Raw genomic sequence first — 72,089 nt, 5'->3', positions numbered from 1 at the left:
TGCACACTGACACGGACTTGAAGGTTCCCATGCTGAGTCATCCCGGGAATGTCACGAAGCTCGTGGCTTTCAAGGTTCTCAGAAACCATTTAACCTCCAGTTCACCAGACACACACACACACACACACACACACACACACCCTCCCGTGTGGCAAATGCAGGACATGGGTTTTCTCCTGTTACGTTTAGTTCATAACTTTCCATTTAAATGTCCCCAGTATTTATCCTTTCCTTCAATGGTTTTCCTTTGGATCTAACCAATCTCTTTCCCCATGAGGCGTCACCTGAGTCATGTTTCTCAAAAGTGGCCCAAATCATAGGAAAGCACACGCACCCCGCCATGTCCACAGATTTTTCTTCTCCTTCATTTAAAATTAATTAAACCCCCAAGATGTTCAACTCAATGTCTTTAATACATTTCATTGATTATCAACTGTTTCAATTTCTAAATGTACATTACTTTATGATTTAAAATAACGATTCCATCTTAAAGAAAATACAACTAAAAGAAAGAAATATAATAGAAACTTTTGGTAAGTAAAAATATACACTTGTATCTTTTTTCTTATTTTCTATTACATTATCCCACTTCATTAGTTCTGTTTGAAAGCAAAATCTTGAACCACAGAATTTGCTGAGTCAGCTTTTCTACTCCTCTGCCACCTTCTTACCGGTGTTTTATTGTCAATAGTCGTATTTGCCTCTCTGCCACTTTCTCAGAAAAGACGTTCGCGTGCACGCATCCTCTCTCAGCTTCCGCACAGCTGGCTTCCAGGGTTCTCCAAACACTGCTGCTGGAAACAACCTTGCGCCTGCTGATCAAGGAAGGAAAATCTAACTCATTTCTCTCTTTCTCTCCCCCTTTACTTTTGGAAAACAATTGCATAGTTAATTAGAAAGACCCGATCATAAGGTATTTTCCAAATTTACCAAGAATTATAAAAGACACACTTTATTCCTTGAGATACATAGAACAAATGGATTTTCATGTGAGGAAAGGAAATGCATTGCAATGCTTTAAGAAAAAAATAATAAAATTGTAGCCTGGACCAGGCATTGTACAAGTCACAGAGGGGATCGCTTACTCTCCACTATCAGGAGCTGTAATCTATGGATCTCCAGCCCTTTCTAAAACACATGCTAATTCACTGTTCCAAAATTCAGTTTCTCAAACCACTCTTCTTGTTTCACATCTCATTCCTTATCCTGTAATTTTTTATGACTGCCTTTGCTACAAATGTCATGGCCTGAATTAGCATGTTGCTTCCCCTTATCATTTGTATCATCAGAGAGCCATTCAATCAGTGAATGATCAAATATTTATGAAGAGCCTACCATGTGCCAGGCACTGTTTTAGGAATTAGGTTCTACAGATTTGAACAATACAGTCCAAAAGGAGTCATACTAACAAACATATAACAATATCAGAAAGTGATAAAACTAAAAACAAATGTATTGGTATAAGAATAGAAAGCCAAGGGTTGAGCAACTACTTTAGAGAGTATCATAAGGATGCCTCTCTCAGCAGAAGACATGAGAAAGATCTTAGTGAAGTTGGGGATGAAGACAGTCAGAACTCTGGAGTAGTGCTTCTTAGCCTAGGGCTGTAGAGAGCAGTTCAGCAGGAGCACTGCCCCGAGGAAGGACTGAGTTTGGCGTGGTCAAGGATCAGCAAGGAGGTCAGTGTGGCTGGAGTCCGATGGGGAGAAGGGTAGGAAAGGCAGCTGGCGAGGTCATCAGGACAGATCATTTGTATCCATTTAGGCAGTGGCAAAGAGGGATTTATTTGGCATTTTTTTCCAAATTATATTTAAAAATATATTTGGACTTTATTCAGTTACTGGAAGACACTGGAAAGTCTTCAGCAGGAGAATAACTTGAACTGACTTAGATATTTACTTGGTCTGCTTGGCTGGCATGTGGGGAATTGACTGTAGGGGTAGCAGGAGCTCAGCAAGACTCCTTGGGACACCCCTGTCTTTCCTGGTCACACAGCGTTGGAGGTTTCTCAGGTGCGGCCCCAACACTCCATCTTAGCAGCTCACTCTTTGCCACCTAAAGTGGCAGCCTCCCGCCTTACCTCTCCTGCCTGACTCAAACCCAAGACTCTGCACTCTTCTTCTACTTTAGTGGGGCATCCTTAGCTGGTGCCTGACACTGGGGAGCAACCAAGTTGCTCTTTGTGTAAGAAAGAGCGCCAATTTACAAGTACAGGAATACACTCTACAGCGCCATCACCAAGGCACAGGAATATTCCAGAATTTTTATTTATTTCCTACATTTGATGATCCTTGTTTTACAGTGGACCTAGAATTTTGAGCTCTCTACAGTTTAAACCACTCAAGTTCAATGAGCATGCATATCAATCAATTTGGTACTGGTATCAATTTCAGAAAAGTTTTAAATGAAGTAAATGTTCTTCCTTAAACTTCCACATCAAACAATCTTAATGAGTTGCACAAACCCACTAGATAATGGAGTAGACATTAGCTCTTGAAGAGTCTCGGAACTTTACCTTAATCCAGAGCTTGAAAAGGCAAGTGCAAATATTACAGAAACATTCCAGCTGATTTTGCACAGGTCAAGGAAAAACCACATTTTTTCAAACATCTATAAACATCATGTGCCTTATTTATTTATGCCAGAGATGTGCAGGCTTCTGGTGTTGGTGGAATGCAGCTGACCTCAGAAGAATTTCTGGCTGCTCAGTTACACTTCGAAGTTGTTAAAATTTTCCAGAGCAATTATCCCAAATTTCTGATAACATGAGGTATATTATGTACAGAAAATGCACTGAGTTAAGAGTCAAACTCTTGGAAACAAGACGGTAGCTTTCCATCATAAAAATGACTCCTACTTTCCCTGCTGAATGAAATGAAACTGGTAGAGGTGGGGACTGGAGGCTTTGAAGGCAGGGTAAGTGTCCCTCATGACTTTCCTTGTGAACAGGGGCCTCAGACCAGCCTGCGGTTGACAGCAGAGAGATTCACGTTACCCCAGTGTGATAAATAATGAAACACAATGTGTAATTGTCAACAAGTTCTTAGAACCTACTCAGGCCTGAGCTACCGTGCAGAATGCATTACCTCAGGCTCCACGGGGTCACAAGGGAGGTAACCAAGTGTTGAGACAAGTAAATAGACATATTGTACTGAGCAGAAAAACTGGAATTCCATGTTGCTCAGCTGCTTTTCCAGCTCTGTTGGGAAAGATTAAATGGTCTTAGCAAAACAGCTAGCTTGAGCTTGCTAATTCAGCTTTTTTTTAATCTTACAGTTGAACCGTAATAGACCTGGCTATAGATTTAACTTTTGAAAGTAACATTCTGTCTTTTATTCTCACTTAAAACATTCCTGTAACATGAACAATGCTGTATCAAATGTTAATATTTACAAAAGAGAGGTAATGACACAGAAGGCCCAATTATGTTGCAGATATAAAATCAGAAGGGATTCTGGTACCGCATGGCAGAAATGGAACTCAGTGCTTCTAATGAAATAGGTGCTAAATTCTCCTACTTTAAGGACCAATGAGATGCTGCTTCACAACATCAAGGGCTATAGTAACTCTAAGGACACCCCAAATTGTGGAGGAGTGAGCGAAGACTCTCCTGTTGCTCCTACCTGTTTATTTAATTTCAAGGACAATCTGGGGCCTAAAATTAATTAATGCCATTTCCCCAAATGCCTAACTTCTTTTCAGAGCAGTTTACAGTTTTGCCCATGTACCTGTATAAACCAGTTGGCAGAGCACCAGCTTAGGATGCAGAAGATGTGAGTATGGCCTTGACCTACCAATGGCCAGCTGACTATGTGACCAAAGCCCTCAGCTCACTGCCCTATTTATTTATTTATTTTTTAAAATATTTTATTTATTTATTTTTAGAGAGGGAACGGAGGGAGATAGAGAGAAAGAGAGAAACATCAATGTGCGGTTGCTGGGGGCCGTGGCCTGCAACCCAGGCATGTGCCCTGGCTGGGAATCAAACTTGTGACACTTTGGTTCGCAGCCCGTGCTCAATCCACTGAGCTATGCCAGCCAGGGCTTGCCCTATTTATTTAATACAATTTTCTACTCCCCTTCACCCCCCCTCAGCATGCATTCTTTTTATTTCCTTGACAGCAATTAATAAAACTTACAATTATTTTTATTTTCTTATTTATTTACTATCTCTACTATTATCAAATAAATTACATAAGGGCAGAAAACATGCCGGTCTTGTTCAACTTACGGTTCCCCAGGACCCAGCATTTGACTGATACAAAATAAAAATATAGTAAGTATCTGTTGAATGAATGAGCAAATCAGTCTTTGAACACAGTTTTCTCAACTGTGCATTGGGGGTGGGGGTGGGGGTGGAGAATACTATCTACAAGATTCTTTCATATCAAATGAGGTCATATATTTAGAGAATGTTATGAAGTAAATGTATAACTAAAATGAGCTGTTGTCACTATTTACTCCACAGAGAGATCTACTAATTCCAGTGAGAATAGCATGACTTTAAATGACATATTTGTTTCAGTATAGTGTAATACCACCTAGAAAGCAATCTTTTATTGGAGTTCAGACAACTTTTCATGAATTGAGGAAATGAACTTGAACTCTTCACGACACAGCATCTTTTTGTCTCATATTTATAAGAAAATGTATCTGCATTCCTTTCTTATTGGAAACAAGTCGTGAAACTTTATTTGACTACCTCTTTGAAAAGGAAAGACATTTGAAATACTAACTGAGATTTTGTTGTTAGTGCCTGGACTATTTTGAGAATTCCCTAAGAGTCTTAAATAATAAGACATGTCATCCAAAAAAATATTTTCAGTCCCTTTGGGAAGTCAAACTGTTCAGGGTTACATAATGCTACTTCGATACATATGTAGCTTACTGCTAAGAAACTGCACAAATGTCACCAGTTCAGCTAGACATTCTCAGAAGCAAACATAAATATAGAGATAGAAAAATAATTCTTTTGCCCAAACAACCCCAGCCAGACCCCATGCTTATCTATGTTGAAAGACCAATTGCGTAAAAGAAGTTCCAACTTTTATTTTTAGGAGACTATGAGAAAAGCATCCGAAAGGACATCCATGGGACATTTCTCCCATGTGTTTATTTAAAATTGGCATTCCGTTGCTTAAGAGTTCAGTTATTTTATGTAGTGTGGATAACATCATTTTGAGAAATGCTTGTGAGAATTAGTTATACTTTGTCATTAAAATCTAGTTCGGATCAATTCCATTTCATTCAACAGACACATTGGTTGAGAGCTTCCTGGGTGCTGAGCACTGCTCCTGACGCAGGGGAAGCACAGAGAAGCTTGCACTAATGGGGAGAAAGAACACGCACTTGATGTCACGACAGCATAGTCTGTGCAACATTGGGAGCAGGACAAAATGCTATCGGAGGGCACAGGGAAGGGACACCACCTCAAGGCCACCCAACTGAGCAGGCTGAAAAATAAGTCCGGGGCCGAAGTGCCCCATCCTGCAGCCTTGAGGGCAGATTCCTATAGAGCCCTGGACAGTCATTATAATCAGCAATCCCGTTACCTTCTCTTCACTTTAGAAGCCGATTTCCATAGTTAGATCTTCACATTTCCCCTTCTCAGGTTTTTCTTCTCTGTGCAAACCGATTCCAGTCACAATGTTTCCAACACACGCCAACCAATAATCTGACTATTCCCTGAAAGCTCCCACTTTTCACAAAAGGACCTGAAAGAACAGAACATGTGTAGGAAGGAAAATTTTTAATTTACCTTTGCTCTTCTGGTTATTATTAGGTTGCTGTAAACTTCAGGGCAAATTTTTAAAATCCTAGAGTTCTGGACAATGATAGAATTACATTACAAAGCCTCCTCTCAGTTAATCAGTTCTCTAGTCATTCCGATCACCATCTTCCCCCAACACGTGACTATTTTCTTCACCTGTTCTAGGCTTTGATCATCCTGCCTATACCAAACCTATCACGTTCTTGGTCATTTCTTAAGCTGCTCAAGAACTATTTAATGTAAATGAAACATAAAAAGAGGCCTTTTAACTAAATGTTCACACTTATCCTTAATGCTTACCTTTCACAAAAACTATGATCAAGATATTCCTGACTCTTGCTGTTTTGCACCGCTACAGCTACCAGTAGCCAACAGCAAGAAGACAGAAGAGTAGCCAGTGATTTGGGGTTGTGAAGTACTGGGAGGACTGTCTGAAAAAAGGGTATACAAATCTCTTTGTGTCTGTGGACAAGTGCATTTTTCAGAGGAGAGATGCATCACTCTCATCCACACGTCAGGGACATCTAAGACAGAGGGAAAAAGATTAAGAATCATTTGATCAGAAATAACAGTGATACATAAATAAGGGCACTTAAGCAGGTGTATTGTGATAAAGCTAGTCTATCTCTCATCAAATTCTCCTTCCAATTTCAATTCGTATTTATTTTCCTCTCTCTGATTTTAGCCCTTGGTCTTCTACCTACCGTTCATGAGAGCCAGTCCAGAAACCACATGAAGTTAGGAAATCACCAGGCATGGGGGGTATCGCTAAACCTCTGTGGCTTACAAGTCATGCTGGAGGATGACAGGAGAGAGCTGAGTACAGGAGGAGCTGTATTATCCATGCTCGCCTTCTTCTCCCTTCGTCGCCCAATAATTCGGGAGTCCTGTGGAGGGTAACGCACTCCCGCCTCCTCACCTCCACATTCCCCTTCTCTCCCTAAACAATGCTTTGCCAGCCCAGGCACTGTGCCTCAGCTGCACGCAACGAACTGCCCCCTTATGAACCCACATCCCACACCACACCCTTTCAAAGTGCTCACATCAGATGGAACACGGGAGTGGAAAGTCATTGGTGTTTTGGAAAACATGCTAGGACATAAACTTTTACATTTCCATAAGGTTCTTCCTCCACAGCACTCACCTGAGGATGAATCACTGCTCAAAACTCCTGTAGAACATCTTCAGATCCAGTTTAGCATCCTCAGTATAAAGCAGAGGTTCACAATGTTGCCTGCAGTTTGCAATAACGTGGGGGAAATTTAAAAAGTACTGATACCAATGTTTCAACATGAAGAGTCTGATTTAATTTGGCTAAAGCAATGGCTCCTACTCAGGGCCATGCATCAGAATCACCTGCAGGTATTTTTAAAGCTACAAATCCCTGTTCGCTAACTCCAGACATCTAAATATGAATCTTTGGAGGTGAGAGCCATACAACTGTATTTCCAAAACTTCTCAAGTGAGTCAAATATATAACAAGGGATTGAGATTCACTACTTGGTTTCACATTTCATCATTGGTCCAAACTATTAACAGCCTGCTTTATTCAATAAGATGACCTCCACATGGATCTTGGCTTTTTCCCAAAACTGAATCTACTACCCCTCAGAATGTTTAAAAAATTTGTCACAAACCCTAGCAATATAGCAAAAACAAAAAGGTGGCCTCACCATGAATCCATTTACAATCCTCTGGGTGATTGCCTTCAAGGGCCAATACTCCCGGTGTTCTACGTAGATAATCCTGGCCAACAGGTATCCTGTTCATGGGTGCTGCCAAAATACATGGTTTCTTCCAAGTGAAAGAAAGAATACCACTAGCCGGTTCACCCAGAATTCTTGACTAGCAAATAAAAATAAGAGCTAATATTTATTGAATGATTATAATGTGCATAAGTTTCTCTGAGAACTGTATATGCATAACCTTATTTTCACAACTGTGTCCTGGAAGAGTGTTATCGTCTCCAAATTACAGGCTGAGAAAACAAGGCTTAGAGAACTGAAGCGATAGTTCTGCTTATCAGTTTCATAGAACTTTGATACCAAAGTAACATGACAAATTACTACATGACACTGATGCATTGACTATCGGGGCAAAACCAATTTGTGATCTTTATGATCATAAATTACCTTCATAATTACAATCTTTATGCCTATCAATACCAAGACTTTACTGGTTGCATTCCAGTGATTATGTTAAAACACCAGTCTGTGCACTATTTCTTGTATCATGTCAATCCTGTGCCTTTCAAACCTCAAAGTCTATGGTAAGAACTTTTCTTCTCAAAGTATGTTTTCTTGATTCTTTCAGTGGGGCTGCTTAAGCTGAAGTTCAAAGAAAACAGACAGTGACTCAAAGTTTCTACAGAATAGTAAATTCATGGTTAAAGAAAATACACACAATCACTCTGTAGTAACAAAATTCTTGTTGAATGATTTATCAATATTGTATTATTACAGTTGGATATGTGTTGATTGATAAAAAGTTTTCACTCAAATCACAAAGACACTGTTGTAGGCAGAATAATGCCCCCCGCAAAGATGCCCATGCCCTAATCCCTGGTACCAATGCACATGTAACCATACATGGCAAAAGAGAGGGAACTTCAGGTGGCAAATTATCCTGAATTATCTGAGTGGGCTAAACCTAATCACATGAGCCACTGAAGGAAAGGGAAGAAGAAGGGATCAGACAGATGTGACTTGAAAAAGATTCTACTTGCTTTACTGATTTTAAAGATCAAGGAAGAGGGACATGAGCTGGTAAAGGGAAGAAAATAATGTTCTCTTAGAAGAAAACTCAGAAGAAAACTCAGCCCTGCTGACACCAATTAGACCTGTTTTTGACTTGTGATTTGCTGTGCCATTTTAAGCCACTAAATTTGTGGTAATTTAGTATGACAGCAATAAAAATCTAATAGACACAGTTCATTAAATCACCTTTAATTGTGGAAGAAGTATCACCATGCCTTCAACTCTAAGTGGACAAAATGTAGCATTTTTTCAAGAATAAATATATCTCTTTGTCACTGCTTATGATTTTTAAAAATTGTATACTATTCTTTATGTTTACTTAATAGTGTCACCAGTAGTAATGTTGCTGGTTATACTGTCATCTGCTTAAATTCAGTCACTACTTGAATTTCAACAGTTAACTGAATAAATGTTTACCAAGGGTCTGTACTTGCATTTCACTAGATATAACTTAAATAAAGATTTTTACCTTTTTTTAAAGATTTTATTTATTTATTTTTAGAGAGGGGAGGGAGGGGGAGAGAGAGAGAGAAACATCAATGTGCGGTTGCTGGGGGTCATGGCCTGCAACCCAGGCATGTACCCTGACTGGGAATCGAACCTGTGATACTTTGGTTCGCAGCCCAAGCTCAATTCACTGAGCTACACCAGCCAAGGCAGATTTTTACCTTTAATTAAATATTCTAGCTATTCCAGTTGCATGTTTATTACCATATTTTTCAGACTATAAGATGCAATTTTCCCCCAAAATTTGGGAGGAAATTGGGAGTGCATCTTATAGTCCGAATGCAGTTCACCTGGCTCACTGTGTGAGGGGGCAGGGGGATGGTGGTGGAGTGGGGTCGCAGGTTATTAAATATTTTACCACATCTTTTGCTTCAATTTTTTTCCTATTTTTATCCTCTAAAACTTAGGTGTGTCTTATGGTCCAGTGTGTCTTATAGTCCTAAAAATACGGTAGTTTATTCATCTTAAATCTTTATTTAAAATGAGCATATGCATTATAAGTAAAATAAACTTATTTTATACCATTGATAAGTTCTGGAATATAATAAAAATGCAACAAGATTTTGAAGTAAAGAGTTAACAAAATTTATTATGACCACTGTTGAATATTAGTATGGTAAATGTTGTCTAAAAAAATGAGGTGAAGTAGGTGGGATTGTGGATAGGGGCAGGATCAGCTGTGCATTGATATTGGGTGACAGGTGCCTGGAGGCTTCTTATAACCTACCTGCTTTTGTGTAGGTATGAAACTCTCCGTGATAAGAAGACTGCACATTAGACTTCTGGCCAAGATGGAGGTGTAGGTAGGTACAGTGTGTCTCCTTGCACAACCAAAAGAAGGACAACAAATTTAAAAACAAAAACAACCAGAACTACCAGAAAATCAAACTGTATGGAAGTCCAACAACCAAGGAATTAAAGAAGAAACATTCATACAGACCTGTAGGAGGGGCAGAGAAGGGCAGCCGCTCAGAGAGGACTCGAGGCAAGGCAGCAGCTGGAGAGGTGGCGAGTCCCACATTTGTGTGTGCATAAACTGGAAGGAACAACTAGGGAGCAAGACAGACCACACAACCCAGGGTTCCAGTGTAGGGAAGCAAAGCCTCAAAACCCTCAACTGAAAAAGCCTGTGAGTGTTGTGGCAGCAGGAGAAACTCCCAGCCTCACAGGTGAGTTCATTGGAGAGACCCACAGGGCACTAGAGCACACACAAAACCACCCACCTGGGAATCAGCACCATAATGGCCCATTTTGCTTGTGGGTAGCGGAGGAAGTGACTGAGAGCCCGCTGAGAGCTGAGCAAGAATTGTTTCTTCTCGGACCCCTCCCTCACACCCAGCATCACAACTCAGAGACCTGGGTTGTCCCGCCCTGGTGAATACCTATGGCTCCTCCCCTTACTAACAGACATGCCAAGAAAAAAAAATATGGCCCAAATGAAAGCACAGATCAAAGCTCCAGAAAAAAAACAACTAAGCAATAAAGAGATAGCCAATCTATCAGATGCACAGTTCAAAACACTGGTAATCAGGATGCTCACAAAATTTGTTGAGCATGGTCACAAAAATAGAGGAAAAAGTGAAGGCTATGAAAAGTGAAATGAAGGAAAATGAACAGGGAACCAACAGTGATGGGAAGGAAACTAGGACTCAAATCAACGATTTGGACCATAAGTAAGAAATCAACATTCAACCAGAACACAAGAATTCAAAAAAAATGAGGAGAGGCTTAGGAACCTCCAGGACAACTTTGAATATTCCAACATCTGAATCATAGGGGTGCCAGAAGGAGAAGAGGAAGAACAAGAAATTGAAAACTTATTTGAAAAATAATAAAGGAGAACTAGCAAATTCTGTTTGCTAGTCTATTTGCTATTCCCCAGTCTGGCAAAGGAAGTAGACTTCCAGGAAGTCCAGGAAGCTCAGAGACTCCCAAAGAAGTTGGACCCAAGGAAGCACACACCAAGGCACATCAGAGTTATATTAGATAAGGAGAGAATCTTCAAAGCAGCAAGAGAAAAGGAGACAGTTACCTACAAAGGATTTCCCATGAGACTATCAGCTGATTTCTGAAATGACACCTTACAGGGAAGAAGGGGCTGGAAAGAAGTATTCCAAGTCATGAAAGGCAAGGACCTACATCCAACATTACTCTATCCAGCAAAGCTATCATTTAGAATGAAGGGCAGATAAAGTGCTTCCCAGATAAGGTCAAGTTAAAGGAGTTCGTCATCACAAAGACCTTATTATATGAAATGTTAAAGGGACTTATCTAAGAAAAAGAAGATGGTCAGAAATATGAATGGTAAAATGACAATAAACCCACAACTATCAACAACTGAACCTAAAAAAAAGAAAAACAACAAAGTAAGCAAACAGCTAGAACAGGAACAGGAATAGAATCACAGAAATGGAGATCACATGGAGGGTTATTAGCAAGGGACGGGGAGGGGGAGACTGGGGGAAAGGTGCAGGGAATAAGAAGCATAAATGGTAGATAGAAAATAGACAGGGTGACGTTAAGAATAATATAGGAAATGGAGAAGAAAGAAAAACTTACATGTACGACCCATGGACATGAACTAAGGAGGGGGCTGTGCAGATGCAAGGAGGATGCAGGGTGGAGGGGAATAAAGGGAGGGAAATTGGACAGCTGTAATAGCATAATAAATAAAATATATTTAAAAGAAAAAATAAAAAGACTGCACATTAAAAATGGTGTCCACATATATTTTTACTTAAAGCCAATTTAAAAGGAAGTTGGAAACAACTATTTTTCCCCTATGAATTGACTCTTAGTTCTGTTCTCTTCCTTTCCTTTTACCTGTTCTTGCTGCTCTAGTTAAGACATTTGTTGCTTGGTCCCTAGATCCTTGCAATCTGTTCCTCCCTTGTACCCTTTATCTCAGCCTCTCCCCAAATTCACCCCTTTTCCCACTGGCACACTCTTCTCTATACCAGTACAATGTATGTAAGGTTTTCGGGACATCTTGGACATAGATTCCTCTGCCCTATTTTTAAAGGCAGCTACTCTTTGGCCCGAGCTATTTAACTTCTCCTATCTCTAACCCAACAAATACTAGCAAGTCCAGTCTCCTCATTCTTCAGAAGATGCCACGTTCATACTTGTGTCCATGGATCTTCCTTCTCCTCTTGACAAATTCCAGTTCTACCAGTCTTTTAAGATTGATTTACTTCCTTGGATATCTGTTTCATTTTTGAATATTGAAATAAATTGATTATAAAAGATATATAAATATGCAGGGTGGGGCAAGAGGAGGTTTACAGTTGTGAATATGCAAAACAGTTTCTTGTACTGTTATTTATTAATTATTGTATTATTTTCCATATGAATGACTGTAAACCTATATTTGCCCCCATATTTGTATATCTTAATCTTAAAAAATACATATATAATATACATATTTTTCATGTTTTTTAAAGATTTTATTTGTGTACTTGTAGAGAGAGGGGAAGGGAGGGAGCAGCGAGGGAGAGAAGCACCACTGTGTGAGAGACATCAGTTGCCTCTCACCAGGCCCCCACCTGGGGGCACCTAGCCCGCAACCCAGGCATGTGCCCCGACTGCAGCCTTCCAGGTCACAGGCCCGTGCTCAATCCACCAAACCACACCAGCCAGGGCTATAATATACGTATTTTTCATCTTAATAGGCCTGTGGTGTTTTCTTAACTGGAACCACTTAAGGGTGTCAATTTCTTAGGAAATGATCATTTGAATACTCAACATGAAAGAAGCTACTAGAGTTCATTGCTTCCTCAAATCTAGTTTTTTGTCATTAATTTAAACCACATTGAATAAATTCTATCCTTTTGAGCTGTTGCTTTTTGGTTGCAGTTTACTTTTTGGTTGTTTCCAAAGTATCTCTAAGAAGGATAAACAACCAAATAATAAAGACGATGAAAAATACAAAATGGGTGTTCTTCCTCTCTCTTACAGTGGGAATCCAGTGTCGTTTTGAGATGTCTTTGTCTGCTGAGGACACAGGCTGCCCAGAGTGTGGCAACCCAGGGGCCATTGTCCCTTGTGCAGAGCTTTCCATAAAGCCTTGTCTGGGTTAACCTCAGAGGAATGTGGGTTGCCTGGGGGCCAGACTCAGCCGCACATCCATGAAAATCAGCAGTGCAGCCGGGTGTACAATCTGCACTTGAATCTACAGAGCCATACAAGGGCCCCTTGATAGGATAAACAACGTCTTAGGTCCAGCGCGTCATGAGATTGAGGGTAAAATTGGATTTCTGCTTGAAAACTTAATCACATTATCTAATAAATGGCCTCTATCCTCATAAAAGAATTTTGCTTCATCCAGAGTATTTCTAACCCCCAAACACTAAATACTATAGTGTTTTAATTGCTATGGTGTTAAATTAGCTTTCTGCATGTGGGTTTCACCACCTTGTTTGCTTTTCTGGGGGACTCGGTTACTCGCATATATGAAGATCAAGCAACATTTGTGAATAACCTCAGAATCTCCATGTGAGGAGGCCCCTTGGAAAACCTCCGTGGAGTCCTGGGGTGACTTCTGCACCTGACTGGACGAGCTCCCCCCTTACACCTTGACACCACCCTCCCTGTTCTCCCTTCTACCTCTGGCTTCTCACTCCACTCCTTCACACTGATTTTTTTTAATGTAGTTTTTGACGTGTGCCCAACAAACTCTCTCACTGTGTACTTTCAATTAATTACTTTTCCATTTGGTTCAGCTACCAGGCACCCTGTTTTCTCCCAAGCAGCTCCTTCCAGGTTCTATCCCAGCAGCGTTCTTCCTGGGCCCCTCTGGCGTACTCCGTCACCCTCAACTCTCCTCTCGGAACACCAGCCTCTGACGGTGAGGGTGTGGACCAGCATGCACTCTCATTCATCGCTAAAATGAATGCAAAAATGAAAAATGCCACAGCTGTTTTGAAAGACAATTTGAGTAAACATTCTCCTACCATATGATTTATCAATCACACTCTTTGGTATTTGCCCAAAATGAGTTGAAAACGTATATCCATACAAAAACCTATAGCAGATTTATTCCAAATTGCTAAAACATGGGAGCAACTAGAATGTCCTTCAGTAGGTGAACGGTTAAACAAACTGCTGCAATGGATACGTTATTCAGTGGTAAAAAGAACTATCAAGCCACAGAAAGACATGGAGGAACTTGAAATACATATTGCTAACTGAGAGAAGCTCGCATGAAAAAGCTGCACACTGTGTGATTCCAACTATTTGGCACTCTGGAAAAGGCAAAACCGTGGAGACATGAAAGAGATCCATCCACGGTTGCCAGTAGTTGGAGGGAGAGGAAGGAGTAGGTGTAGCACAGAGGGTTTTGAGGCAGGAAAACTACTCTGTATGATACATTTGTCGAAACCCATAGAATATGCAACACCAAAAGTGAACCCTAATGTAAACCATAAACCTTGGTTGATAGTGTGCCCGTGTATGTGCGTGGATTGTAACAAGTGTGCCAGCCTGGTGGAGGGTGCCGGTGCGGGAGGCAGTGTGGAGAGGAGGCAATATGTGAGCACTTTCAGCTCAATTTTGCTGTGAACCTAAAACTCCTCTAAAAAAGTGACCTACTAATTTTTTTTTAATTTTTAAAAATTTGTTCTGATCGATACGGCAGAGAGCTGCTTATGACGGCAGGGAGACCAGAGCCACCATGCCAACAGTGCATCTAGAATAGATCGTCTTCAACGGCAGGGCACCCAGTGCTGGCCTCCAGGTCTCCACTGGACCCCTTTTCACTTGCATCTTCCTACCCAGACTACACTTTGACTTCTCCTAAAATTTCCTACTACATCTCCTTTCACTCCAAATACATTGCCTGAGAAAATAACAATCAGTAGGTAAGATGTCAACAACCTTTCCCATGGGTAAGCTCTGAAGGCACCGACATCTGTTTCTCCTCCGTCCCCTCATTCCTTCTGTCTGCATGGAATGGGGGTCCTTCCTTCCATTCCAGGTCAACCCCTCATTGTGCTTTAGGTTCCCATACCCTTTGCCTCCGGCGGCCCCACCCTATCAATCCTGTATGTCATTTTACTGAATCCTTGATCCCTCTGTCAAAATGGTTTTCCCTCCCAGTGCAGACCTGCTCAAATCTTCCTGTCTTAAAGAAAACTCTTCCTTTATTTCATTGCTCTTTCACTTATTGGTAAGCTACAAGCACCCTTTGGCTGTAGTGGTCAGGACATTCTAGTGGAAAGTGAAAGGAAACCTAACTTGTGCTGACTTATTAAAAGGGAAGTTTATTTACTCCTACAACCCAGGGAAGTGGTGAACCACTAAAGTGTGAGAAGAGGAGAGACTGGGCCAAGCCTCGGGAACCCTCAGAGACTCATGTGTTGCTTGGATTCTCTCCTCATCCTATGGATGAATCTCCATCATACGATGTTGAGATTGTCTCTCAACATCAACCTGCATTTGGCTTTATTTTCTCTTAATACAACTGAGCTTTCTTCACATGTTAAGAAACCAGGTCCTGAATTTCACTACATCCAGCTCCTATCATCAGGGAGGGACTAAGATTTATTCTCTGAAACGCACATTAAAATTCCTGGGAAAGGAGAGAGTGACAGAAGGAAGTCAGGGGAGGCAGAGTCTCAGACAGACGGCAGTGCAGCTCTGAGAAAGGCTCGGCCAGCCCACCAGGGAACGCCACGGCAGACAGCCACGGAAGAGCTGCATCGCCGAGTGCTGCAGACGAGCTGCGTGCTGGGCAGTGGCCAGCCACACTCTCCAGGCAGTGTTCACTCCCTAATGGCAGCTGTCCAGAAAGAGTGCAGCACCAGTTCAAACACGATTGACAGATCCTAACGCTGCTGCAGCTGGACGCTGTCACCTAAATTTGTTTCAGGTTTTCTCTTGAAGAGAAATAGAAGTGACACTCCTGTATGGCTGCGCATTCTGTAATATCATAGACAGCATAATATTGTCACTTAGTTTACTGGTCTTTCTCCTCCATTAAGTGCCTTAAAATAAACAAAAATTTTTAAAAAAACGAGTGATAAACTCAGAAGTCATGAATTTAATTAATTTTGTTAATTTTTGACATAGGTGGACATTCCCTTATTTATCTTTGCATCTCCAGATGCACGCTCGGTGTGTGCCAGGTAAATGAGTGAATGACGGACCCAGTGAAGAACAGTGTGCCAGTCTCCATGCCTTACCTCCAAAAGTATATTTTTAGCTTCGTGAGAACACTATAAATGATTTTTTAAAAGATTTTATTTATTAATTTTAAAGAGGGAAGGGAGGGAGATAGAGAGAGAGAGAGAGAGAAATATCAATATGCAGTTGCTGGGGGTCATGGGCTGCAACCCAGGCACGTGCCCTGACTAGGAATCGAACCTGCAACACTTTGGTTCGAAGCCCGAGCTCAATCCACTGAGCTACGCCAGCCAGGGCATAAATGATTTTTTAAAAGCATATTTTCTTCCTTGATGTCCACTTGCATTAACTTCCTCTCACACACTGTCTGGCTGTGGGTTTTTCAGCAGCAGAGACGTGACGGTCACATGTCCTGAGCTTGAACAAAAGAAACCAGAACATCAATGTGCTTATAATAAAGATATCAAGCTCACGTAGACAGAAGCAAAAAGCTATTCTAAGCCTTCATTTCAATTTTCCATACTCTCCATAGTCCTGATAAGTTCCCACTTCACTGAGAAGGTAGTATATTAGGTATAAGCTCCTTCAGGTTCGTTAACTAAGATTTATTTTCAAAGCTCCTTAAAAACCACTAACATGTAAAGGCATGGAGAACTGGACAAGCATCGGGTTTGGAGCACCCCACCATGTATGAAGCCCTGCACGCTGCGTTTATCCCCGAGCTCCGGGACGGATATGGGCCTCAGGGAGGACATGTGGGTATCCAAGGCCAAGTTCAATCCTATTTTTAGAGCAGAGACTTGAAGCCAAATTTTTTTGACTACCAAACCCAAACATGTTATTCCCACAACACCATTGATTCTATCTTTAAAAATCCTACTTGAGCCTCAAAGAAATCTAGTTCAATCAAAAGACAAACTCTCTTGCACCTCTCTAGAAAAATTTTGTCTAGCATATCAGAGACTTTAGGAAGAATAGACTGGTTGGTCCCTGAAGGCAAAATTGTTCAAATGTGACTTGCAAGACACCATTAAGTAATCTAGGTAAGGCTTAAATGTTTTTAGGAAAAAAGCAGTTAAGTCTTTTCTCACAATTAGTACCGACTCCACTTTAATAAAATTAAGAAAGTTAAATATTAAGAAAGTTAAAAGTTCACCAGATATGTTTGACTGTGTTGAAAAAGTCTTATAAAGCTAAAAATGAATTTGATATATCTTTAAAATTTTAGGGAGTTGTTCAATCAGAAATACAGTAAAAGCCAACCCCTTTATTTTTGCATGAATGCAGAGACAATATAAAATCAATAAAATTTTCATTAGTATTATCACTCATATACATCCCCAGTTTAAATACACATTCTCTAATTGGTTATTCTTGGAGTTGTGAGCAATGTTGACTTCAATAAAATGTCATTTTGTTTAGAACAGTTTAATTATATTAAAGCTTTTTAAGAACAGTGTTAGATCGTATTCTCTATCCTGTATAGGACCTGTTTGGATTTTTTTTTTCCTCAAGTAAATGCTTGCTTTAAAAAACCACCTTTCACCCTTTCAAGTGTGGAAATAAATCATTTGTATAAACTTGAAACTGCCTAGTGTGAGCCTTATGGAAAGAACAATGGCAGTTCAACAATGGAAGTGAGGGTGGGCGCACCAACTGTTATAAATACATCACCAACAACGTCAGCGTATTTCCCTTGTCTTTCCCACAACTATCTCTGGGGAAATAGAAGCTCTGTCGCAGGCTAACTCGAATTCCTGTCATTGTGCTCTACACATCAGTCTTCTCCAGTCTCAACCTGTGGCTGAGGTTATCACCTACCGCTTCACACCCAGTCACTGACACAGAATTAAAATCAATGAAAAGGTTGCTTTTTTTTTCTTTGCTTCTATAGAACAGGCGAATGACTCATGAGATCAGCAATAAGTCAGAGTAAACAAAAAACAGCTGAGCAGCCGGACAAATCTTAGCTGGAAAAATGAAAGATTTCCTGAGGAAACAATATTAAATATAAACCTTTTCCTAAGTGTTGATAACTGTATTTGTTACAAGTTACTAAACCATTGAAAGTGATGACACAGCTAGCTTTACACCATGCCAAGTGCATCATTTCCTTCCCTCTTTCTTCTCCCCACCCCGACATTTAAGAAGAAAGCTGAGGACAGCATACTCGACAAGATTAACAGGGGTTTCCAACCTTTTGGCATCTCTGCGGCACACTGGAAGAAGAGCTGCCTTGGGCCACATATTAAATGCATTGCGACACGTAATCACACACACACAAAAATCTCATAACGTTTTAAGTAAATTTACAGTTTAGTGTCGGGCCACATTCACAGCCATCTTGGGCTGCAGGCGGCCCGCCGGCTATAGATCGGACACCCCCCGCAAGTTTGGTCTGGCTTAGTCTGGGAGGTTTTTGGCTTTTTCTTTAGCTAACAACTCTTTTGTAAAGAAACAAGTGTACAATTTCCCCACAGGGATTCTGAATTTGGTGTCTGTGACATTTCTACATGTACACAATACTTGTTGTACAATAATTGCAAGTACAGATACTTGTGGCTTTTAAGAGAGTCTTATTTTACAAGCATTACTGCTTCAGACATGAGTCAGGATGTGTGACTCAGCAAAACTTAAGGACTGACCAATGATGCCAAATAGTGGCCCAGCGTGACTGTCTCTGTCTGATCATTCCAACAGCTGCGTCATATATGAGTTTGCCTCTGATGTCTGCTTTGTCTCTTCAGGTTGTGTGGGGGTTTTTCTTGGCTGTTAGCATGCCTTGTAGTATTTTGTGAAAAGTTGCACATGGGCCCTCAGACAATAGAAACCAAGAGAAATCGGGCTTTTAGTGCGATGTTTTCTAGTAATCAGCTTAGAAGTTGGGTTATGTTCAATATTTGCTGTAGCTATAGGTGCCAGAGGCTTAAAATGTCTCTAGCCTCCTTGATATTTGTCTTCTCTGTTGACCTGGACTTCCCTAAATATTCTTGCTTATGGAAAGCCTCAGTCTGGTAGCTTTTAGCTGTAATCTGATCTTATCACACTGGAGCCCAGTTCACATAGGTTCAGTCCCGGGGAAGCAGGTATTGGCTATGACCCTGGATTTACTTGTGTCTCCAGATTTTGGCATGACAGTTTGCCCTGTGATTTCAGTTCTCTGAAAATTTGTTGATTTTCATTTTTTTCCATCATTTTCTTATTGTAAGAATGGGAGTGATAACTTGTAAGTTCTTCACAAAATGCTGGAGCCAAAACCAGATGTCCACATTATTTTGTTGGGAATCGCAAATAGGTGCACTTGTTAATTTGTGTAATCAAAATGAGCCCAAATGATTGTCTCAAAGATCTATATATTTTCAGCCCTGGCTGCTGTGGCTCAGTGGATTGAGCACTGGCCTGTGAACCAAATGGTCACTGGTTTGATTCCTGGTCAGGGCACATGCCTGGGTTGCAGGTTCCATTTCCTGTCTGGATACGTGTGTGAGAGGCAATAGGTCGATATTCCTCTCTCACATCCATTTTTCTCTTTCTCCCACCCTTCCTCTCTCTCTAAAAAATAAATAAATAAATACTAAAAAAATAAAAATAAAACCAGTACTATTCAATATTTATGAGATACTTAAACTAGTAAAAATATTATCTTAAGCTGGTAAGTATATTATCTAATATACTTACCTGAAAAGTTAAACAGGCTAAAGAAGAGATTCGGTAAAGCAGTAGATGAGTTCCATGGATGATAACGGGAAAGACGAAATCCCAGGAGCCTGCAAGAACCCTCTGTTGTTATGGAGATTACAGCAGCACACTTCTTTACTGCCATGGGTTTTAAAGATGGTTGAAGTTCTACATGGATATTTAATCTGACAAGATACATATAACTTAATAGGCAAGTCTTTCTGTACACTAGAGAAATTGTAGGTAAATCATTGTTCTCAATTATATCCACACAGCAAAATATTGCTCTACAGGGCAGAGTGGTACACGTTTTCAGAAAAGTTAAATCAAAGAGTAGCTTTTGTAGATGAAAGAAGAGTGTTCAACTAGACTGTAACACCTACAATAGGCAGCAATTGCTTAAGTTGGGAATTGGTAGCTATTTTAGACTGCTGGTGCCTTAAGTGGCGGTCTAAACATTTCCATCAAAGGAAGAACGTTTATACTTAGCAAAAGCAATTTATAATACATTAGGCAGATCTTTGCAAAGACATAATGCTCCCTGAACTAATACTATTCATACAATTAGCATAAAATAATTTAAGAATAATTGAGTCTGTTAAGAAAAAGTTTCTATAATTTAGAAAACAAATAATATTTGCTTAATAACAAAGTGTTCGGAAGTGCCTCTGCTCTCAGTTTCCTTTTCCTCACTGGCTAAAGTCAGCATCTTGTCAATTAGTAGAAAACAATAAAGATATTTTTGTTTTTATCTAGATGTAAGGTATGGGTAAATGCAGTCATTACTGAGATTGGGTGCATTAATTTTTATAAGACCTTTATTTGCAGTAAACACCCTTATTAATCTGTGTAATGTGATCTGACCAAAATGGGGAACTCTTACTGAAAGCCTGTTTAACATATCTGAGAGGCATGCAGAACCTAGTGGCTAAAGACGCCTGGACGCCTGGACGCCGGATTCAGGTTTCTTCCTTTTTTCCAAAGGAGCTTTATCTCTGTCCAGCCTTGGGCAAGTTATTTAATCTCTCTTCTCATGAATTCCTCACCTGGAATCAGCCATCTCTCACAGTTGTTGTGAGGATTAAATAAGGTAATACAGAACACCAGAAATAGGATTTGCTTCATTGTAAACACTCAAAAGATATTATTATTTCAAGCTTTTCTTGTTAATATTACCAATAATGAAGTACTTTATATGACAAATTGCATTAAAATATTGACAAAGCCTTCTATTCTTCTCTCTCTCCTTATAGATATTTATGAAATTGCAATGTAATACTGAACTTTCCCTATAACTCTATACTCAAAATGGTATTGTGTATAGTTATATTGGTATTCCTAGCAAGGTTTTCAAGTATCAGTTGAGCATGCATCATATGCCAAATGGACTCCAGAGTGTAAGATAATTGTTCCTGTCCTACTGTCCAGATTTAGAAGGCATTCAATATCCAACAACTGTTATCCTTTTTAAACAACTATGGTTCTTGTCATACACTGAACATCTGCGCCCCCTGCCCAAGTTCCCATTTTTAAAGCCTTAACCTTTAGTGTGCTGGTATTTAGAGATGGGGACTTTGGTAGGTAACTAGGTTCAGGTCAGTTCATGAGGGCAGAGGTCCCGTTCTGGGATTAGTGGTCTTATTAAAAACGGAAGAGACACCAGAGCTTCCATTCTCATTCATATTCATTCTCTCTCTCTCTCTCTCTCTCTCTCTCTCTCTCTCTCTCTCTCTCTCTCTCTCTCTCTCTTCCCTTTACTAGTGAGCATTTGGTAAGAAAGTAGTCATCAGCAAGCCCAGAAGAAAGCTTTCACCAGAACCCAACCATGCTGGCACCCTAACCTCAGACTTGCAGCCTCCAGAGCCATGAGAAATAAATGTGTGCATCTAGGTCTGTGGCACGTCGTTATAGCGACTGAACTAAGACACTTCCGTTCCAGCTTTCCCAACTACATCTGATGATCTGTGCCCACTCCTTTAACCTATTTAAAAGAAAATTCCTCATCTATAAAATAAATATGAGGCCATTGTGAGAAAAACAAACTAGCCAATGTCAAAGGATTTTGTGGACATTTTGTACATGTTAGTTATTTGAAACTATTAAAAACACTAGTTATTAAAAACACTAAAATAATTTTCACATCGCATAAAGAAAGACTAACCAATTGAGATAACACAGCAATTCAAACAGTTGCATTTTATGGTGAATACCGGTCATTTCCAGATATTCATTTTCCTCAGAACAGAGAATAGACAAACTAATGATACCATCTCTTCTATCCTAGGGTATTTTTCTTCTAGAAATAATTGTGTGTCTATGGAGACTTAAAAATAAAAATTTATCCAATGGACTTTTCAATTACCACTATGCTGAACCTTAGAACTACTTCTTGACTCTCTTTCCTCTGCCTTTCTGACTCCCCTTCTACCTCCTCAGCCATTCCTTCCCCATCATGTGTGAACTAGCTTCTACTCTTACTCCCCACACCTACTCTGGATCAAAGCATCCAAACTGAATGCTGATAACCCCCACACATGTGTCTGCATCTAAGATGTGAGCCCCAGACTCACAACTCCCATTTTCAACAAGGTATCACACATATATACCTCCCAGACACTATAAATTAAGCTGGTCCAAATTGAACTTACCATCCTTCCTCCCAAATTTCTGGGCCTCTCTAATGATAGTAACATGCACCCATGTCAGAATGGCCTCCAGCTCCTCTTCTCATTCCCTTCCACTCAAATATAGAGAGCACATACTGTAAATGAGGAGTCACAAATGACCTCCTCTGCCTCTGCCCATCTCCTCTCTAGATATTTGAAGCCAAAACCTCTTCATGTTGATTATGAACTTTGACAATTTTTGCCCATGTTCTCTCTGTCCATCATGCCTTAACCCTTCACACACAAACCCAATTCATCATCAACTTGGCTTTGAATGAAATCTTCTGGTCTAATCTGCTCATGACACTTACTGTGACACCCACATGCTCTACACACCTAAGTGGTAAACACAGTCTTCTTATGTTGGTGTATTAGAACTTTCAGGAAGTTCTAATGTCTAATGTCTTTATGTCTACCTTGCCAAATATTGCTCTGAGTGCCCCACCTCCATCCTCCATTCCAGCAATATTAATGCTGAAGTCTCCTGGGTATGTTCTAAGTTTTGTACCTCAGGGAATTTTATTTAGCTGGTCCATTTTTCTGAAATTTCCTGCTTCCCTTATCTAGAGAACTTCTCTCACCCTTTATATCTCAGCTCCATTGTGACCATCCCTATGAAAAGTTTTTAAACTCCTTTCTAAGGTTAGACTTAATCATTTCCTCCTTTGTGCCTTCTCTCTGCCCTCCACACACCTACAACAAAACTCTTTTATGGAGACAATCATATCTTTCAACCCCTAGTACCTAGCATAGTGCCTGGAACATAGTATTTAATAAGTATTTGTTTGCCTGAATGTATTAATGAATTGATAGCTGTAGTAATGGTGAATATCAATGTGGTTTGCTTTCCATAAGAACATAGGTCTGTACATGAGAATTTTAAGTCCAACATGCTACTATAGCTTAAAAGAATGTATAGAGAAGAGAGTCGGATACCTTTACTGAGTGCTCACAATGTGCAAATCCTTCAGCAACATTATCTTATAATTTGCATAGCAATTCTATCAAATAGGCATCATGGAGCACTTACAATGGACAAGGCATTTTTATTCATGATCTCATTCAATCCTCCCAACCAATTTGTGAAAAAGGTGTTATTTGACAAATACAAAATGATCACATTAAAGCTCCAAGAAAATAGAATTTTCTTAAGGTCACACAAATTAGAAGTAGCAAAGTCAGGTTTCCAGTCCAGTTTCCTACCCACCAGAATAACTGTTCCACAAGTTAAATTTTGAAGTTCAGCCTATCCGTGATATACCCACGTGTTTTAAAATAGACCTATGAGTTGCTATTATCTTAAGGTTGTTACAGAAACAAATATTTCCAAATAAGGCTATTTGCCGAATCTTTAAAATAGCCCTGTCATCAACATTTCTTAACTATATGCAGCATGAGGGAAATTTGCATGTTTTAATACTTGGCAAAACATCAAAGTTTGCTTCTTTAATGTGATATATATCCTTCAGTAGGTCATGACAGATTTATTGTAACTGGATGTCTTCCAAAAGCCATTATGCTTCCCGATTTGTTCATCTGTTTTAATCCTGAAGAGATTTGAATTGAACTTTAAATTTGTGTATTTAAAATATTAAAGTTGAGCTCTGTCAACAAAAAGGGATTGAAAGAAAAACTGCTTTGGCCAACACCAATCATTGGAAAGTTTTACTTAGTATTTTGGGTTTTGATTGCAGTCATTGTCTTTTCCCATCAGTGTATCAGTGGTGGCAGATGGGGAAGCTGTGGACGGACCTTGGCGTGCAGTGTCAATGTGAGCATGATTGAAACATCTGGTTAAGAGCATGGAATTGGAGTCAGACAGACCTGGTCTCAGGTTCTTGATCTTTCTCTGACTTGCACTATTGTGAGAGGCACAGACTTACCTTCTCTGAGCTTCAGTATCATCTTTAATGCTAGAGAAATAGCTGCTTCACAGGGTTTTTCCAATAGATTATAATAAAGTAATACACATACAGAAATTAAGTGAATGACACATCATTGAGATTTCACTCAATAATGGATACTATTTAAATAATAATAAACCTGGTTAAATAAGCAACAGAGATTGATGTTTCTCATATCTTTTCTACATGTCACTGGGTAGGTGTGTCCTAATAAATTAGATGCAGGGAGACACACTGTGAAGATTTGGGGAGAGGTAAGACTGTCTTTGATGTCAACCTTGCTCCCAGACTCTGAGTACCTCTGGTCCCCTGAAGCTCTGACATGGACCTTGCCTAAAATGCAGGACTTCTGTCTCCCTTTGGGTCTACCCCTACTCTGTTCTTAGCTGGCTCTCTCCTCACAGTTTGTGATAATCTAATTCACCAAAATAATTATGTCTGCTTATACAGGTGGATTCTGATTTTGATTTATTTGATCTTTGAATATAAGAAATAGAATTGAGTCTTTCAGAAAACAGACATATAAAAATTAGTTTGTGAGCCAATGCTTTTTAGTAAAGAGAGCTGCTATTGTATGATTTGGGTTATGCTAGCCTATCTATTTAACTAGAGATTATAATTATTAGATGAGAGGAAATTTAACTTATTTAATAATAACATGGACATTACTTCACCTCCAGTAGACATAACTAATCATCCTGTACTCCCAGGATAAATAAACCGTAATGTTCTTCCTCTCATTTTTCCTTTCAGCTTGTAGGAGAGGAAAGGACAGACAAGATGTGGAGAAAGCAGTGCAGATTTCCTAATATTCAATACCGGGTGGTTCAAACAAATGTCATCCATGGAAATAACTCAGTCGAAGAAGGAAAATAAGCAATTTATATTAGCTAAGGGAAGCAGTCTTTAGGGAGTTTGCTGTTACATTGCTCTGATGACGTGGCCTAAATCCTACTTATGACAAAGATTTGGTTCAAAGACATGTTTCAGGGTGAGTTAATGAAAACCATGCCTATCGACTACCGAAGGATTATAGATCATAGTCAAATCTTATTAATAAGCTAGTAGTGACCAGGTTCTAGATATTTAGATGCTTGTCTTCTTAAATATTTTTGTGGAATTTAAATATTTTTTAATCCTTACCTGAGGCTATGTTTATTGTTTTCATCAAAGAAGAAGGGAGAGAGAGAGAGAATGAGAGAGAGAGAGAGAGAGAGACATCTGATCAGTTGCCTCCTGTACACGCCCCAACCGGGTATCAAACCCAAAACCTAAGTATGTGCCCTGACTGGGAATCAAACAGGCAAACTTTTGGTACACAGGATGATGCTCCAACAAACCGAGCTGCACGACCAAGGCTAAATATTTGTTTTATAAGATGTTATTGTATGCTACTTCGTGTTTTCTCTGTTCAGATGTTTAAATAATTTTATTTTAAATTTTTATAAGCTGAGAACAATTTATTGTTGTACTTCTTATCTGAAAAAAATCACGCTCTTATTTAGGGTCACAGATCCTATATAGTGTGTGTGTTGAGAATTCAAAATAAAATGCAAAGATGATAAGGAAACTTCCCCCTTCGAAAATTACTTAATACAAGCATTTGTGGGAATTGTCATAAGAGTCCCCTGACAGTGGGATTATCAACGTCTTTGTCAGTGGGCCAGAATCTTCCAAATATCATTTAGGTTTTAAAATGTTGTGGCAAGTTAGGTCTCTGTCCCCCATCACACCCTAAACATAACCACCTCCTTTTCAAGGTGGTCCCTAATCAAAGGCATCAAATTTTGATCAAATTTACACCACAGGTGAAAAAAAATACAGATAGACCCTTCAGAATCTAAAACTCCCAAGGAAAATGTTAAAACATAGAACATAAAGATGCTCCCAAACATGAAGATAATTGGCATCGTGTAAACTGATTATCTTGGAAATAGATTGACTTTTTTATCAACATAATTTAATAAGTGATCAAAGAATATGCAGAATTTAGTTCTGGAAGAAAACATCATCTAACTCAACACGAACCCAAATCCTGCAGCCAACAGTAAAAAATAGCATCCTTGTCAAACCCATGAAATGACAAAACCTAATGGTTGTGGGAGTCTGCAAGCCCCTAGCCGAGAGGGAAGCAGTCCAGCATAAAATGTCAGCAGAAACAGGAGGACACAGCTGAGGACAGATTAATGGGACCGTAGTGTGAGGTCCTGAGGAGGCTGGACCACGCCTGCTTCATTTTTTCCTCCCGTGCTTATGGGTAGTTAACATGTGTTTACTGGATATGTTATTAAAACAAAGACAGAAGAAGACAGGGTCTGAGATGGCTGCATCTGGCCATTGGCTAGTGAACTATTGCCAAAGTTCACTAAAACACACAAAAGGGAGTGATTTAAAAAAAAACATGCAAAAACTTTTATCTGTGCATGTTTAGTGGTAGCTATAATATTGGAGTTCTTCATTACTGGTTGCTTGAACATTTTCAGTTACCTATTCCAGGATATACAATCCTCTGGCATTTAGTTTTATTTTAAGGTTTGCCTTCAAATGTAATTACATAAAGTCCTTAGAACCAGGTAGAATCTTCTTGAAAGCTGGGTTTTCCCTGTAAAGAAATTATTGCCCCAAATAGCCCAGCATGTGAACCAATATAAAGTAGATACAGAGAGAAAGATGTGAAAGGAAACAGGTGAATAAATAGTAACCAATGAGAAACAGGTGCATAAATTCTTCGTGGCCTGACAGACACTCGAAAGTTTCTTGACGAACGAATGAGTGAAATGAATGCATGAATTGTATTTAATGCAACAAGAATTCTATTAGGAATTTGAGGACCAAGGAAGAGAATTATTATATGGAGGAAAAATTATAAATATAAAGTGTGGCAAACCATTCCCCCATCAGATATGAAATGCACTTTGAAAACTAGGAAACAAGTTATGCTTCACACACAGCCTGCTGCCCCCACCTGCTGAGAGCCAACCCAGCCCTGCTGTCTGACACAGTCACAGAGGGAGCTGTATGTCTGCACAGCAGACACGGCGTGGGGAAAGTACTTGGCACTCCTCTGCTTAATCATTGTGTTACTGCCCGTGCTTAGGGTCTATGTGATTTACCATGGGACTGGGACAAATGGCAATTCCACAGAAGAAATACAGTTCTTTGGAAGTAAGCAAGAAAATGACAGCTTATTGGAGAGTGACTCCCCACCAGAGTGTCCTCCTAAGTAGGTTGGAGAGTTAAAAGAATGGGTATTGGAAAGATTATTATACACTCCTTTTCTATGAATGCTTAAGTGATCGGGACTTTATTGCCGAAAAAGTCAGACATCAAATATAGAAACAAATAATAACAATACATCAACTCCAAGGTAGATAGCAGGCAGCCAAACAGACTGAGCAAAACAAAGATTATTACTTGCACAGGATGACAGGGTTCTGGTGCTGAAGTGAGAAGTGAGAGACAGATACTAACCACACTGACCACGAAAGCCTTCCACATGGCCTTTGCCAGTGAGCTAAGACAGCCCTGTGCCCAGCTACGTGCCCAGCTTGCAACTTTAGAATATATAGATCAAACTTAAGTTAAGCTTTAAGAAATTAAGGTGTTATATAGTGTGGTAAAATGTGTTACTGATTAGTTGCAAAGATTAGGAGCTAAAAACTTGCACAATAATATACAATAGACAGCTGCTTCCTGTTTTCTGCAGAATAAGGATAAAGCAAATATGACTTAAAAACCTCATTTTTTTATTGCTTTTACATATGCCACGTGTACACACCCAGCTGTATAAAAATAAAAAACTCAAGAGCCCAGGCAGAGATGCCTGGCTGCTGAGCTTGAAACTGCACCTCTCGTGTCTTTCCTTCGCCGACGCCGTCCATCCACTGGGAATCCCTGGACCTGCTGGAGCTGGACTCCAGCACCCACCCCTGTTTAGGGCAACTCCACATTAAAGCAGCAGTTATCAAGAAAACCCTCTCCTAAATAACACAGTAACTTGAATAGTCATGCCTCAAGATCAAAGCCAGCTTCTCAAGACAGAAGTTTCCCTAAATAATTATACAGTGAATTTTTTTTTGGTATAGATCTTTTGCTGTTGTTTACCAAATGCCTCTTCCCCTCATCCACATCAGGACCATTGGCTAGTTAATGTACTCACGTGACCCAGTTGAAAAGGTTTGTCCAAAGTGCCCTGGTTTTCTATGTATCTAATAAACACTTAGCTGTAAATAGGTAGATTTTTCTGAGCATAACCATATACTTCCCAAATTAGAAAACAAATATTGATATGTAATTTTTTTCACTTTTTATTGTAATGCAGGCTTTAGTTTATGTTTAATTTTAAATAATGTAATTTATATTAGTATATCAAATATGTGTGTGTAGTATGTATAAACACACACATATAAGGCCATGTGACTATACATGTCATAAATATTTATATGTGGTTATGTAAAAAATAAACCACTGTACAAGAAGCAGTTGCTTTTCTTTGAATCGAAGTCAGAATCACTTCAATTTTATAAACAATGGTCCATTACAATGTTTCTAACTCAAGAATGATATTTATACTTACAATGTTAATATAGTTCTTATTATACACACACCTTCTATATGATAGTAGTTCACTTCTCATATCTGTAGATTGAGACCACACATCATGGATAAAGCTGCTATGAATTCAATGGCTTTCAAAACTGCTTTCTCATTTTTGTGTGCATCTATGTATTTTGAGAAATCAAATTTAATTTAGGCATTTGTTTAATAAGTATTTACTAACTTAACTGTGTTAGTTATATATTTCTATACATAACTAAACGCCAAACATTTATTAATGAGCACATCTACTCTAAGGTCGAGAATCCAGAAGCGGTATGGCTGGGTAGTTCTGGTTCAGGGTTCTCACCAGGCTGTCATTGAGGGATTGGCTGGAGATTTAGTCATCATCTCATAGCTCGGCTGAGTCTACAGGATCCACTACCACGCTCATGCTCATGGCTGTTAACAGGCCTCAGGTCCTCATGGACTGCTGGCCAAAGGCCTCTCAGTTTTTCTACAGGAATAGCTTCATAGCATCTCCGTGGGGCTATTCACAGCACGGTAGCTAGCTTCTCTCACAACAAGTGATGAGACAGGAAGAGGGAGACCAAAGCGTGGGGAAGAGGAGAGAAGAAAAGAGAAGAGGGAAGATGTAAGGTCTTTTATGACTAATCTTGGAGGTCACATACTATGAATTTGTCATATGCTCTTGGTAACACAGATCAGCCCTGGTACAATGTAGAGAAAAACTGCATGCAGATTTAAAACCAGAAGCCAGAGTTATGGGGGGTGGGTTCTACCACAGTAACTAATTACATAGTAATTAAAATATATTCTAAGCAACACATACTTCTAAAACTAAAAAGTTAGGGTCATTCATAAGCTTCCTCTATACTTCACAACCCCAATATAACTATTATGAATGATTTCATAAGTATGTTTTTTTCTCTATGTTTTTACATATATGCCCATACGTGTGTAAACATACATGGACATATACAACTTGTAAAAATATTCAGAGATATACATTCTGTTCTCAAGCATATTCTTCCACAAAAACTACTGTGGATGTCTTCCCATATAGATCTACTTTACTTAGTCACCAGGGACTAGGATTCCACATTTTGGATATAATAGAATCATATTTTTACCAATTTTTAATGGTTATAGTAGGTTGCTTCTAATTTTTCTTCATTGCAGTTTATTTCAATAAATTTGTATTACATTAATCACAGTAGCACCTACATACATTTAAAATAGAAAACAAGTACATTCAAGTAATTTATTTTCCAAAAAAATACTAGAATTTCTTAGGGGAATTTTTTTCATTTAAGTTTTGGAGACATTAACTATATAGTTCTACTGCAAACTCTGATACACAACTAAGCATATCTGTTAAAATCTGTCCTGTTTGTATACATGAACATGGCCCCTGATTTCAAGGGATCTATAGTCTTTGGAAGTGGCGATAGTAATGGTAGTGGTGAAGCTGATGGTGATGGTGTTGGTGATGATGGTGGTGGTGGTAGTGGTAGTGGTACTAGTGATGGTGGTGATGGTAATGGTGAATGCAATGGTAATGGTGTTAGACGTAGGGGAAATTGTAGAGTGCATTAAGGCAGGCAAGAAAATAAGGAAATTCAGTACAATGTAATTATTATCCTGATAAGAAAACACTTAGAAGGCCTAGTCTATTTGGGGTATAGAGGAGTGGTCTCCCTAAAACATTTCATAGCAGCAAAGACATAAAAGATGAAGGTCAGCCAGGTCCTAGGAGTCATCTCTCACTGACTGAAAAGCTGGTTTCTATTTCCAGTCCTCTTATTTTCCAGTTCATGAACACACACACATGCTCATTTTTTGAATCCACTAATATTTCAGAGATAAACACCTCTTGCTCCTGGAAAAGAGATATGCTAATGACTACCATCTTCAAATTTAGGTAATGTTCTTCACTTACCAATATTTGCAGAAAGCCTGCCATGTGTCTGTCCCTGTTCTAGGCATGATGAATATGGCGATGAACAAGAAAAAAAAACAGTTTGTGCCTTTGTGGGCTTATAGTCTAGTTGAGTGAGATGGATAAACAATCAAATAGTAAGGCATATAATTTTTCAGATTAAGAGAGGCAAGTGATGGAATCTGTTTCAGTTTAGATAGGTAGCTAGTGCAATTCTTACTCATGCTTTTTATTCTGGTCATAACTATTTCAATTATTATACTTATTGAAAGATGTCAAAATTATAAAACCTTCTTTTTTTTTCAATATTCCACTATTTCAACCCTAAAAAAAAGAGCTATAGTTAGGCCTCAAAAACCTAGACAGAGGGACTCAAAGTCAAGAGGTCTCCCTCACCCTTTTGGCTAGTTGGCTTCGTTATCCTAATTGCACACCGGCCCTGCCATTTGATAGAGGTTATGAAATATTATTTTCCTGGTCAACTTTAAAAAATAACAACAGTAAAACTAGGAGAAAAACACTGATAGAACAACTTACGCTTATACCTCCCCACCAGTCAGCTGGGGCCACCGAGGCTCGGTCACAAGAGACAACAATGGTCTCTTATGGGATCCAACCCCGCGTGGTCAAAACAGTTCCCAGGGAAGAAGAAACATCTGTGCGTCGGGAAATTTCCTGAAGTATAACAATGATAAGCAGGTCAATTTGAAGTTGCTGGGTTTTTTTAAAATATGACTTGTTATATAAAATTTGAGAAATTCCTCAGCAATATGAGGAAAGGCAGACTTGGGGGCATGACTTTAAATATAAACTCACCACTTTATCAATGTCCTTACAATATTAAAGTTTCATTTTATTTTGGTCCCAATTATGTATGTAAGTGTTTAGATATATTAAAAATAGAAATCTGGCTTTATATGACAGCTTTAGAAAAACAGGCTGGAGTTATCTTAGTCAACATTATCATGACAGTGGACAGCAACTCTTTAGATGCTGCTTTTCAAAAACAGCATCTGGCGTTTAAATTTCTGTTTCTCTTTAGCTTGCAAAAATCATTATTTTGCTGCTAAATATAGGCCTAAGTATAATACTATTTGGAGGATGAGACTTTACCTTATAAGGTAAAAGTAGGTATAGAAGTGTCACGAAATAGACAGTGTTGCAAACTCCACTGGCACCAATAACAAGACCCAGCTGTCTGTGTTAAAATCCTCAAAGCCTGGAGTTTAGGCACTGAAAGTGTTCAGCCAAGTCTCACTATTTCCAAGAACATCTCAGGATTTCAAAGAGTCCTATTTTGGCACGTAATAGATAAATCAATACATGCTGGCTTTAAATTAGCTTTGTGCATGTTCTTTTGAAAAGTTAACAAGTTAACAAACTATCAGAGTTTCTGACCTGATTTTGGTCTCAGATCTGCAGTGATGTGGAAGGTCTATGGTCACCATTGTGGAAGTTTCCACCCGAAACCTTTTCCTCATCACAACACTATTGTCTTCCTGACAACAAACATCCGAAGAATGGAGAAATCATTTGTGCTGATTTGTGGTACTATGTTACAGATGTTTAATAATATTAAATATAAAATTAAAAAGAAGTATTTTGAAGTGAAATTTGGAACTGATACCATTGTGGTCCAGTTATCTACATACTGTTCTCCAAAAATAGCTTACTGGGAGGACACTTCATGTATGAATTCTAGTGACTGAACAGACGTAGCTATCAATCAATTCACAATGCATCAAGTCTTACTAGAAGTAAGCTCTTGCTGAAAGAGACTCTGTTGTTCAGCCTAATGAGCGTACCCACCCTAATGTTTACCTTCCAGGAACCAGAAAATGTATTACTAAAAATGATCTCAGATGTTTCCTAGACTGTCATTTTATTTCATGCTTTCTACTGAAGTTTTACAAACTTTATAGAATTTAAGTTTTTTGAAGAGGTATTATTCTTATTGTCCCTATTATCTAGGAGATATACGGTGATAAAAGGATTCACCTGAGCTTCTCAGCTAGGTGAGTAGCCAGGATGCAGAGCCAGGATTCAGGACTCGAGGTCTCTACTCTTTTCACTTTTCCAGACCACCTCCCTTGCAAAAGGGCAGGATTCTCTCTTATTTGTAGTCCACAGGTTTAAAAGAAGGTTGTTTCCAGGAAGGTATCAGAAAATTTGTGGGCCATGTCCAAATCAGTCTTGTATAAACATCTAGCCTGCTTAAGCACTTAGAGAATTAATATCTCATTGCACTAAAATAGATAAATATTTAGTCCAGAAAATTAATAACAAATATTAGCTCCAGAAGGAGAAGTCTATTAATGTTCTTTTAGGAAAGTAAAGGCCACCTAAAGATGACAGAAGCTACATTATAAGCCCAAACTAAAACCAATAGAACATTTTTAAGAATCAAAGAATATTCACACATGTATGGATAAAAAGGTACAGCTTACCATAACCAAATCTCATAGGTTCATCTTCCCCTCTTCCCCTTACATTATATCTGTGATGGTTTGGGAAGATGGAATCCTGTATATTTTGGTCCTCTCATTTGCATGCTGTAAGGATTTCTAGTAATCAAAACAGCCCAGGCTGGGTGGTTCAGATGGATGGATTGTGGTCCCACACACCAAGGGTTTGCAGGTTTGATTCCCAGACAGAGTACATACCTAGGTTACAGGTTCCATTCCTGACTGGAGCACTTAACAGGAGGCAACCAATTGATGTTTCTCTCTCACACTGATGTTTCTCTATCCTTCTCTCTCTCTCTCCCCCTCTTCCTCAAATCAGTAAACATAATCCTTGAGTGAGGATTAAAATAATAACAGTAACAACAACAACAACAACAATAATAATAAACAGTTCATGGTATTGGGCCTATGTTGTATTTGTTCATGTCACACAAACAAGACCTTTCCATGAGGACTTTCGTTGTCAGTCACTTCCAGTAATCTGCTGACAGAGCAGCATAGTGACAGGAAATGAGTAACGCTAACTTTTGACCTTCATCAATGTCTGAACCTAAAAGTTAAAGCTAATACATGTTTAAATACAACTGAGTTTTTCAAGTGACAATGCTTACCACTAAATCAACCCTTACTGCTTTGGAGTCTACTTCACTTTTTGCTTGCTATTGACTTAGGCTCCAAGTGAATTTGATACTTACAGAAATTAATTTAAAAGTTAGAAGTTAGAAGGTGGTTGATATTGTTAAATTGAGCATTAGAAATATTTTAAGAAACACTTTGAGAATTCTTCTTGAATAACGTGGTGAAAATGTTGCTAAGGCAATGATGTTGTGCCTTCGGGTCTTATCCCGAGGGTAAATGCAGCTTTTTTCTGGAGTAAAGGTAAGGACAGCACTGTTCTCAGAGTTATCTCCTTGATTTCCAAGGAGATGTGCTATGCCTGGAATTCCGGAGCAAAAAGGTCATTTTTGTTTTTCAGACAAATCCATTATATTTCAGATTAAATCACTTAAATGTGTTTTTAGAGCTAATTTTAAGCCCAACACATTATTGATGCCTTCAGTGGTAAACATTTTCAAGAAAAGACATTGTCTTTGAAAACAAAGTTCCTTAAAATATCATGTGTTCTAGTTAAATATACACACCCAAAAAACACTGTCATAAAAATATATATACACAAAATATTTGGTAACAACACCCAAACCACCCTGTGGTGAACAGAAGGATGAAATATTTCCTCAGAATATTTCTTGGTGGTAAGTGAGGACCTCCAACAATCTGGTCATTTGGTTCTTGACATAAGACAGTGATTAACATGACAATTTAAAAAATATGATGGTATAATATAATAATAAATGCTCAACACATATATGTATATAAAACAAAAGCGATACCTTATTTACCCACAAATTTTATAAGATAAAAGATTAATTGAATTGCTGATCTACTTACTTGAATATAAAAGATTAAATATAACTGAGTAACTATTTTTATATAAATACTTAACTCCCTCAGAAGATGAATTATTTATTGTGAATATCTAGATGGGTGGATGGGTAAAGTTGCTAGAAGACAAAAATGTGACAGTCTAAACATGTCACAACTCTTACTCAGGATAAATTCTGTCCAAAGCACCCCAGTAATAATAACTATTCACCCACGTCTTCAACTTCCTTGGAAGTGGAAAAATATCATGCAAAAATTTCTATCAAGTTTTTGTTTGTCAAATTCGCCCACATGCCAGAGCTAGTCTCTTTCACTCTTATCAGAAAGGGAGAATTGATTTCAAACGTGTTTGAGCACCCTCACCTTTGTTTGCCCTTGACCCAGTTCCTCGACAGAGACGTCCCCAACCCTCACATCCCTAGGTAAGTCTGTTAACAGCCTTCTTGTGCAAGTCAGGCCTACCCAGATCCTATCCCAATCCAGAAGAAGGATGGATATAATTCAAGAGTTCCACCTTCTTCTTATCTCAATTTGGGAATCTCTGAACTTGCTCAGTCTGGCAGATCAGGAATATGAGGACTCAATGATCCCTAAGGGATCCTAAATCCCAGATTTCCACCACTCGGAATGGAGAACTAGATCATTTAAAACAACCTTTCTGTTGAATATGATAGATGATAGATAGATAATCTTACATGTGTCTATTTTATTGAGCTTGAAGACATTGAAGATCTAACAAGGTAATGAATTATTGGACCAGCTACTCAGAGAAGTATGTTATTTTGAAGCCACTTTTGCTCTGCCCTCTGGCCATTTACCAATTCAGTTCCAGGAGGTGAGCTGTGCTATGCAGGACAGGAGCCAACGTGACAAGGGACTGACGTCTCTGACCAGTGAGGACTTGTGGCCCATCCGTCATCAGCCATGTGTGTGGGCTTGGAAGTGGTCCAGCTAGAGCCTGTCGCCCGAGTGAGCTGGAAGCACGTCCTCCTCTAGTCAAGCCTTGAGATGACCACAGTTCTGGGCGACACCTCGTTGTGGCCTTGTGGGAGACCCGGAGCCAGCCCATCACCAGATCCTCCTCTCCTATATCCTTCCTGCCTGCATGGTGCTTGGTGCCCATTGGCTCCAGGGTTCTTCAACACCATTCTCATGTCATCCAACCACTGTCAGTCTCCAAGGTGAAATCCATTCTTCCTGGCACTGTTCCACCTGAAGATTCTCTTTGTCTCCCCAGTAGGAAAGCCTGCTCTTAAAAAGGGGGTGTGACTATGGAAATCCAGACATCAGGAAGCCAAAGGGAAGGGGTGCGTTTTGGAGGTGGCAAGGAGAAGAAGTGGGAAAACTTCACAGAAGCTTTGACCTCATACCATATTATAAAGCCAATTACACTCCACACCACCCAAGTGTAAATACTTCCCATTGCCACAACCAAACGATTTTCTTTTCTGTTGTAAGCTCTGTAAGAAAGGATCATTAAGGATTGGTGCTGCAATTTATGTTAGAATTAAATTATTTATTTATTCTTTTATTTAGCACGAAACTTCTTTGTTATCAAAGTAAGAAATGAGAGGGGGAAATCTTTTAAAAAAACAGCTATTTCAATCCAGATGAATTTAAAAATAGCTATAGCACAACCTTATAATTTAACTATTCACATTTTTCTAGTCAATGGTTTATAAACTACTTTCTGAGAGCTAGTTTACTTTAAAATTTAAATAATGTAATTATAAAATGGTACAATGGCTAGGGAAAACAGTAGGGAAGTTTCTCAAAAAGTTAAAAATAGAACTACCATATGATCCTACAATTTTACTTCTGGGTATATATCCAAAAGAATTAAAAGCAGAGTCTCAAAGAGATATTTGCATATCCATGTTGGGACTGCTGGAACAAAAATTCCATAGACTTGGTAACTTATAAACCATTGAAATGTGTTTCTCACAGTTCTAGAGGCTAGGAAGTCAAACAAAGATCAAGGCCGACAGATCTGGTGTCTGGTGAGAACCACCTTCCTGGTTCAGTCTGCCATCTTCCTGCTTCATGACCCCAAAGGGCAGCAGGGGCGAGGAAGTGCTCTGAAACCTCTTTCATAAGGGCACTAATTCCATTCACAAGACCTCCACCTCCCACAGGCTCACCTGCAAATACCATCACAATGGGGATTAGGTTTCAACACGTGAATGTTGGAGGCACAAGAACATTCACTCTATAGTACGTGTTCATTGCAAAACTATTCACAACAGCCAAGATAGTGAAACAACCCAATGTCTGTGGAGAGATAAATGAATTCACAGACTATAGTACTGTATATACATATGGAATATGATGGGATATTGTTCAGGGGAGGAAATCCTGTCACACACTACAACATGGGTAAACCTTGAGGACATTATGCTAAGTGAAATAGCCAGCCACAAAAAGACAAGCATGGTATGGTTTCATTCATATGATGTATCCAAAGAAATAAAACTCCTAGAAACAAAGTAGAATGGTAGTTACCAGAGCCTGAAGGAAGGAGAGGATGGGAGGTTGTTTTTTATTGGGTTTAATGGGTACAGAATTTCAGTTTTGTAAGGTGAAAAAGTAATGGGGATCTGTTATACGACAACATGGATGTATTTGACACCACTGAATTGTACACTTACAAATGATGAAGATAATAAATTTTGTGTATGTGTTTTTACCACAATAAAAGTAAACAGTGTAGATATCCGAAGGATTAGCCACTCTCTAGATTCCCCATCGCTATACCTTCCTGCCTCCCCGCCCGGTCGGAACTTTGCTCCCGCCCCTTCGGCAGCGGCCCCTCCAGTGCCTGCTGTCCTGGTAGGAAGTCTGTCTCCGAAGCATTTCCACTGAGATTATGGGAGTAATTACATTTGGCTAATCCACTGCTGATAAAACCATTCCAGAATCCCTGTGTCCATGGGTCATGACAACTTTTCTTCCTAGTAATGCTGAAAAAGAAGAGGCAATTTCCTGCATATGCATCTCTAAGGGAGATTACCAGAAAGCTTCATGATATTGGGAATGGCTTTGAAAGCCCCCGATGACCCCTGACCTTGACAAAGCTATGTCAAAGCCCTGAGCTATTTATTGTCAATTAGGCTAAAGATCAAATTATTCATCTAGTGTACAGTAAATAAACTTTTAGGAAAATCATCATTTCCCTTTATGTTTTGGTTCATGTAGTTTTATTCTAGAACTAGATCTCAAAGGATAGGACACTTTTTAAAGATGTTGGCAGATTTTGACTGAAAAAATTTTCATTAAAATCCAGATCTTAACTATTAGTGGAAATGAAATAAAAATATCTCACTAAATTCAATTTTTTTATTAAAAAAAATTCTTTCTATAGCAATTCTTTTTCTTGTCTCCTAGAATACTCTACTTTATACTCCAAGAAAACCCTTTCTCTTTCCTTAAAGAAATAACAACTTTTCTTCATTCAACAATAGATTGTTAAATCACAAAGCTTCTCTTTCTAACTTCCTTTGACTATTTCACAGCCCTTTACACACACCATTAGGATATTAAAAAAATGGGAATAAGGAAAAGTGAAAATTAAAGAAAATAGTTAGAAGGGATTACCCATAAACTCATCATAAATTATACCCCATATGAAATAACAATCTCTCAAAAAAGTACCTTATTGATAATTGAATTGTTCTACTATAAAGTAATGGCAGTATTTTGTCTATGATTGAATAGCCTAAGAATAATTTACATAAATGTCGGTTGTCCACTGATAAAACAAGAAAACATAGGTTGGACTGCCTGCTTAGACCAGAATTTCTAATACTGATACATTTTTAAAGTTATGCCAAATAGTTCTTGAGAACAGTTTTAAAGAGGGTGTAGACCGAGTTATACTCTTTTTTAATTTAACCAATGTTGGTGTAAAAAGAGAAAAAATACATCAAAGAAAAAATATAAAAATTACCTAAGCCATAAACCAGAGAGCAAAGCCTTTAATTAAATCATTGAATTAAAGTAGACCATAGCCCACTGGTAGGAACAGCTGAACTGTGCTGCTTTTTCAGACAGTATAGAGAACTTGTGGCCTTGCTGCTTCTCATATATTCTGTAAGCAGAAAAGAACTAATTATATCCTATTCCTAGCTACTGTAAGTCTATCAAATTTTCATGACTTTAGAGGCAGGAACTAGAAATAGGCACCATCAGGCAACCATTCATGAAGTTTCAAATCTTAGATTCTCTCATTTATTATCACGCCCCTAATTTATGAATTATGACAGAGCTGATAATAAGTATAAAGTAAGTTGCTAAAGCAGAAATGATGCCTTCATTAAAGTTTTAATAGAAATAATGTCCAAATCCAAAAATTTCAAAATTTGAACTTCAGAAGAATAAATGCATGTTCATATAAGCTCCATGAAGTGAGGGTCACAGGTATGCCCACATTTGTCAAAACTTTCCAAACTGTGCACTTCTGCCCCGTCCACTTAACTATATAAAAATCACATCTTAATGTTAAAAGAATAAAAAGAGCATCCTTAACCATAAGGCCCAAAGAGCACTTAATCTAAGCAAAAATCCAAGCAATAGAAATTCTCAGGCTGATTACTATTGATTTGTGCAGTCACTTGAAATCTTTGCGCTCTTACTTCAACCGCTGTCTGATCATTGGATCTGTTCCTGGGGGACTGTGTGGCGCAGCAACTGAAGCTACTCGCTCCGTGCCTTTCACACACCTTGTCCCTCAACACTCATGATTTAGAGGATGCAAGGTAGATTTCGAAGGGTACATTCATATCAAGGGGATTACTTGAAAGTATTAGCTTTTTTATGTGTGGCTAAAAGGGCTTTCTTTGTTCTCTTACCAGGGGGAAAAGGTTTGCTTTGGGCGGGCTCCCCATGGCAAAGCTCTTTGAGGAATGAATTCTGAAGTGCATTCAGCCCTGTCTTCGGGACCTTCTAGTTCAAGCATTTAAAAGGGATAGTGGGACGCTCTCCGCCCTTTCTGTCTTTGACGGGGGATCTTAGCCGATGTGGGATTTTGATATGCCTCCTAGGGCACTTCAAAGAGTGTCATTCTAAAAGTAACTTTGTAAAATGGCTCACATTTACTATGTCAAAAAATAACCCTTCGTAAATGCTAAATGCCAAATTTGCTCACACTCAAAAATTTTCAGTAAACAGTTATTAAAACTTGACACAACCATTTGCTTCTGTTTATAAATAAAATTTACACAGTACTTTAACTACTGGTGAATTTGCAAATAAAGTTTATCAAGGGATTTTAAGGCCTAAGGTGAGAAACCTTGTACCTGTAGGTGTTTTGCCCAAGGCATGAATAGAGAAATTAAAAAGGAAGAAAAGAGTTTGGCCTGAGATCTATTCTCCCTTTTCTGCTCTTCAAGGTCAGTTAATTTGCCTGTAAGACTGATGTGTTAGAGCAAGAAGTAACTTTAGAGATCATCTAATTCTTTCCCTCCACTTTACAAAGGAGAAAACAGACCATTTCTTGTGATTCGATTACAGTCATTCATGAGGATCAAATAATAAAATGTTCACAGTTACCTTTACATTTTCACTCAATTTAAGGTGAAACTCCAATGAAATATTAATGATGTCTAAAACTCTGCTTTCTCAAAATAAGAAACAATATATTTAGGTTCTATGTAATTAAATTAATTAAAGCACAGTCTGTGTAACCAGATAATCAAATCATAGCTCCAGATCATAGCTCCACAACTAACTAGCCATTTGACCTTATGTGAATTTCTGAGACTCAGTTTCACTACCTATAAAATCATGAAAAATGCCCTGGCTCATGTGGCTCAGTTGATTGAAGCATCATCATCCTGTAAACTGAAAGGTCGTGGGTTTAACCCCCAGTCAGGGCACATGTCTAGGTTGTGGGTTCAGTTCCAGGTCAGGGCATGTATGAGAGGTAACCAATGAAAGTTTCTCTTCCTCTCTCTTTCCCTCTCTTCCCCACTCTCTAAAATCAATATGCATGTTCCCAGGTAAGGATTTGAAAAGAAATAATGAAAAACAATTCCTAACTCAAAGACTGCTGTGAGGGAATAAATGAGATCCTGTAAATGAGACACCTAATATAGGCAGTAGACCCTATAATAGGTAGCTGACATTGTATTTTAAATTCCAGGTGAGAAAAGTGCATTTTTACCTTAACACTATTTTATTTTGTTCTTGAGCCCTATAGCTAAAGTTACTAAAATAAAGTTAAATAACTTAAAATATAATTATCAAATGTATAAAAAAATGTCTTGAGTGGAACCTATGGCAGGCATTGCAATAGTACCAAAACAACATGCAATTCTGTTCCTATCCTAGAAAAAGAAAGTAATTCACATGAAATCAATCATGCCCCATAAAAACCTCTATGTGATCAAGTGCTCAGTTGTGTTTAACAGTCATTCAGTGTCTGGGAAAAGGGAAGAGGGAGATCTCTGTGAGGCTCAGAATAGGCATCCAAGACTGGATGGAGGAAAGATGAATACAGGTGGCCATGAAGATGGGAGAGTCAATGGGCAGGAAGAAAACATGGCCCCATCAGTAGGGTCTCTATAAATGATGGATAATAAGGCTTGTATAAGAAGGCAAATTCAAAACTGAGCAAAATATTCATATTCCAAATGAATCTATGGAGCACCCCTTAATTCCTCATTTGCATAGCTCAGTTATGTTGTTACTTGGCTCAGCTTTGGAGCAATTCAACATTGACCTTGTTTTCGCCCAGACAGGGAGGATAAGAACTGCTCTCAAAATAGCAGATTTGGAATTAGCACTCACGTCCCTAGACCATATTTCTCATTCCTTTCACCTTACTTCTTAATTGGGTTCTTTAGACCATACTTCACACTTAAAGTTCATCTTTTAAAATAGAAATTGATTTTCTACTGCTCTTATCCCAGAAGACATTGCACAGAAGTCAAAAATTCAAGATTCTTGTCTTGCCCGTGCCATTAACTAGCTGTGAAGCCAAGAACCAGCCACCTAGTCTGCAGGTGAGTTGCTACCTGAAATGGTTCCTCCTGGGTATGACATTTCAAAGGTGGAACCAATTGACTGAAAGCCAGCAGAGTAATATCCGATGTGCATCACACAGCCTAAATTTCTGACTTCCATTTTATACAATCTTCAGGCAAAACCATCAGTCTCTGTTGTTTCTCCCCATCCCATAAAAAGTGAGTTCAGGAATGTGTCAGAAGAATCTATTTTATGGCTCTGCCTGACGAATATGATCCTGAATTTGAATGGCAACTTTCTGATTATTTTTATGTTCCCTATAGGTATCAGGTACCTGAGATGGTGGGACAATAACACTTTAGGACAGAAGAGGAAGAGAAAATAGCCGTTGCTGGAGACGATGAGGGAGACGTTTTAGTGCCTGGCTCACACAGGTCAGCGAGAGGGCTTGAGAAGAAAGGGTCCATCGCGCTCTTCAGTGTTAGGGGCGACGTGGACCTGAAATTGAAAAACAAAACAAAAACGCAGCAAAGAGCAGCGCCCCAAACCAACCGGGTCTTAGATATCACAAGGGGTATTTAATGGAGTGGGGGGTGAGTCACACTAGGCAGTAGAAGTCCGTGCTAACAGGTTTAATACAGATCCTGGTTCTAGTATGGAGCCCAAGCGCGTCACCGAGTGCGTAGAAACTTGACCTTGGTTTATGCGTGTGATTCGGAAACTCAAAACTATGGCAAATAAACGGCCTCTTGGGACGCGCAGGCAACTCTGACTGCTCTCTCCGGCGGGCAGCTCCTGCTGATGCTGTCCAGGCGTTGCCCAAGGGGAAAGGTTGCGGCACGGTCGGCAGGCGCTGGAGAACTCAGGGTGATTGATGGGGAAGGGACGAATGAATAAAAGTGCTTGTCTAGGGACAGCAGAGACCCCGAGTAAACTGTGTAGGCTACACGATCTGGAATTCCCTAGCGTTTCGTCAGAGCCAGACCCGCCCGCAGCTGAAGGGAGGGGACGCGCCCTCTGCTCCCGGAGCAGGAGGAACCCAGCCACTAGCCGGGGGAAGGAGGTCTTCGCGGGTCGCTCGGCACCTGGTGCATCCCATCAAGAGGTAAACATTCTTCGTGTTGAATTAAAATCAGTGGTTGAACCTTGTCCTGGGGCTTCAACTTGGATTACTAGTTTGGGGGTTAAAAAAAACCCAAACATTTAGACACACGAATTGAGGTTGGAATAAAGGAGGGAGTGAGAGTGTTCGAAGCCACCTGGAGGGGACAGAAGTTTGCTAATGCCGATAGTCTTCCCAAGTCGGACGGAACCGAGCAGTCTCCAAGATTTTCCGAGTCAGCCAGCGCACCTCTGCGGGCGTCAGGGAACTTGAGCGCTGGCAGCGGTGGAGTAGCAGCTGTCGCCCACCAGGAGGAGTCTGGGCACTGACAGACAGGGTGTCTGGGCTCTCTGGGGAGCGAAACGCAGAGATTCGCAGGGGCTCTTGGCCTCTAGGTGCCCCGATTCCCCAGTCGCAAGCGTCCTTAGCCAGAACGTTTACGCTTCCTCCCGGCACACCGCGGAACTCAGATTTGCCTTGGACACCTATCCCTCTCTCCCGGGCACACCCCTTTTTAGAATGTCCCACCCCAATGCGGGTCCTTACCTCTGAGGGGTGGGAGGTGCGGGTGACGCAGGGGAGAAAAAACATTAAAAAAGCTTGCTCTGTAAGTTCAGCAGACGGACGCGGGCGGGTCACACCGGCCTGTTTACTGGCGCGCAAACTTGAGTTACTTTTGCGCGCGGGTCGTAGCGACGCCGCTGCATTCGGACCTAGCGGTTTGCAGGGGCGTGGCTAAGGTAGCTGACCAAGTGTCCTGTCTTCCTTCCGCTGCTGGGCTCCAGAGAGAAAGCTGCGGAGCGGCCACTCCACGCTCACCGGAGCAGCCAGCAGCATGCAGCCGCTGCTAAGCCTCTGCGGGAGCGCCCTGGTGGTCCTGATCCTTGCCTGTGGTGTGGCGGGGGTCCGGGGAGAAGAGACGGGATTACAGATGGCTGGGGCCACCCCTCCACTCCTTGGGACCGGAGAGATAACGACGCCTGCGTCTAAGCTCTCCTGGCCAACGAGGTCCAACACCAGCACGCCCTGGTCGTCAGTACCTCCGCAGATGCCTAGAGCAAGGAAGCCGGCTGGAGCCCCGCCTCACACTCTCTCCCCTCCCCGGTGCGAGGGATCCACAGAGATCAAAGAGACTTTCAAGTACATCAACACCGTGGTGTCTTGCCTAGTGTTCGTGCTGGGCATCATCGGAAACTCCACACTGCTGAGAATCATTTACAAGAACAAGTGCATGCGGAACGGCCCCAATATCTTGATAGCCAGCCTGGCTCTGGGAGACCTGCTGCACATCATCATTGACATCCCCATCAATGTCTACAAGGTAAAGGACGCCTGCTACTGTCGCAGGAGGGGAGGGTGACTGGTTAGGGAGCAGGAAATGGGAAAGTCTTTGGAGGGAGCTTTCTCAAGAAATTCAGTAATCATTGGAACCAAATTTCCTTCTGGTCTTCAGTAGCCCAGAGTAGAACAATTGTAGTCCCCAGAGCAGCAGCATCAGCATTACTTGGGAACCTGTTAGAAATGACACTTTATGGCCCCACCTCAGACCTGCTCTGGGGTGGGACACTATGTATATTATTATTATTATTATTATTATTATTATTATTATTATTATTATTATTATTATTTTAAAAGCCCTCCATGTGATTATGATAACTTGTGAAGTGTGAGAACCACTGGTCCTGAAGAATCTTGTCCTTAAGTCCAGCTCACTGGATGCACTCTCTCTGCTCAGAGTGTGGTCCAAAAGCAGGACTGATTTCACCTGAGCTTGTTAGAACTGCTCGAGAAATCAAATCTGCCTCTTAAGATACTTAAGTGACTTAAGCAAATTAATCTTGAGAAGCATTTTCTTGGAGGACCCTGTGACTAGAGGAGTTGAAATCTGTTCTTAGGAAACAAGTGGCCTAGAAGAAAGGGACCTCAAGGCTGGTAAGTAGGTGGTCACAGTTCCCCTGCTGCGAATGACTGCATCTTTCCTACTTTTTACTGGAAGTCTACAGTGAGCCAGGCACTGGGATAGATGTCCCTTACCTTGACTCCTTCCGACAGCCCACAAGTTAATATTACTGCACTTTACAAATGATTAATGGGATAATCAAAGTCTCACGATGAGTAAGAGTTGGGGGCAGGAATCAGGCTAATCTGTCAGGCTCTGAAGTGATGGCTGCACCCTGCAGATTACTTCATGGACCAGACCGACAGCACTCAATGTAAAGGTCTGCAAAGAGTGATTTCAGTAGCTCCCATTATTATGTGAGTACCACGGGCATCAGAGAAATCAGGCCTGGAGAGCAAGTCCAGGACACAAACCCCCATACTACTGGACTCCAGACAGCTTTGGAAGTCCAGACACACCCCAGTGTCTCTGGGCCTCAGTGTGCTCAACTCTATAGTAGGCTGCTCATGCCCACTTACTGAGGTTTTGTGGTGGTAAAAAAAAAACTAGCATAAGTGAAAGAGGTGGAAAATTTGAAATAACTGAGCAAATATATAAAACTGCTTCCCCATCATGATCAGCAGTAGAAAGTGGTACATAAAAACAGAACAAAAGTATGAAGGAATAGAAATGTGTTTTGTAGATTTGTCTAAAGCTAGTATAGGATTCAGTACAGGAGGGAAAAAACATGTGATGTGGGTTGGGAAAGCTCTGTAAGGGGTGCTTTGATCTTGTGGCAGGAGAAATCATCACAAGGTATGACTTTAAGTTGCCCTTCATGAATGTGAAAACCCTAATCCAAATAGCCATGTTTTAAGGCAATTCTAGAGACTCCTGAGGTACAGAGATGGGATTCCAATTACAGTCCAGGCTGTACAAGGAAATACTTCCAGAAATAGGGGATAAATAGAAGACATTCTAAAATTCTGCATGACAACTTGTGCTTTATAAACTCAAAGTTTTCTGGAAGAAGCACAGGCTGAATTGGGCCCCTTAAATACAGCCACAGTTCCATTTGGGCCAGAAGTGACCCCTTTATTTCTTAAGGAGCCCCATAAACCAAGTCTTACCACTCCAATTTGGCAGAGGAGTTTCCATTCAATTCATCAAAACTGACTTCAGAAATGTCAGAGTACCAGGTTTTGTGAGAAACTTTAAAATACAAGAAATAAGATCACTCTCAAAAGAGAGATTACATCTAGTTTTGCTCGACTAGCACAGAATTTTGTAAAACCCTAGTTCAGGGAGGTGCCAGTAAATCCCACCTGCCCAGCATAGTTAGAGACCTTCCTAACCCAGCCAGCAGCGGAAGGGCTGTATGGAATTGGGGTTGAGACCTGCCAGTGTGCTACTTTCAGGCAAGATGTCAATCAGCTCTTCCAAGTCCAGATGATTTTCTTCCTCTCATCAAATTATTACATCCAACAAGCCAGAGAATATTCGACTTCCAAGGGAGCACACAGATTACTTTCATTTCAAATTCCTTTAGGATTTCCCTAGGGAGTTACATCCTTTTTGCCTGAAGCCATTCACTGTAGTCTGTTCATCCTGTTTTTACCTCTGAGATAAACTAATGAGTCACTATGACTGGCCATCTAGCCTTCCACATTGGTCATAAAGAAATCCATCAGAAAGAACTAGGTCTCATCACTATGTTTGCCATCATCGAATCCTACGTGGTAGCCTGTGGTTGACTTTTATAGTATGCATAAACAGGAGCCATTTCAGGTCTAAAATAACAATAATGGCTACCATCTATTATGCACTAGGTACTTGGTTTATTTCACTGAATTACTGCAACAAACCTTGTGTGGTCGCCCTCCATTTCATAGAGAAAACACCTGTTGGAGAGGTGAAGTACCCTACCCAGTCACACCACTGGAAAGTGATGAAATGAGACTTGAACCCAGGCCATCTAGCCCTAGAACCTGTGGTCCTCTCTGTCCCCCTGCTGTGAGGGAGCTGAGACACAGCACGTCTTTCTCCAACCTGGAGTGTTGTTATGGCTGCCTCGGAGAGCGTGGGCGGAATTGTGACACACTGCCACACACGGAGATACTTGGCAAGCGTTTTCTGTTTTAATTTGAGTCATGTGAGGACTTCTATCTTCTGAAATCCCCTTCCAATGGTCTGGAATATGTATCCTGAAATTCCCCTCAGGTGGTCTGGAGTTTGTAATATTGATAATAGCTATTTACTAAAGGCTTTATTTTCCAAAACACCTAAGCTAGGACTTGTTAAAAAGCTATTTAATGTGCTAAATGATTGTGACATCATATCAGTAAGTTTTTAAAAATGGATTTAGAATTTCAGAGTAGTCAGGTATTAAACTTTTGGTATTAAAGTTTAATACCTAAACTTTAGGTATTAAAGTTCACAGAAAGTAATTTAAGTAAATTATGAATGCCATTTAAATTTATTCTAAAGTGGAGACTTGAATCCCTAAACTAGTGATTTCTAATTTTTTGTGGGATGTTACAACTGTCTTTGAGGATCCAGATAATTATTTATATTACATGTAATTAATATATTATATAATTCATATGTACATTATAATTAATATATAATATAATATAATATGCATACATATGCACACACTCAAAGTTTCTGGGGGTGCAGAGAATCTCTGAACCAATTTATTGGCACATCCAGGAGCCGAGAAATGTCAATGTGAATCTATTCCATTTACCTGGAGCTCAGTAAATCCAGGGTTCAATGAAGTAGACAACCACAAAATGTCAAAAACCTTGCAAGAAGTCACAGTCCTCAATACTGCTGTGGAACGGGACAGGACATCACAAGGGTGTGCTGCTTGGAGGGGCTGACAGACCTCAGGAGATGCATCTGCTCTGCCTGGACGCTCCCAAGGGGCTGGGCCTCTGGAAGCCTGCAGGCAGACGTAGGTGGTCCTCTCACCGGGTCACCTGTGTCAGGGAGGAAATCCTGTGTGGAAGGCCAGAGAGGTTCTGTGGGACATTCGGCACAAATATTCATGTAAACATGCTCAAAATAAAAGCCTCATTTATCCTCCTCAGCAGCACACACCAGGGTTATTACATACTATATTGCACAAGACTTCCCAGATGAAAAATGAACAACACAATCATCCAAAAAGAATGTTATATATAATATTCTACATAGATAATATATATATTATATTACATATAATATTATATATACATATATGTATATAAAATAGATACATAAGTAGATAGGTAAAGATCATTTGATATAGTGTCTGGCAAATAGTGAGTAAATAAATTGGATGGGGGCCGTGTGTATGAATAAGAATGGAAATTTGTTTAGGTTTTTCTTTCAGCTTTTACCATTATAGACATGACTACAAATAACATCTCTGTACATATGGCTTTGCACACATGTGTGACTCTATCTGAAGAGTAAATTTCTAGAACTAGAATGGCTGTTCCCATAATAAAGGATATGTGCATTTGTAATTCTGATAGATATTGTCATATTGTGCTTCAAAGTTGTTATACTCCTAGCTTGAGTGACTATTTGATATAACATCTCCATAGAGATACACATGTATTGATGTCTATCTCTAATTTATATATGCTGATGTTTACATGATCTGTATCTGTACCTGACCCAAAAGCCAGGTACATACACAGTTTTTGATGTGAGGATGCATCTCTCCTTATCTGCAAGCTACTTGGATGTGTCCTTCCTGTGTAGACTAAAATGGGTGGGGTGATCTAGATGTCTGTTGCCTGTGAGAGCCCACCTGACTCCTGAGTTAGAACCAACATCAAAGCTGTGTGGGAAGCAGACAAGCTGGGTGCACTTGTGGATACTGTCAAAGTTTTCATATCATTAGTTGGTTGGTTAGCTGCTTCGTCTTGGTCTGGTATACCAGTGATATTCACCACACACTGGTTGCAGGTTAAAATTAAAATTTCTTTAACTTCATTTAACTTCTCAAGAAGTTATAATTTCTTAAGCAAATAATGTGTTTGTGAATTATATGTGGATTTTATTCAACAACTTCTCTCTCTTTGTGCTATATTTGCATGCCTAACTGAGTTAATAGAGTTAATTTTCAAATATTGCTCCTTTCACATGTAAGCACATTGCTTTTGAAAACAAATATGCTTGTAAGCTGATAAGGTAAATATTGCTACGGACATTAGTTTGATAAGTATCTGCGTGTAATCAGCTGTTCAGTGGTGATGGAGAGTTTATGGAAAATTAAGCTGGTGACCTGATGGAGTGCCTTCAGATGGCTTTGCTGCAGATGGCTTTGCTGGCCTTCCTATACTAGCCTCTATAGGCTAGTATGAGAGGCAAGAGGCTGCCTTCGTAAGTCCGGGAGGCAAAACTGCTGATCTTTATAGCATTTAACTAGTTAAGGAACGGCTATGTCTATCATGAAAACGCTGGTGGGTCAAAATGTGGAATTGCTTCACTGAGCCCATAAATGAGTGTGGAGTCAAGTGACCTTGGCAGGTAATCAGATATTTTCTCTTTGCGACACAATCAAAACTCTTTCGGAACAAAGTCACCTTTCCCACTATTTGATCTCGGTCTGCTTGTAGTACTTAACACATTTGTGTATAATTAACTAATTTCATCAGTTAGAGGTAAAAGTTAATGGAAAAACCATCCAATTGAACTTTTGAAGTTATCATTTTCCAATCAGTAAACAGAAGCAATGGTATGATTGGGTAGGAGAGTCTAATTTCCTCCAGGATAATAATACCATTTCCACTGACAGTTAAGTAGATGAGATATTTTACTAATATTTTATTAAAATTTTGTGATGTTTAGCAGCAGAATAGTTTTGAACCTAAAATGAAAACGAAATATCTTTTTTTAAAGATTCTATTTATTTATTTTTAGAGAGAGGGGGAGGGAGGGTGAAAGAGAAGGAGAGAAACATGGATGTGCAAAATATTGACGGTTGCCTCTTGTACACCCCCCAGCTGGTGATGGAACCAGCACTCAGGCCTGCGCCCTAACCGGGAATCGAACCGGTGACCCTTCGCTTTGCAGGATGACATCCAACCAACTGAGCCACACTGGACACGGTGGAACATAAGATACCTTTGGGATTCACTTATTTAAAGCAAAAAAAAATTAATCAGAATAAATTAATCACATTTAAAGTATTATCTTTTGAAAAGTACTAATAAAGAGGAGGACTGTTACTTTGAATGACCTCAACTCTAGTAATTCAAAGAAAACAGCCCTGCTGACCTCACAAACTGCCTGCAACAGGCAACAGCAGTCAAGTACGTGCTGACAAAAGGTATTATACGTAAGCCGTGGGATTTCCCTAACTTAAATTTTTATAACTGTTCAGATGAAAAAAGAAGGTGGGAAGTATTCCCCTTTCTGCATCAGGATAGTGGTCATAAGTGAATAACAGGACAATAACAGAATTCAAATAACCCAGAAACTCGAGACTTCATTTTTCCAGCTCACGGCTTCACACATGGATTCCCATGACAAAACGGTCGGCAGAGACTTGGCCTCAGGCACTGCGAGTCTCCTTAGGTTAACTCCATCGTACGCCTCATGTTTGTCTTTGATCTACAGCTTGGTCACTTCATAAATCTAAGCCTCTTAAAATGTTAAGGAAATGTTTCTTTCAATATGGTAACCCTTACATATCAAAGGCTTCACATTTTTCCTTTGTTCACTTTAAATGAGTCGTTCAAGACTGGAGATATTCCCCTAGCTGGGCGAGAGGATGAAATAGCCAAGGCCCTGTTGTTTCGGGGCCAAGACCCCGTGCTCTTCACCCCACGAAGAACACCATATAAGGTTATCTCTGTGTGGCTGATATGCTATAGTCAACTGTTTTTGAAGAGACATGCCAAATGCTAATAAGTGATTAAGTGCTTTAAAGGGTGTTGACAGATAAAGCCTGAGCTGAAATAAGATTCAAGATGTAATTTATGATGTGAAACATTTTCCTTCTGTACTTGACCAAGTTAAAAAGAGGTTGGTTGTGTTTGGAAGATAACTGAGTGTGGTGTGTGGGTGTACCTTTGCCAACAACTTCTCTAATTTTAGACTTCTTTTCTTTTCAGTGCTTTTATTTTAGAGATGTATTCTTCCTCTTTCCCTATAGATCCTTTGGTGAAAAAGTAAAGACACAAGAAAATGGACAAAAAGTTGTGGTAGATGAGAGAGAGAAAGAGGATCGTTCTTAAGTCAGAAATGTATTAGCCAAATTGACTGAAGCATTCATTACTCAAGCAATTCTCTGTCCCCGAGACCCACGGCCATACTCATGCCCGCTGCCTGTGACTCTTCTCTGCTCCTCTCCTCCTTGGCTCCATCGCAGTTTCCGGAAAGGAGGAAAACTTGCTCTGGAGGTTTCCATTGCACCCTGTCTTCTTTCTCTTTGCTCAGTGTTTTCAAATTGTTTTAAAGGGCTTTGGATTCCTTAGCAAACTTTTCCCTTCATAGCTCACCCATGTCATAAGGTGTGCTCTGAAAAGAACACAGTTTAAGTAAGACATAAAATTACTTAGTGAGGTTTGTCGAATTCATTCAGTTTCAGTCTCCTTGTGAGCCATGAGGACATGAAATCATAATTCTTCAGTTTCTTCAAGTATCACAGTGGTCTTCTCAGAAAAGCCAGCTCAAATGAGTGGCTCTAATACTAAGCTAGGTTTGTAATAGCATTTCTTGATGCTCTTAGGTGAAACTTTTTGAAATATGTAATGTTAATATGTCAGTGAAAGTTTTTAAGCACAAATTGTGGTTATATATATTTTTTAATTCAGATAATTTATTATTTTACCTGTTACAGACTCGAGAATAAATTTCAATGTAACACTGGCAGAAAAATACATTTCAAGTGAACTTAAATTTCTCCTATGATTTTTTTTAATTTATCTTTTTCCTATCTCTTTTCTTCTTTTAGAGATTTTGTTTCAAGAACCATAGTTCAGATTCGTGGAATCATTGTTCTATGTCAACAAGTCATAAGAATCTTTCAAGAGTAGCAGAAGCCCTCTGTTTTGTGGGTGCACATGCAAGGGGTTCTCAGGGAGAGAGCCTCTCTCTCTCTGTCTTGCACAACGCCAGAGGGCAGTGTTCACATTCTGGTCCATTTAAGTGGTACTCTTGGGAGATACCCTGACATTATATCTGACCCACCATTTCTGAGCCACATGGCTTAATCTTTAAGTGATTAAGTGCATTTTAATGGATGCAAGATGGAACTTGGAATTGATATTTGTCCCCTAGGGCACTGGTAACATGTATGTCAAGAAAATATTTCCTATGCCCTTGACCAGCAGCTTCCCTTAAATTCTCTCTGCATGTCTGACTACAAAAAGGAAGGGAGCTCTGACGAGAAAATCCTTGAATGAGCCCGCCTTGTGTTATTAAAATGCTAGTTCCAGTGCAGAGAAACTCTTATCTCCTCCAGGAAACAGAGATTTACAAACAGAAGAATTGACCCTTTTCTAAAGTTGTGAAATACAACTACTTCATTCGTTCCCTCTTTTGATTTTTACTGTAAAAACATAATACCAGCAGTCATTTGAAAGGACTTGGTCACAGTTCATCATGCATTGGAACAGACAGCAACCTGGCAAAGGAATCCTGGTTTGTCTTCATCAGAACTGTTCTCATCCACCAAACTTACAACTAAAGCCCCTCGCAGACCCCCAGTAGATAGTGAGAAACAGTAGGTTCTGCTTTATATCAGTCATTTCCTTCACAGGTTTGAGTAGGAGAGTGAGGGTGGAAGAGAAATTTGTGCTCTTGACCTTGTCCAGCCTGCTTTTAAGGCAGAACTCCAACACTAGAACAGCCAGGCTTCACACCGCAAGGCTCTGGTGCTCTGCATCACCCAGACCTGCCCATCTTGAAGGGGGAGGGTGTGGACTAGATAAGATGAAACGTTATCTCAATTCTCTAAGGAACTTGTTTCAAATATGAGAACTGAAAAGCTCATGACAAGTGTTTTATAAGATTTCTATTTTCAGATCAAATTAATTTACTCATCAGGTCATTCATTCACTTGTAGTATTCAACAAGCACTTAAAGGAGTGGCCACTGCATGCCAGGCACCATGCTAGACATTAAAATTGTAGTAGAATATTCTGAAGCAGATAAGCAGTTAAAACTCAGTGTTTACTCTTAATTTAAAAGAAAAAGTAAAAGAAAATGGTATGTATGGTTAATGAGGCGAACGAACATTTGTTAGCATAAGATGGTTAACTTTGGAATTTTCAGACTTTAAGGGGCTTGATTCTTTGGAGCATTAAGAGTGGTGTGCATTACAGGGTTTTCTCCATTTAATTCTTCAAGAATGTAATTTTTAATTAAAAAGAGACATGAAAAATGCAAATCCCCCCACCTGGAGAGATTTCATAGGACTCATTTAACAATACCCTGAAAGAAAAGATATTTATTTCCTGTGCATGGTATTTATCCTTTTAGAAATCAAAAAAAAATCTTTATAATCTAAAACTTACTTTATAATGTAATACAAAAATAATTTATTTGATTCTGTTGTCTTTTTTTTCTTTCTTAAACAGCTGTTCCAACATAAAATTATGAAATCATGGCCATCCTTGAATAGAAACTTGATCATCATAATGGTTGTGTCTCTTTTCAATCTAGTGATTATTTATTTATGTTTATTCATACAACAGAAATGTGCTAGGGAAGCAGTAGAAGCCTAGGAAAAGGGTCAGCACAAGCATAGGCTATGATCTGTCAAATGGACACCACACTGTTACTGGACCCAAAGTAACAAAAGCTTTCCCTTGGATGAGCCATTACGATGTGAAAAACAGCACTAATTATGGGAGTATTCCCTAACCAATTCACATTTGCTTAATGATAAGTAATAGATATTTAAACTTAATTTTAAACAAGACCTAAAAAAGTAATTCATGTGGCAGGGATCTAGAAACAATATCAAACCCTAATATTCTTTTTTTGATTAGAGAAATTTGTTGGATTACATGCTTGATTTGTCTTCAGAATTCGGACCTTGCCCTTAACATATCTAATTTGATGGGGTAAAGTCCAAAGGAAAAACTGAAACATAAAGAATGAAAATGTCATCACTGGGTTCAAAATTATAGTGTTCCCTCTTGCATTAAAGGAAATCAATGTCTTCCACAAAGAGGAGAGCTATACTGTTCGACTTTAAATTGTAAGTGTTTTGTCACTAAACAGTTTAATGATTAATTTCTAGGAATTACAAAAACTCATAAAAACATTTTTAAATGAAATTTTAAAAAGGGCATTTTTGTTGAGGGTGATTTTTTTTTTAACTTCGCAGTTTTTCCCTCACCCAGGGCTTTGTTTACCATTAAACAAGAGGTTGCTGTCTCTGTGTTTTAAATAAGCCCCAAGCACTAACTACATTGCTCAGACTTTCTTGCTGGTGGCCAGTAAGAGAGAGATGAGCATCACTTGTAGGTGTGGTTTCTGCCCTGGCCATCAGACTTTTCTCAGTGTCTCCACAAAGCCTTCTGATCGGAGGGGCAGAGATCATCAAAGTCATCCCTGTCACTACAAAATAATAAAGGTGTCAGTGGTCACTCCGTCCCCTGGCTTCTGTGGCCCCTAAGGACCAGCAGTGTTCAGGTCTCACCTAAAACCTGAAGTCCTGAAAGCTCGAAAAGTGTGCTGCTTCCTATCCTGCAGTTCCCTTTGTAAGGGTAGATTAGAAAATTGTAATCTCTCCGTTGTGATTAGCTTTCTGGCTATCTCTGTGCAGAACGAGAAGAAAATTGTTATAACTTTCAGTTTGTGTTTCCCCATCCCCTGTGATAACTTGGGTCAGAGGTTGAGCCGCAGGCCTCCCACTGGTATGAAGAGCAATAATCCAGTTCCCCGGCTGAGCCAAAAACAATAGAAACCACAGAACAGGGCCTGGACTCAGTGCAGAGCTCATTTTCATTGGCCAGACTTCTTTCCCGTCAGAGGCCTGTGCGCTCATTCGTCTTGATCCACCTGATGGCTGTACTTCTGTCATACTAATATTTGCATATCTGGAAATAGTTTGAGACAATAAAATACTTGAAAGTATCCAAATGTTTGGACATTAAGTAAATAAAATGACTAGGTTGTTAGAAGAAAATTTTGACACATAGCCCCGGTCATAAAAATACTAATATTGATTTTAATTCTAAATTTTCTTCTCTTTTTTTGCAAGATCAGCTTCTTGAAAATACTTCAGACTCCAGAATCAGAACATGTGGGTTCAAATGTGGATCTATTAAGTGAGAGGCCAAGGACAAATGTATTAGTTGTCAAGTGATGAATAGCAAATTACCCCCAAATTGAGTGGCTCGAACAATAAACATTTATCATCTCACACCATGTCTGTGTTCAGGAGTTCAGGAGCCACTGGCTCAGGGGCTCTTGTGGAGTCAAGATATTAACAGGGGTCGAAGTTATCTGAAGGTTTACCTAGGGCTGGAGGGTCTTTTTCACTTCCACGCCAGGCAAATTAGCGCGCGCTCTTTTCAGGAGGTCTCGGGTCCTCGCCATGTTGGCCTCTCTGTGGAATGCACGAGTGTCCTCCTGGCGTGGCAGCTGGCCTCCCCCAGACTGAGTGACCCACGAGAGAGCAAGGAGGGAGCCGTAACGCCTCTGATGAACTAGTCTCAAATGTCACGCATCATCCCTTTCTCACATTTTAAGCAAATCATTAATAAGTTCAACCCACATTCAAGGGGAGGGAAATGAGACTTTGCATTTTGAAGGGAAGAGTTTTACTTTCTTCATTTCCTTTTCCTTTCCCCCCTGATGTATCTAAGGACAATCAGTATGATCAGACAGAATATTGTGTGGATAATTTATACCAAGCTGGGTCTGGCAGAGTCCTTGTAATCGGCTGAAACCTTTTTTTATTTGTAATGCTTCCAAGGGCTATTGACTATTATTTGAAAGCATCTTGAATATGTAGTGCTAGGGGAACTCAAGAGTTAAAGATTTTAGCTGTAGTTATAAGTGATAGGTAATAGTAGTGATTAATAGCATGCGGAAAGCTGTTATTCCAGGGACTAGAATGCAAGAATTACATGCCTCCAGGAGGTCTGCAAGCATGGAGGTGGAGGTGGTATATGAGCCACTGTGCTCCAGGGAGGTAGTGTCTGTCTGTCCCTAAGGCAGATACAGAATTTTTGATCAGCAGATAATGAAATACTAGGAAAATCTCCAGAGGACTGAAACTCTTATCTGATTAACCTTTTATCCAAACCCCTTACCTACCCTTTTCTTCTCCTTATAAAGGTCAGCTTGAGAGGAGCTGTTAAGATGGATTTTAGGGTACATAACCCGCTGTCAAATCGGGCATCTGAGTAAAGTGCCCATAAAGGTTCAATCCTTGTCTCTCCTTATTGGTTCTGGTAGTGACAGGCTACACAAATGCCACCGTTTCCCATTTCAGTAGCTGGTTCAGACCTGTAGTACTCTGAGTCTTCCACATTTTAGTAAATGGCTCCACTTTTCACATGATAAACCTCTTTGAGTTTGCTGACTCCTCACACCTGACATCCAGCCCATCAACAAGTCCTACTGGCTCTACCTTCAAAACGTCCCCAGTCTTTAACCCATTCTCCTCAGCTCCAGGGCACCACAGGGTCCAACTCAACCCCAAGTCCTCATCCAAGCTCCCTTTCTTGACCCCTCATAAATGTTACATTGAGCAGCTAGAGTGATTTTTTAAAAAATCATAAATAAGACTATTCTATCTCCCTTTTTAAAAAACTTGTAATGAATTTCAGAAAGAAAGAAAGAGAGGAAGAGAGAAAGAAAGAAAGAAAGAAAGAAAGAAAGAAAGAAAGAAAGAAAGAAAGAAAGAAAGAAAGAAAGAAAGAAAGAAAGAAAGAAAGAAAGAAGGAAAGGAAGGAAACATTTTCCTTTATAATGTCATCTCCTAGACATTTGGTCTGGATCCCTCCACTACAGCCTTGGTGGACTTCTTCCTGCCCTTTCAGCTCACCCAGCTTATTTTGACCCCAGGTCCTTTGCACTAGCTCTTTCCTCTGCCCAGACTGTTCTTTGTGTGGCTTACTTTCTTATTTTAGTCAGTTTCTACTCAAATGCCTCTTCAGAGAGACCTTGCTCAGAGGCCTATCAGAAAGCACTCAAAATTCCACCAAACTCCCTTAATAGGATGACACTCCCTGTGTGACAACCTATTAAATAGTTATGTGGTTTTTGTTTGCCTCCCTCACTGAACTCTAAGTCCCATGAGAACAGGGAGTTTAAGTTGTTCACTAAAATGATGTGCACCCCGGACTCAGAACAGTGTTTGGCACATAATGGATACTCAATAAATGTTTACAAACAAACAAGCAGTTATATGTCAATTGAGTAATCCAGAAATCACAAGACAGAGGCTCTAGTCTGACCCACAGAAACATTTTGTTAATATAATGTTATCTGATAATGTTTTTTAAAATATGATTTATTTGACAACTTCTATAAATTGTGGCAGTTCGTATAAAAATTTCCATTTTTGCTTAAAAATCAAGAGATTTTTGTATCTGAAGTCCTTTGGCAAAAATCATGTCCTGTTTACTAGCAGCTGCTCCCTTTAGACAGCATTAGTCCCAGACCCCACCATTCCCTAGTATCTTCCTAATACCGATGACTTTCTTATATCCGGCTCCCTTCATTCCTCTGTATTACCTGGCTGGCCCTTTCGGCCTTCAGGACCCTGGAATAAGCATATTTATGGAAAGTTTGCCAATATTTGTCTTACGTATCAGTGTAATTTTTCATGTATGACTTATAAAGGAAACTGGTCCCATGTTGGATTTCCAGCTTCTATTCATACTGAGACATACATCTCAGCCTTTGCGGTCGTTCCGGTTACACAACAATCACCCAGCTTGACCAGCTCCACAAAGAATTTTCACTAATGAAAGAAAGGAAAGACTCAATTGTGTTTCAAAATAGTTTTCACTTTTGGAAGGTTATTTTTTAAAACATTAAAAATAAACATAGATTTCAAATATTTTTCTTTATTTTCAAAACCTCATGAATATTCGATCCAGATGTTTACCTAAAATGATTCATTTACCAATGTGGGGCACACCCAGTTGTCCTAAGAAAGAAAATAACTGAGCTGAACAATAAATGGTTACATAGTCTAAAGTCAAATGAAGAGAAATATATATGTTATATATATAACACACACACACACACACACACACATATATGTATTACAGCAAGAACTATGTCTGTTTGCTTGTTGTATAACCAGTGCTCAAACATGTTAGGGGCTGGAATACATATTAAGCTTCTGTGATGAGTCAGGAAGTGTATCAGGCAGATGCAGAACCCATATTCTGGCATATATTCCAGAAGTGCCAGACACAAAACCTAAACAGAACAAACTACTACATGTTATCATATAAGCAATGGGAGTGGGGAAGCACTATAGACAAAAAGGAAGGTAGAGTAAGGTAAAGGAGATGGGAAGGTCTGAGTGGTCACTGTTCTTAGTGTGGTCAGGGTAGATCCTGTTTAAAAGATGAGATCTGAGCAAGATGGGAAGGGGGCAAGGGAATTTGCCTACTGGCTCTGTGGGGAAAGAGCCTTTCAGGAGAAGGAAAGGTCTAGAGTCAAGTCTGAAGGCAGGAGTGTGCCTAGTATGTTCAAGAATCAACATGCATCTCAGCTGAGCTACTGTGCAGTCACGTAAGTTGACTAAAGTAAAGAATAAGTTCTCCATAGGAGTATCCTTCGTAGCTAAGGAACATGTATCACCTATTTTTAATTAAGCTATATTTTGATTTGGCCAGAACCTGAGCATTGGAGACTCCATAACACAGTAAGAGACATTCTCAGCACTTCAGGTTCAGTTTTGTAAGAGGAACTTCAGTGACTGGCCCCAGTTGGCCCCATGGTGGAGATCCTACCCTAAGCTACTATAGATGCGTAGCAAACTCATTAACTGGCTGCATTTTCATTATTCCCAATATAATCTCCTGTTTCATATGTCAAGCACTGGTGCTTTTCAAAGGAGTAGTCCAGGAGGAGAAGAGTAAGAACTGAAATGTGTTCTTACTCTGCATGTAATAGCTCTCCACCAAGTAATGCAATTCAGAGGGTGCCTTGTGAAAGTCTCCCTGATAGAACTTCACCTTCATGTCTCCTCCATGCAGCTCCTCGCCCAGGACTGGCCCTTTGGACTTGAGATGTGTAAGCTGGTGCCTTTCATACAGAAGGCCTCCGTGGGAATCACTGTGCTGAGTCTGTGTGCTCTAAGTATTGACAGGTGAGAGTGTGTGTTTACGTCAGATATGTCCTGAACACTTTACTAGTGATTGCTATGTTACTTAGACAATAAACTACATGATTCAACAAAACCAGACTCTGCCAGCTTGACAAAAAATTCTATTTCCCTCTGCAGATATCGAGCCGTGGCCTCATGGAGTCGTATTAAAGGGATTGGGGTTCCAAAATGGACAGCAGTAGAAATCGTTTTAATTTGGGTGGTCTCTGTGGTCCTGGCCATCCCTGAGGCCGTGGCTTTTGATATGATCACCATGGACTACCATGGAAATAATCTGAGAATCTGCATGCTTCATCCCATTCAGAAAACTGCCTTCATGCAGGTACATTTACTTTTTCCCCCCTTCCTCTTCTTCCCTTATAAATATTTAGCTATTTCTCTTCCGATTTCCCCTTCTTGAAGCCTATTGATTTATGACTGTCTTTGGCATAAATTAAGAGTGTGGGTCCCAGGACTGTGGGGTCAACAGTGACTAATGACCTAAGCTGCAATAAGCTGGGCCCCTGCTTCTCCAGGAATGCCCTGGCACTCAGGGATACAGATAAATCAGGTTCACATGAGAGAATGGATCTGAATTTATAGCTTTTCTACTCAAACCCCCACAAGGGCTGATAGCTACTTCATTTTCTACATAAGACAACACAGCAGAGGGAGTAGCTACTTCAGTGATTTATCAACTAGAAGTCACCCAGGTGTGAGTGGATTCTGAATAGGAAGGTCGTCCTCTCTCTAAAAGGAAAGATGCCATCCCAACACAGCTTTCACCTCGACTATTTATTCAAGGACGCTTAATTCGCCAATAGGAAAAGAAGGGTAATGTTGGTCATCAGAAGATAGACCCCAAGTGCAAAAAGCTCTTTCCAACACAATAGGTGAAGAGGGGTTAATGCAAAGGGGCTCATCTTAGGGTCGCCGATGATTATTTTCCATTCCACACATGAAAAGACTATATCAAACTTTATGAAGGATATGTATGATGGTGATCAAAAGAACAAAGAGGGACATTAATGTGAAATTGAGAATGAAATTGAGAATGCTTTTTCTCGTTTCTTATCAGCTCCCACTCAGATATATCTGGAGCAATAATGTAAAAACAAACACAGAAGAGGTACAAGAGAAAAGGCATATGTCTTAAGCAACTTTGATTATTTAATTGATAGGTTAGATTTATACATTACTGAGCTAACATACTGAGATTAACATAGACCTTTTTGGTATCTGGTTTTTCCATGAAATAAATGTGTTAAAAATTGAAAATTTCCCTTAAACACTATGATGTCTTTACATGATGTATTTCATAAAAAGGATAGCTTAAAGACAACCAGTTTATGTGAGGATAAAAAGATCTGAATTACCAAATATTTTAAATTTTGTCTAACTGATTAAATTCTAAGGCATATTTATAGCACATTGCTTTTGAAAATTGAAATACCTTTTAGGAAGAGTTTATATTACGTAATATAAGTATTTAATTATTTGCTCAGTAGATATGATCTGAAAGGTTCTATATAGTATTTATAAAATGGATCTGCTTTAGAATATAATTATTCCATGATGAATTGTTATGAACATTTGTGATATAAGAGTTTCTGACAGAGGACTATTAATCACAAAATGCTCTCCTCCCCATAGTTTTATAAGAAAGCTAAAGATTGGTGGCTCTTCAGCTTCTATTTCTGCTTGCCCTTGGCCATCACTGCATTTTTTTACACCCTGATGACCTGTGAAATGTTGAGAAAGAAGAGCGGCATGCAAATTGCCTTGAACGACCACTTAAAGCAGGTAAGAAAGTAGAAGTATTTGCTAACTCGTGATTACAATTATGATTATGAATAACAAAGGCATTATGATGATAAATTAAAGTTGTTATAAACCAGAACATATCTCCTTTTTCTTGCTCTGGTATTTTTTGCATTGTGTATTTAGACATATTCTATATAATATAATCTAAGGAATCTAGAAAGAGCCATTACTTTTTAAAGGTGAATCTCTAGTCATTTTAGTTTTCACTCACATTAACTATTCAATGGAAAGCTCAGTGTCCTGAATTTTTACAAATACCACTGACTTTCTGTAAACAATGTTGGCTATTCTGTGTAGGAAAAGAGAACACTGTGGTTATGATGAGCCATCATTTTTGGGTCTGACTATGGTTTGATTTCAGAGACGGGAAGTGGCCAAAACAGTCTTCTGCCTGGTCCTCGTCTTCGCCCTCTGCTGGCTTCCCCTGCACCTCAGCAGGATTTTGAAGCTCACGCTTTATGATCATACTGATCCCAAAAGATGTGAACTCTTGAGGTAAGAAAAGTAAAATAGAGATCGTTTTGTAAGTAAATGCCATGCAGCGGTTTTCCATGGATTCCTTTTATAGGCAGAAGCAGGGAGTACCATTTCTCTGACCCTTAAGCAATTAAGGATCATAAGCAATTAAGATCCCCGTTTTTTACCTCCACTCCTATTTCAAAGGAAGGAGTAGAGGGCACTTAGGAGAACCCTGGGAATAGTGAGCCAGAGTTGTCCAGATAAATGAGTCACATGCTTGAAAATATCAGGTCTGATTCTTCTTTGCACATGGTAAATCTTTTTTTTTCCAGCCAGACACAGCGCTTCTAAATAAAATTTTGTTTTAAAGAAGAGAATTGAGCATGGTATAGGAGAGAGGGTGTGGCATGACAGGGAGAAAGAGGAGAGAGAAAGGGAGGGAGAGAGAGAGAGAGAGAGCACATTACCAGCAAAGATCATTAATAAAGTCAAAACCATTGTGTATAGTTAATTTTTTCTTCATGAAAACACAAAGGTCTGTAAAGAATACATGCTCAGAGCAGCATATTTTTCACAGACATGTTTTGGTTTATATTTTGCAGCTTTTTGTTGGTACTGGACTACATTGGCATCAACATGGCCTCCCTGAATTCCTGCATTAACCCAATAGCTCTATATTTGGTGAGCAAAAGATTCAAAAATTGCTTTAAGGTAAGAGAGTATTTCAAAATAAAAAGGTCTTTTTAATCTGGCATTCAATATATCCCTTCCGAACTATTATTATTTCTATCTGTCCAAACTATTAATATTTCTGTCCAGGGAGTTCTAGTAAATTTACAGTTTTCCCTTACATTATACTGTGTAGGACTTTTCTTAAGTGTGACTTTTGTTCACAAATCACTGTAATTGATTTCTGTCTATAAATCTTAGTCAACCAATCTTTTCTGCCTCAACCTCTCAGTTATAAAATTAATAGCTTTTACAACTTTTAGAATCACTTTTACAATTCATAAAATTTACAAGCACTGATGTCTGACAGACATCGGATGATGAATAACAGCTAAACATAAATTCAATACACTGACCCTGTTTTGGGTAGGTTTTGGACTATGCAAATTTGGATTATGACCACATTGATCTCTTCTTCACGTGGACATGAGAATGGCAAGTCAAACAAAGAAATTTGATTCAGGTCTCATCTCCTCTTTTCCTGTTTCTTAGCAGAGATGTGCTTTTCAATGTGGATGCATCTAGTTATTCCTCATTCAGCTGCTTGCCTTGTAACATTTTCACATCCATCCACTTGCTCCTCCAGTAATCCAGTGTACAAAAATATATTTCCTCCCCTTCTCTGGGAATGATCCATTTATTCCTGGTAGTTCATTATTGGAAAGCCAAGAACTTAGCTTCCCTGTAAACTGTAATGCAGTTTACAAACTTCTTTGCCCACTCACACACTCATAGATTTTAGAGCTAGAAGAGAACGTTCACCTAGATCAACACCCTCATCTTACAGAACAGTGGGCCTCCCCTTTCCTTATACATATAGATTCTCAGAGAACAAACAGAATGAAAGAGGTTTGAATTTCTAAAAATCCAAGAAAAAACTGGATAGATAACATGGAGACACTTACATGCTTTATAACCTTATTATGTAACAGTATTGAATGAGATTAGCATGTGGCTGAAAAAACTGGCAATGTAATATTAAATTCATTGATAGGGAAAGATGTCTATAACACTGTCAAGTGAGAGAAAGCAGGCTAGGAAGTAGTATGTGTAGTATGGTTTTATTAAAATTAATTGTACACACTTCCACACACATGCTCATGTGTAGTCACATGTATATGTGTGTGGTGACAGTTCTACTTGCACAGGAAAATGTCTTGATTTACATATTTATAAAATGTCAAGAGCATTTCTCAAGGAGTCAAGGTTAAATATCAAGAATTAAGAGTGGCTTTCTCTTTTAATTTTAACTAAAAGTTGAGGAATTTTAATTATATATATTTTGTCTTCTATGTTCTTCGCATTAACAAATCATTGTCATATGCTGCTTATGTGATTATATGGTTTTAAGGGGAAAATAGGAGAGCATAGACAGAAAGCAGCCCAAGAATTCCCAATCGTGCAAAGAAAGTCAGAACCCTAGCGAGCAGGAGGAGTCGTGACGACAGAGCTGATGTAAATATGTAACGAGCAACTTTGTTTTCTACAGTCCTGCTTATGCTGCTGGTGCCAGTCGTTTGAAGAGAAACAGTCTTTGGAGGAAAAGCAGTCGTGCTTGAAGTTCAAAGCTAATGAGCATGGATATGACAACTTCCGTTCCAGTAATAAATACAGCTCATCCTGAAAGAAGGAATATTCACTTAATTTCATTTTCTTCCTTGTGGACAGAAGTCATTAAAGCAATGAGGCATTTGCCAAAAGAAAACAAACCGTGTACTTGCACAAAACAGTGTAAAAATTTAAGAGTGATTATTCAGTTACGCGTGACATCTTGTAAGCTGTGTGCAGACTGAGAAGAAAAGCAGTGACAATTAAGAAAGCTTCCTCGTGAAAGCACTTAATTTTTGACAGTCAGCACTTCAGTGTAGCTCTGTATAACTTCCAGTATGTTCATACGTTACTTACATTTAAATTGAGCTCACTCAGAATTTCTATTAAAGAGGTTTATTTTTAAATTAATGTGAATCTCACATCAAGGAAAAATGGGTCACTGTAAAACAGAATTTTTAAATGAAGTTTAAATCACTGGGTTAAAAATTTTTTTTAACCCTATTCAAAACTCATATGAATAGTGTCACACCATTGGATAAAAAAATGTACAAGCAGTTTAGCTGGTGTATTTTTTTTTACATTAGAGACATTTAAATGATTAGAAGGGAGTACCAGAGAGAGGGATCAAACTTTTTGGAAAACCATTCCATTTTCTACATTCAGAAAATATCAAATGCTTTGTGGCAGAAGGAGACAGGAAGCTCGGAATGCTGTGCCAAAAGACTACTTTGAAATCTCCCATTTAAGTACTCTGCAAAGAAAATACTACCTATAATTTTTTTCAGGAGCATTAAAACATTCTTCCTTTAGTACCACTATTGTAGTTTAAACACTACTTGTTCAGTTTTCTCATCTGTAAATCGCCACCACAGCACAGCATGTAGGTGATTAACCTGAGGGCGGGTCCCAGGGCTCCTACCTTTGCAGAGGGGGATGCTGGTAGCCCCACCACTGACAGAATGTGAGTTGCCTGGAGCAAAGTTCACATGGCAAAGGAAAAGGCAGCGTCCTCCCCCTCCCATGCTGTAGTTAAAATGCTCCTTGGCCTATGTATAATAGGATAGTTAAAATATTATTTTTTAAAATCACACTAATTAGGCAATTTAACAGCTACCTGTAAAGCTTATTACTAATTTTTATATTATTTTTGTAAGTAACTAATAGAAACAAGTTCTTGACATGGTGCTTTTCTGTCACTTACAGGCAAAACAGTTTTTTGAGATGGGAAGAACCTCTCACTCTGCGCATTCTTGCCTAATTCTTTCATCTCCCTAGCAAACTGCCTTCAGTTAACTTGGGAGGAGATGTGTGTGAAAGTGCAAGAGAAAACGGAAGAGGGAGGAAATGAGGTGGGGCGGGGGGTGGGAGGAAACCCACAGGGACAGATTCCCATTCTTAGCCTGACACTTGTCATTGCCCCGCACATCAATGCAAAAGGTCCTGGTGCTGTTCCAGCAAACACAGCGCCGTGTTCTCAGAGTGACTTCAGGGACAAATGGGGCCCAAGAGCTTTCACTCACTCTTAAAATATAACAGTTTCTCCTTCTTTTTCTTTTGCTAACCCAGGGCCACATGCTGGAAATAAGCTAGTGATGTTGTTTTCTGCCAGCATGTAATAGATGATACAGTAAACCAAAATCCAACAGTGCGGCCACCATGAAAGGACAATAATTAATTCGCCTGTCACATGGATTCCATTCACCAGTCCTTTCACAGCTTGTTTATTAATTTCTTCCCCATCACTGTTTCAGTTGCCTGTCGGCACAAGAGATATTTCAAACTTTGGTTTTAAGCAAAAATCCAAAAATATATATTAAACTAATATTTTTATAGTTTGTTAATATATTTTTATTTCTATTTAAGATTTAGCTCATTTTTTTAACCCCGTACTGGGTTTTGGCTTTCCCCTCATTTACATCCTTAATACTTTATCTTCCTCCACATCAGAATTGGGGTCGGTAATCACCTTGCCAAACTCTGAAACTGTGCATAGAGTATACACATGCACCAGTTACCATGAAATTGTGTTCAGAAGCTTTTCTAAAAATGGTTGGTTCAAACTTTTAACAGACTGATAAAGGTTGATAAGAAACAAACGTAATTTCTTGGCATAATTAAGATCAAGATAGGAAAAGGTACCACTGTTTAATGTGAAAACACATTTCCTAGAATTAAGAACTATACAATATAGCAACAGACAAAAATAGTGTTAACATGGACGTTAAAAGGTAAAATACTTATAAGCAATTTTAGCCTATTTTCTCCTTTATATATTGCTAATAGGGGTGCATGTTCAAACACCTTTCAGTATTGACAGCTTACATATGGCCAAAGGAATATAGTTTGTAGCAAAACATATGTATGCTGTAGCTAACTTTATAAAATTGTAATGATCATGTAAAATAATTATATCTTGTGTTGTTCTGTGGTCACTTAAAGTGGCAACTTCTATAGTCATGGATTCCTCATTATGCAAAGTCAATAAAAATTTAAATTGTTTTAAAAAAAGACCAGCTTCTTTTTCATTGTGCAGGCAATAATTTATTAAATGCTAATTGAAAAAATGTTTAAAGGAAGTACAAATGTTATAAGTAGACAAAATATTTATGTTAAATATACTATTATCAAGAAAATATGAAAGTTTTTAAATTAAAATGCCAAATTTCTGGTCTCTATGCCGTGTTGTTGTTACATTTTATTTGTTGCAAAGAACCAGGTATACATACAGACATTCCGTTTTCCAAGGTTGATTACCTGGCTGATAGTTTCCAATGGCCCTTCATGTCTGTCTTTCTCTGGTTGCCTGCTTTTGGAGCATTTGATTGTTTTATCACTTTGTACCATAGATCAAAGGGTAAAGGTTGAAATGAGATTTTGGGTCTACTCATTTTACTTCACAAGTTCCTTTTGAGTCTTCACTATGTCCAAGATGTGATAAAATTAATGAAATGCAAGGTTCATACTTGATAGGAGACAAACAATCACAAAAGTAAATTCAAGACAAAATGAAATGAGAACTAAGCAACTACATACTGACTGCTCTCAAAGTTCACGTGTCGATGTCTTTTAGCACATAATCCCTTTCTTTACCTAACCGAAATAATCAAGAATTAGTATTTACCCTTTTCCCATGTAATTATGTTAAACTCAGCTCCAAAACTTTCTGTGGTTTATTCCTGACCTTTGCTGAACTTCAGCTGCCTACCTAATTTACCTAGCTGGGCACTTGTTGATACAGGAGTTCTGAATTCCAGAGGTTATAGGAGAAGTACAGGAAAGGAAAACATAGGTAATGTTCTCTTTAAGTAGTCACCAAAAAAATCCTACCTTCATTTTTACAGTTAGTTGTCCAGTAACAATAAAAATAATAGTGCCCACACAATTTATTATAGTAAAGCAGGCAGGAACTGTGGCAGCCCTAAGATTGGCATGTCTCAGAACCCAAGCCATGCAGAGGCTGAGCTTGTGGAGAGCAACGACACTTGACCTTTTGCTCTCATTTGTTAGTCAGCCTCAGATGTGACAGCACTAAGTAATCAATGGATCAAAAATAAGTATACCCACATTGGAAAATCCTACTGGACACCTGGACACTTCCAAGACTCAAGGCTTACTTGAGCATAAGGGACAATCTCATCACATTAGAAAGACTGTATTTTGAGTGGTAAAACCACCCTGTGTCAAAAACAATATGACAGACAGCCTTCATTGTTTGGGCCACGTGGTCGGCCTCAGACAAGTCAGCCAACATCTCACAGCCTCAGTTTAATTACCTATAAAATATAAATATAAATATCCACAGCCCAATTTGTACATCAAATCAATAAATTTTGAGTTGTTGTACTGTATAATTTTAGTGTACTCTATAAAACATAGGCATATAAAAATGCAGAAGTAATAGTCCCTACCCTCCAGAAACTCACAATCTAATAGGAGAAGTAGACAAATAAATAAATAAAAGCAATTCATGTGTTCTAGGCACCAGAATATCAATAAGAACGTGGTAAGGATTGGGAGTTCCGGGAAACTCGTCAGAAGACTTGGTATTTGAGTTGAACCTTAAAGGAGGTTTGCCAAGAAGACAAGAAGTTACTGACATTGCTGGCAAAATGACTACCTTGTGGAAAAACTGAAAGTGATGAAACAGCATGGCCAGTCCAAGAAAAATGTTAAATCCCAGCATGCTCAGGGTGGGGCTATGGGAGGTGGGGCTGGAGAGATAGGCAAGTCTGGGAGGGCCTCATGTTCCGTGCTGTGGGATTAGACCTTTCCCATGGCCCGTGTTTCTCAAACGTCTGAGGACCACATGCCACCGACTCATCTGGGATGTCTGTTTAGAATGCAGATTCCTGGCCTCTAACTCTGAGTTATATAATTAGAACTTCTCAGGTGGGGCCCAGAAGTATTTAATTTAACCAAGATTACAAGTGGCTCTTATGGACCTAAAATTGGGGAAGCCCTGCAGTTTAGATATTTGCAAAGCACTGAGTATTTTGAGAAAGGAAAGACAGGATAGATTCTTTTGGCATAAGGCCAATTTGGAAGCAGTGTGGGCAGGGATTAGAGGACAATGCAAAAAGCAATGCGACTGGATAACAGCTCCTGAAATGGATAGATAAAAGGGAGGAGGGTCTCAAAGAGGAAAGTGTGTTGGGGGCGGGGTGTAGAAACAGGCCAGGTCACAGGGAAAGATGGAGTCACCTTAATATATGGATCAGATAAGAGTAAAGTTCAATTAGGAGGCTTTGGGCTGGAATCAGCCAACTACAGCCAAGAACCAAATTCTGCTTTGTGGCCTGATTTTTTAAATAAAGTTTTATTGGAATATAGTCACAGGAATTTGTTTACATATCAACTACAGTTGCCTTTCACTATGACAGCAAGACTGAGTAGCTGTGACAAAAACCATATAGCCCACAGCACCTAAAATATTTACTATCTGGCCATTACAGAAAATAATTTGCCAAACCCTGGCTTATACGTAATATTAAGGGAAAAGAGAGGCAACAATTGAATTGGAGGAGAAAAAAAGTTCTGAGATGCAGTGAATTTTGCTTTGGATATAATGTGCTTCAGGTACCATGCAGCATCCACAGAAAAATGTAGATCTATCTGAATTAATGAGAAAAGTTCATTTATCCTGGTTTAGAGATGCTCATTAAAGAAGAGGATGAATAGAAATGCTCAAGGAGAAGAAAAAAAAGAAAGGAGAGGTGGAGCGTAAAATAACAGGAGTCACAAATACAGAAGTGGACAGAGAAGAGAAATCAAGAAGAGACTGCAAAGCACAAAGAGGGCTGGTGCCATGAAAGTCAAGGAGAAGGTGATGCAAAAACAGAGGAGGCTGAGAATCGGAGTGGAAAGCAAATAGAAAAGTGACCTTTGAAACTAGTCATTAGAGAGATGCAAATTAACACCACAATGAGATACCACTTCACACCCGTCAGAATGGCCATCATAAACAAATCAACAAACAAGTTCTGGTGAAGAAAAGGGAACCCTAGTGCACTGTTGGTGGGAATGCAGACTGGTGCAGCCACTGTGGAAAACAGTATGGATTTTCCTCAAAAACTAAAGATGGAACTGCCTTTCAATCCAGCAATCTCACTGCTGGAAATATATCCTAAGAATACTGAATTGCCAATTTAAAAGACCCTATGCACCCCAATGTTCATAGCAGCACAATTTATAGTAGCCAAGCACTGGAAGCAACCTAAGTGCCCATCAGTAAATTAGTAAATCAAAACACTGTGGTGCATTTACACAGTGGAATACTATGCAGGAGAAAGAAGGAGCTTGTATCCTTGGTGACAGCATGGATGGAACTGGAGAGTTATGCTAAGTGAAATAAGCCAGGCAGTGAAAGATAAATACCATATGATCTCACCTATAAGTAAACCTAATCAACAAAACCTAAGAGAACCTAATCAACAAAACAAATGAGCAAAATAGAAACACAGACGTGGACATAAAGAACAAACTGAGAGTGACCAGAGGGGAGGGTGGAGGGGGATAAGGGAGGAAAGAAGGGGAAGGGGTAAACAAAGGAACAGGAATAGAGGACTCAGGGGCATGGACAATGGGGGGATATTTACTGTGGGGGTGGGGACGGGGCAGGGGAGAGCAATAGGGAAAAATGCGGAACAACTCTAACTGAACAACAATAAAAAAAAAGAAATTGCCAATTCAAAAAACTTCAGAGACCTTACCTAGAGCAATTTGTATACATGCATGTATGTGTGTGATGTGATGACAATACATCTCTAGTTTCTCATTTTCTATTCACTCATGCATATATATATATTTTATATATCATATATGACATCACTTTAGCAGTAAAGAAGGATTAAGCTTTTGGTTAAAGGTAAGTGTATTAAATACATGGTTTTTTCCTCATCCTCTTTTCCAAACTCCACTAATAACTGAAAAAAAAGTTAAATCTTTCTTTTTTTAAAGATTTTATTTATCTATTTTTAGAGAGGGGGCAGGGAGGGAGAAAGAGAAACAGCAGTGTGAGAAAGAAACGTCAATCGGTTGCCTCCTGTGGCACCAGGGAGTGAAACCTCAACACAGGCATGTGCCCTGAGTGGAAATCGAACTGGCAACCTTTTGCTTTGAGGGGTGACACCTGATAAACTGAGCCACATCATTTGGGGAAGTGCTACACTTTTGAATTTGAATGAGCACTGAAAGCCAGTGAACATCTTAGGAAAACTTCTGAAGTGCAAGACAGAACCTGAAGCAAACCAAAAATAGTGGGGAGACTGAGGAAGCAGAAAAAATCACAGGAAGCATAATAAAAAATTCAACATAAGTATAATTCGTACTCCCACAACAACAAGAAGCAAGAAAAACTCGATGCTGTATGAACAAAAGGGGCATTCAAAGACTGAGAAAGTGCTCTTGGAAGTTGGAAATATGTTCGGAGAAATAAAACACAATAACAGAATTTCAAAGGTGAGAAGTTGAGGGAAAATAGAATGTAAAGCTACTCTACCAACTCGTGCTGAAGCAAAACTAAGGAAGGAAATCAAAGAATTCAGGGAAAAGGTGAATCCCAAACAGGAAAGACTCAAAAACAATTTCCAAGATGATACAGGGAAGAAAAAAATACTGTTCAATCTGTCTACAATGCAACCAATCTGATTACGAGCAGAAGAGCAAAGGAAGGGTATCTCCAAGAAAATGAAAATAGAACTGAGAGATTGAGTGTTACATTTGATCATATTTACAGGAGTTTGTAGTTCCATGAATGTGTCTGAGGATAAATGAATGACAGTTACATAAAAAGTAAGGAAACAAGTAATTTAGGCAATACTTAATCTCCACCCTCCTGATTTTTTCTTGTGGAGAAATGAGATATGTAATCACGGCTACATTAATTGGATATAAGCAAATTTACCCTGTGAAAATAAACATGAGTGATTGTTTAACCAAAATAGTGATATGAATAGACAGGAAGGAAAATATACATGATGGTTATGATGCAAGAAAGCTAAATCTTAACATTTTATGGTAAAAACCTAACACCCAGTTTGGAAAACAATTGGGAATGACCTAAAGAAGTTGAAGACATGCTTATCCTATGACCAAAATTTCTACTTACAGAGAAACTGCATATGTGACCAGGGTACAGATACCAGAATATTCACATAAGAGTTGTTTGTGTCTGCCAAACATGGAAAAACTGAAATTCCATCAGTGATCATTTAAATAGCTCGATTTTGTGGCATATTTATACAATAGGATGCTTTACAACAGCTTTCTCTGCTTCAGCACTAGTGATACTCTGGGCTAGAACATTTTTTTTTTTTTTTGCTGTTCTTTGAACATGCCTTAAACAATCCTGCCAAAGGCCTTTGTACCTGTTCTCTCTGAAAGAATATTCTTTCTCACTTCCTCGAGGCACCCATTCACATGTTAACTTTTCCAGATTACCCTACATGATGTAGCAACCACCCCTGGCCTGGTATTTTTCTATCCCCCATCTTATTGGGGCTACTATAACAAAATAATGCCATATACTGGTACCATGTACTGATGTCTTACAATCAAGAGTTTATTTCTTAGTTTTTGGAGCCTGGAAAGTCCAAGGTGAAGGCCAGCAGATTTGGCGTTTTGTGAGAGTCGATTCCTGGTGCAGAGATGACTATCTTCATTCCCTGCCCTCACATGACGTAGGAGGCAGGTGAGCTCTCCGGAGTCTCTTGGATAAGGGCATCAGTCTCGTGCCTGAGGGCTTTACCCTCATGGCCTTTCAAATGCCCCATCTTCAAATACCATCACATTGCAGACTAAGTTTCAACACATAAACTTTAGAGGGACACAGTACTAATTTTGACAAAGAGCCTAACAGTGGGATACTTGTTGTTTTAAATATTTTAAAGATCCTACTTTCCCAGGATTCATATTATATCCTAGGAAATCTTTGATAGAATGAGAAATCACTGATATTGAGGCAGGCAGTCCAGCTTAC

General features: G+C 39.3%; 1 protein-coding gene across 1 annotated transcript; it reads left to right on the top strand.

The window, feature by feature from the left end:
- Window positions 1-42,350: 42,350 nt before the first annotated feature.
- Window positions 42,351-66,286, top strand: EDNRB (endothelin receptor type B). Its single transcript, XM_045839213.1, has 8 exons — window positions 42,351-42,878; window positions 43,661-44,196; window positions 58,941-59,053; window positions 59,189-59,393; window positions 60,704-60,853; window positions 61,236-61,369; window positions 61,936-62,044; window positions 63,552-66,286. The coding sequence occupies exons 2-8, from the start codon at window positions 43,711-43,713 to the stop codon at window positions 63,684-63,686; spliced, it is 1,332 nt and encodes a 443-aa protein (XP_045695169.1). The 5' UTR covers window positions 42,351-42,878; window positions 43,661-43,710; the 3' UTR covers window positions 63,687-66,286.
- The last annotated feature ends 5,803 nt before the right edge of the window (window positions 66,287-72,089 follow it).

This window comes from Phyllostomus hastatus, unplaced genomic scaffold (assembly GCF_019186645.2).
Source record: "Phyllostomus hastatus isolate PE091 unplaced genomic scaffold, TTU_PhHast_1.1 phas_contig_29, whole genome shotgun sequence".
NCBI classification, from domain to species: domain Eukaryota; kingdom Metazoa; phylum Chordata; class Mammalia; order Chiroptera; family Phyllostomidae; genus Phyllostomus; species Phyllostomus hastatus.
The sequence above is the reverse complement of the archived record's forward strand: the minus strand, read 5'-3'. Positions and strand labels throughout refer to the sequence as shown.

Bases quoted from the DNA above. Each gene is read 5' to 3' on its own strand.
- EDNRB (XM_045839213.1), top strand. From the start codon at position 43,711: ATGCAGCCGCTGCTAAGCCTCTGCGGGAGCGCCCTGGTGGTCCTGATC. The intron at 59,054-59,188 runs GTGAGAGTGTGT...TTCCCTCTGCAG, and splicing joins TGTGCTCTAAGTATTGACAG to ATATCGAGCCGTGGCCTCAT. The intron at 59,394-60,703 runs GTACATTTACTT...TCCTCCCCATAG, and splicing joins AGAAAACTGCCTTCATGCAG to TTTTATAAGAAAGCTAAAGA.